This window comes from Scardinius erythrophthalmus (assembly GCF_964197995.2).
Source record: "Scardinius erythrophthalmus genome assembly, chromosome: 2".
In the NCBI taxonomy this organism is placed as follows: domain Eukaryota; kingdom Metazoa; phylum Chordata; class Actinopteri; order Cypriniformes; family Leuciscidae; genus Scardinius; species Scardinius erythrophthalmus.
In genome coordinates, this window is record NC_138222.1 from 41,832,415 (window position 1) to 41,904,503 (window position 72,089).

The following is a 72,089-nucleotide window of genomic DNA, read 5'->3' on the forward strand; positions in this document are numbered from 1 at the left end:
GCTGAGAGTTTGTCAGTGGGCTTTATATGGTAACATGCAGCTATGTTAACCACAAATCTCTGCATCAATCAAGTTGGAGGGCATCTTTCCGAAAGTATGCAGTTTAAACTGCTTGTTAAGCAAATTAGAAGATTATGGAAGATCAGTTTTTGCCATAGAGGTGATGAAAAGTGATCCCTGAAACCTGAATTTCCATATTCTTCTCAAAAAGCATTTTCAGGAGCAATGCATGAGCTCATAATAGAGTGACCTAAATCAAGCATAGATGGACAGACAGACGAAGAGACAAAAACAGGGAGGAAATGAGAGAGCGAGAGAGAGAGAGAGAAAGAAAAAGAGTGAAGATCTGTCTTTTGGCTGAATGAGCACCTCCTTTTAGTTTGGCCAATGTCTCCTCCTCCTTGCCTCAGATATAGAGTGTTTTTAGGAGCAGTAGAGTCAATCAGAGCCGGGTGTACAGGAGAGCACACTGTCAGGATATTCCATCCTTATTCACACACACACACACACACACATACACTAACACGCACTCGGTCTCGTTCTCCATCTCGCACATGCACATGGAGTACTACTGGACCCACCTACTCTGGATTCTCTGGAGCATGATGCCAGGTGAGTGTGTTAGCGTGTCTTGCCTGTTTCCAATTAAAAACATTTAAGAGAGGCAAAACGGTAAGTAAACGCTCCATTGATACTACCAAACTGAATTAAATACTCTGCAACTTGAGAGTTGAATAAGTGCCATGGATGTGATTTGTGTGCATGGGATTGTATCCCAGCACTGTGCATCTCCCACGTCTGCTTTCCAATGTCAGGCGCTGTTACACTGACCTCCTGTGATAGATAGGGATGCTGGATTGGCTGTGGAATGGTTGGAGTTTACCCTTGCTCCAATTTCCATCCTAGCTCTTGCATACTCTGAAATGCAGGGAGATTTTATCAGGGATGTATTGGGAGTTCATTGTTTGCAGTGTCTGGGAAAGAGGGGGAAGATTAAAGTTCACTTCTGAAATGACTCTCTTGACAGCATATTTAAAGGACTTTTGCAGTTCAGTGCAGTCATGGGTCAAGGGTCCCTGAGAAAAATTAAATCAAATTTGCATTCCTCTCCAGTCCTGTCATGTTTTAGGTCTTATTTAATGTGTCTGTCTATCCGTCTGCAAAATTAAGAAGGCTATGTGAATGAAAATAGCCAAATATTTATTTTATGTAATTTGATTGGCTAAAAGAGAAGGAAATTTATGTGTAACTGTTGATGGAACTACTACTAATCAAGGACTAATGTGTGAGAGAGATATAAAGAACATGTGTGTGTTGGTATGTTCAAACATGCTTTTTCTGTTTAGTTTGTTTATTACTCATCTTGACCAGTCGCCAGTAAGCCAGCTGTGACCCGGGCCAATTTTAATCAAGTCCAGCAAAGTAAACATTATACTACAAACTACTGTCTATTGTACTCTTTTCAGCCTTTCCCTGTTCACATTATATTAACACATTTCTACAAAGAAACTTCTATGTTCACTTTGCAGCTGAATGCGGCCTAAACATGGATTTTCTGCTCAAATCAGACGCTCCTAAATTGACCTGCACTCAAATACACTCTGGCTCAAGCAAGGTGCACAATTATTACAAATGTTGCGATGGAATGATATCAAAACCGCATGAAATTCAACCTGTTCATACTGAAATGAAATATTAATCTGTTCACACTGACATCCAATTAATAGAACAATTCCATATTAGCCTTCTGACTGTGACAGAAAGTTGGTTAATCCAGATAATACTCGCATTTCTTGAGATAATTCATTCAAGTGTGATCGATTCTGGCTTCATGTTTGACAGCAAAAGCAAGCTGTCACTGGGACAGTACCCTAAGGTACAAAAGTTAAAATATACACTTAAAGTACTAATATGTACACTTAAAGTATAAATATGTAGTTTTAAAGTACTAATATGTACATATTAGTTCTAATAAGTACTAATATGTATAAGATACTATTATGTACCATTTAGGGGTAAATAAGGTACAAATATGTACTTTTTCGCTTTAGTAGTACCCCCATTGACCTTTGTACTTTTTTCTGAGAGATCAGGTAAATGTGACAACAGGGCTTAGAGGGTCTGTTCCACACAACCAGTCAGTAACGACTCTGTTATGTTTCATCAACCTTCAGTACAAAAAAATACTGAACTGAATACGGACAGCTGAAAGAAACAATAATTTGCAATAAGTGAATCAGATGTTGATTCAGTAACCACTCTGATTGATTCAGTGAAGGATTCGTCAGACGAATTCAAACTAGTGACATTTTTAAATGATTCACTAAAAGAATCGACTCGCATGACTCACTTGATCGTGAATGGGACTACGCGCTATCTGTTTTGGCATGCAGCTCTCGTCCACTATTTTTTATCACCACATTCAATTCAGACTGCAATCTTGCATTCACAACTAATATGATTAAAATAGGACTTGTTTTGATTTGATGCTGGAGATATCCACAATAGGAACGATATGTGAAAATGTCGGTTGAATAGCTGTTGTTTGGTAAATGTTTGTTTCCTGGCTGATTTATGGTGTAAAGAAACTGCTGCATTCTATTTATCTCTGTAGTTTGTAAGAGCTTTGATGTAGTAGCAGCTGATTCAGGCTGCGATTTAAAGATAAAATATTGTGATCTTAGATGCCTCTACCTGGAGTACTACTTAGGTAATAATAATGAAGGAATTTTTTGTGTGGGTGAGGAACTCCAGAGCTAGTGAGTACTGCCTGACTGTGGTGTATATCAGTCTGCTGATGCCACGTGCCTCACGGAGAGTTTACTTTGGCCACAAACCCAGTAGAAGGCCACCAGGCTCATCCCCTGCTAGCCATCTCTCAGCAGCCCTTCAATGAGCTTTCCAGACCACAGAGCTCACAGTTGGAAAGTCAGCATGAAATGAGCAATGTCTGGTCATTTTAAGCTTAATCTGTGAGGGTAACAGAATGTATATCAGTCCCTGAGGTAAGAGCATAAAGTCCATGAGATCTTAAGCAGAATAGCATTTCAAAGCAATGGTTTGAAAGATGCATTTCCGGCATGTGGAGTTTATTAAAAGTCAATCTGCTGGCCCATAATCCTCGCCAGTGGGCATCAGTGAGGCTCATTAGCATCAGGGCAGTTCCTCACGTAAATATTTGTGAAGGAGGGAAGGGATGACGGAGGGGTGAGCAGATGTTTAGAAGATTTTGTCACGTGGACTTGTACACAGCTGCATGTCTAACTATGGTCTAGTAGTACATCAGTATTGGTGATGTGGGTTTTGAATATGAATTAGATTTTGGCAGAGGTGTAAAAAGTACTCAGAAATGTTACTCAAGTGAAAGTACAAGTAATGAGGGAAAATTTTACTCAATTAAAAGTAAAAGTATCTGGCCAGAATCGTACTTGAGTAAAAGTAAAAAAGAACCACATTAAAATTGTACTTGAGTATTAAAGAAGTAAAAGTAACAGCAAGAATGCAAACTACATACAAGGTTGTATCCTGCTTTAGAACTGTTTGTATTTAATTGTATTTAATTATCAAACTATAAGACTACTATCTAATGCCAGTATGCAACATTCTTTAAACAATCCACTAAACATTCTTTTACCACTAAAAGAAAAGAATTCACTAAGGTACGGCCACGGGTGCTCTTGATCCTGTGGCTGATTTTGGACTGTGTTCGCAGCTGAATCACGTTCTACCACCATTTTCTACCACTGATTGACTGACCAGGTCAAGGTGCTGTGCATTGTGGTAATAGGTACGACATGACGTCACTTCCAAAGGACCAATGAACATGATTTGGTGGAATGTGAAAACGAATCTCATTGGCAGAATAAATAACATTTAAATTAAACTAGGCATCAACCCAATTCAATTGGTTTGGTAATAGCAAGGGAAAATAGAATAGTCTGGTTAAAACCAGACCATTCTCAGTAGTAACTGAGTTATGGTCTGGCAAAGCTTCATTAATAACTCATTTCCAAAGGGGCGTCACCAACGGACGTCGCTCAAATGCCTCTGGGCGCAATTGGATAGACCTAAAACCAATCAGAGCGATCGTCATTGTGTAAAGCCATATGCTGCGTCCCAATTCGCCTAAGTTACACTACACCATAAAAGTATGTACTCTTTTTGTGAAGAAAAGGTATTTACTTTTGAATGTGTAGCAAAAAAGTAGGCATCTTTATCGGACGGATCTGTCGCGTGCATCCCGTCATGTAAACTGCCCTGTCAATCATCTTGTCACAGTTAAAATCCTCTATTAAATCTAATTTAATTTCCTACAGTTTCGGAGAGAAATGTAGTAGCACGTTCATCTGCCAGTGGGTCTTTCATGGAGACTGTCCTCATGTGTTTGCAATTTGAATATAATAATGCATTTAAAAGTTGGTGTGCTTCACCAACGGACGTCGCTCAAATGCCTCTGGGCGCAATTGGATAGACCTAAAACCAATCAGAGCGATCGTCATTGTGTAAAGCCCACCTCAACGTTTCTGATTGGTGCCTCGATTTGGACGGATTACAAATGGACTTGAATGGGCTCTTTGCCAGACTACTTGCAAAGCAAATCTAAATTTGCCGGAAGTTTGTCTTGGTTTTCCCAGGCTAAAAATAGAATGAAGTGATCTCCAAAAAAGAAGTACTTTTTGACTATAAATAAAATTGTAAGGAGTAAAAAGTACTTTTTTTCTTAAAAAATGTAATTAAGTAAAAGTGAAAGTATTGATTTTTTAATTGTACTCAAGTAAAGTAAAAATCCCCAAAAATAATACTTAAGTACAGTAATCAAGTAAAATTACTCAAGTATTTTACACCTCTTGGTGGTTGGCCTGCAGTAGATATGCCACAGATGTGGCCACGAACACCAACTTAAACGTTTCTTAAGAAATGTTTTGATTTTGATCACGATCAGATCGAGATTTCAGTGTCTGGGCATGTGGCATTGATTGTTTTTTAGAGGACTACTGTAATGTATTGCAGCTGCAGGTATTAGCTGGAATTTTGTCTTATTTAATTGTCTGGTGACAACATCAAGCATGTTGCATAATCATATTAATTTCATCAGAAGATCAATAGGATTATAACACCCGTGTTTTTGGAAGATGAAGTGGTGTGTACTTGCACAATGCTCATAATCAACATTTGCATTACAAGGTATTGATACATTTAGGTTTTCAGTGAAGATGCGGAAAGATTTGTATTTAAAAGACAAATGAAGAGAAATAGGAGAATGAGACTAGAACATGATGTAGGGCAGATTCGAACCTGCATCTCTGTGTATAGCTCTTTAAGCATCCCGATCACTGGGTCTGTCAAGGTCTGGCAGATTGTTAGTCTTTCGGATCCATGGACATTCTCATAGACTGGAGCTTCGCTGTCAGTATGACTGTGGTGTGGCTCCTGTAGCTTGGTTGTGGTCCAAAACAGCGCAGGCCTGGCCTGGACACACAGCGCAACCCTTGCAGCCACTGTATTGAGGTTTATTTATCTGGGCAAAGAAATCCATACACAGGAAACCCACTCTATAGGACCTGCTGATATTACAGAGAATATTAAAGTGTCTGCCACGTTAGTGCTTTTAAATGGAAACTAGAACCTTTCTACTCCCCTCTCTTTTTCATTATTTTTTCCCTTAGATTTTTTCTTTCTTTTTTCAAGGGTAAAGCTGTTCTCAGATGGTGTCTGGGACAATTTGGTTTCAGTAACAGACTGGATGCCTTAGATGTGTATTTAAACCACTTTGGAAAAAGTGATCAATGACTGTGGGAGAGAATTTAGGGGGGAAAAGTTAAAAGCAAAGTTTAATTGTCACAGGTGTTATTAAGTTTTTCTTCTTCACTGGTCAGCCAATGGATCTATATTTAGATTCATACATGTGTAAGGTTCTCATTTTTGTGGCTATTCTTAAATAAAGTCTTCCAAGAGAATGTTTGGGGAAAAAAGATCAAAAGGTTCTGGACGTCTGGCCAGTGTTGCAATTTGTGCAACAGTATATTGCCATGTAAGTGAATTATATGGTTTCAGTAATTATATGAGTTTATATAGGTAATTATATGAGTTTGTTAGATCCAGTTTATTTAATGCTAGTCAAAAAGAGTTTTATTTAAAAAAAAATTATACTTTTATTCAGCAAGAACGCATTAAAGTGATCAAAAGCGACAGTAATACATTTTACTAGAACTTTTGAACTTTCTATTCATCAAAAATCCTGAAAAAAATGAATCACGTTTTCCACAAAACTATTAGGCAGCACAACCATTTTCAACATTGATAATAATAAGAACTGTTTCTTGAGCACCAAATCAGATATTAGACTGATTTCAGTAGTGTCGTGTGACACTGAAGACTGGAGTGATGATGCTGAAAATTCTGCTTTGATCACAGGAATTAATTACATTTTAAAACATATTAAAGTGAAAAACACTTATTTTAAATTTTAATAATATTTCTGAATATGACTGTTTTATAGTTTTAATCAAAAAAATTCAGCCATATGAGCTTTAAAAACATGAAAAAAAACTTTCTCACCCCAAACTTTTGAATGCTATTGTAGATTTGTATATTTATAGCAAGACAATTTAAATATTATACATTTTATTATATTTAATAAAATGCATTAGACTTCTCAAATTTGTTTAAGGGCAGGAAACTAGGATATCCTTTTGTCAATTTTATCATTCTTAACTTTGAAGAAAGAAGGGCATGGAACAGAGGCTCTGATGAGAATAAGTCTGTGTGTGAACCATGCAGGGGTCAATTTGAGTTTCTCTGTATAAGCCTTCATTGCAGTTCACAGTGGGACATGCAGTAATCAGAATAAAACGTCATTGACTGGCAGCATCACTCTCAACTGTTTAACACTTTCTGTGAAAGGCAGTGACCAAAAATGAGGCTAGGAAAGACATGTGGTTCACATTATTCCCTGTGCATTCTTGTGCCTGAACAGATTAATGTGCAAAAATGATTTTACATCATCCCTGTACACAACAGTAGCCTGTCATTATTCATGCTTTTGTCTACAGAAAGAGAACGTGGGAAATGGAAAGAGAGAGGGATGCTAAAAGCACTTCACTTCTCCTCCTCTCCCCTCTACTAAGGGAAGGATCTCTTCATCTCATCCATCAATCCTCTGCAAGATATAATATGCTGAATGGAAACTGCATCCCTGCATGAAGCAGACATTGTACTTATCAGCATTGTCATCAATAAACTATTTCATTTTCTCTGGTGATAGCTGGAAAATAAATTTTTTTTTTTTCTATTTTGAAAGACATTTTCTTAATCTTTTAATTTAATCCAGAGGAGATGGATGTTTTCCCTCTGTTTTTTTCCATTGGCACAGAGGCCAAACTGGAAGCAAAGAGACCTGGGGCCACCAGAGAGAATCAGGCCTATCAGACCCCATTGTATGTTTTCTGCATCCTTGCCTTTTTTTTTTTTGTCAAACTGATTCATTCTCTGAACTCTGAACGACAGCATATGGATGTCATAACCTTGCACACGTGGAAATACAAGGTTATGGCATCCATATGCTGTCGTTCAGAGTTCAGAGCGGAGAATAACGGTGTAATTCAATATAATTCTCAGGTAAATTAACCATTGTGTTTACACTTGGATCAAAGCTTCTTTTTTTTTCAGTTCAGCACCTGCTTTAGATTTAGTTTATGCTTATGGATATTGACTTTATTCACAGGGTTTATAACATGAAAAGGCTACCTTTGAGACCCCCATCAAAAAATATTCGCTAAAATCGTTAATAACATGATTATTTGACATTATTTGCTCAAGTCTGTTTACAAATAAGAAAAGGTTTTGTTTACTTAGGAATAGTTCACCAAAAAATGAAAATTCTGTCATTCATTACTCACCCTCATATCGCTACAAACTCGCAAGACTTTCGTTCATCTTCGGCACACAAATGAAGATCTTTTTGATGAAATCTGAGAGATTTCTGTCCCCTACATTGACAGCTACGCAAAAGAGATCGTAAAACTGATCCATATGAATTGAGCGGTTTAGTCCAAATTTTCTGAAGAGACTTGATCACTTTATATGATGAACAGATTGAATTTAGGCTTTTATTAACAAATAAACATTGATCTGCTTGACGCGTGAGAACAAACCTCTTGCGGAAGCTCAAACGTGTTGCATAACACATGAGAATGAACCTCGTTGGTTCTCACGTCAAGCAAACATGCTTGAGTTCCTGTTGGTTTACTGCAACTGATGTGTGAGTTGATGATTGTTTATGTGAATAAAAGCCTAAATTTAATCTGTTCATCATATAAAGCGATTGTGTCTCTTCAGAAAATGTTGGACTTAACCGTTCAATTCATATGGATTCGTTTTGCGATCTCTTTATGAACTTTTTGAAGCGTCACAGGTTCTGTTGCGTAGCTGTCAATGGAGGGACATAAATCGATGAACTTATGGGTTTGGAACGACACAAGGGTGAGTAATTAATAACAGAATTTTCATTTTTGGGTGAACTGACCCTTTAACTGAAAATTATGTCTTCATTTACTCATCATTCCAAATCTATGACTTTCTCTCTGGATCACAAAAGAAGATATTTTGAAGAATGTTTTATTTTATTTATATATATTTTTTCTTCTTCTCTTTTGATCCAGAAAAGAAAGTCATTCAGGTTTGGAAGGACATGAGGGTGAGTAAATTTTCAGTTTTTGGGTGGACTATCCCTTTAATTAAAAAAAAAAGTATCTGTAGCCTAAACAGTCATCTTTTGCTTCAGGTTAAGCCATAATTATGGTGCTGAAAGGAAGCAACTTAAAAGACAAAATAGTCTTTTGATTTTGACTGAAATTGGCCCTGCCTGTAAGAGCTCTTTGAGTCATAGGTGTAACTTCAGTACTTATGTCTTTTTTTTTTCTTTTTTTCTGATGGACAGACAGTCAAATCTGTTGCGGTGATTGACAATTTATTGTTTAGTCTCATCCATAATGAGTTGAATAGTCCTGTCTCTTCCACACCAGAGTCTGTTGACAGAGTTGGAGAGTGTCAGGTCAAGCGGTGAAAGTCATGCAGGCTTTCTCCATGATCTTGAGCATTAGACTGATTATGAAGGGGCTTCAGCATTGGACCTCCATGAAGGTGTTTGTTAATCCATTGACCAGGATCTTGTAGTCTTTAAGGGGCCTGTCAGAACATAAGCAGAAGCCATACAGGGATGTCATGTGTAAAAAGAGACACCTTTGAACTTTGATGGATATATAGCAATCACAGTCTGTTTTCAGAATAGGATGAAACCTCAAAACATCAAAGTGTCTATTGATTATTTTCCATGTAAGGAGGATTTCTGGACCACATCTTTAAGAAGCCTTAAGAAGCCTCAAAAAGCCCAATTAACACAAGCAATTTTTAATTAATTGGGTTACTCATTGCTGCTCAGTCATTTACATTTTAGGCAATACTCAAATTCTATAAATACCTGTAAGCCAAATCGGAGTACAACGCCTTATTCAGAGAAAATCCTTATCCAAGGATTTATCCAAATTTATCCAAATTTAATTAAAATTAATTAAATATAAAAAAATCAATACAAATGACTTAAATTTTGAAATACATTTCCACACTTCAAGTTTGTGCATATTTGTGTGATTTGGTTAAGGCCAAACTAAAAACAATGTGTACTTTCCTCTCTGTTTTACTGTTCGTCTGTGTGTTGTGTAGAAACAGTACAGTGTTGCTCATGACCAGAAGCGCTACTATTTAGGATTCTTTGTGCTGGCAGAAATTCAGTTTAGCCACAATTAAATTTTGCTTCTTAGTTTTGGGTCATTGCTGGAACTCGTCATTAAATTTTAAACACAATTAAATTTTGCTTCTTAGTTTTGGGTCATTGCCTCACACAATCTATTGCCATTGCCAGTAAGTGCAGTTTTATATTTAAGCATGCTGTGGATGAAATTCATAGTTGAATTGTCTTTGTCTGTTTACAGGGTTCCATGACTGTTTCAATATTGACACCATAAATCACAGGATCATAAAGGGCCCCAGGCAGACGCAGTTTGGCTACACTGTCCAACAACACATGGCTGGGGGACAGAAGTGGTAAGAAGCACTTATTGAGTCTCTTCCTGTACCCTTTGATTTTAATGGGATAGTTCACCCAAGAATGAAAATTCTGTCATCATTTACTCACCCTCATAAATACCTAATACATTATGTCAAAAGCATGTTGGTTATGTGCAAAATCATAGTCTGAAAGCTTATTTACATTCATCTATCAAAACAAAACAAAACAAAACAAAAAATCATGTGTCCAGTTCTTGAAGTGAGGGGAGTGTAATTCAGAAAGATGCCCCAGAAAATTGTGAATTTGTTTCTCATTGCAACTCCCAAACCAACAGTATGTCTCATTGCCTCATGATTTATACAGTTTTCATCACAAGTAAATTTAGATCTCTGGTTAAAGGAAAATCCACCTATGATGCTTTTAGGGGGTTATGAGAATTGGAAGGAGTTTAACATTTGTCGTCTATCACTGTGATATCATCATCTCTCTTTGCTTTGGCAATTTGATTCAAATCTGGCATCCTAGTTTGTCTGCTTGGCCACAGCTCACCTGAAACCCTGCCCAGAGGTCTATCTCTCTCTCTCTTTCTGTGTGTGTGTGTGTAATAATAAGTGTGCCTGCAAAGAAAAACCTTTTATTTGTTTCTAAGTGTAAATCACCCCTTTGACTTCATATCATAGAACTGTATGAAGGACCTCATGTTTGTTTGGTATAAGCAAGAGAATTCAGCTCATCTGCTTCTCATTGTAATGAAGACATTTTTCCCCCATTGTACCTTAGATCATGAAAATGATATATTCTATCTCACATTCCTCAGGTAATGGCTAGATGGCTTGGTCTGTAGTTTAGATGTGAGTGTGTAGTCAGTTTAGCTAGACTGATGTGGGGTGATATCAACAAAGACTTTCTCAAGTGAGCGGCTGCCAAACAGACCCCCTTTCTCTCTGCCCCATTCACACGACATCTGGAAACCATTAACAGCCCAAAGGACATTTTCAGTGTGGCATGTGTGTCTGGCTTGGCTATTTAAAAAAACAAAAAAACAAAACATATTTAAGTTTTGTTTGGGAGATGTGTGTTGTGAATGAGCACTTACACAACATACACAAAGCAGTCATAAATAAAGACTTGCACATCTACATTGCAGTAGAAGACTAAACTCCACATGAAGACAAGATATATTGAGTGAAAGCCCAATTAACAAATGTCACCGTAGATGTATATTGTGAACAGCACTGTAAGTTTACACCTGTGTTCTGCAAACAGTTAATGAAATGAAAGCTAACACTGCCTCGTGGTCAAAATTAAAGGGGACATATCATGAAAATCTGACTTTTTCCGTGTTTAAGTGCTATAATCGGGTCTCCGGTGCATCTACCAACCCAGAAAACGTAAAAAAAAAAAAGTCACAACCCATTAACTTTGCTATGGTAAGCCTTTCTCTGCAAGCATGTAAAAAAAATAAGCCGATCAGATTTTGCTCCCCTTCTGATGTAGGAAGGGGATCTTCTGCACGTTTCCACCCATGGTGCCGCCATTTGGTTTTCGCAAGTGATAACAGTGTAACCAGTTCTAACACAATGGCAAAAGTTCGAGAAAAGCATGCAAACTGTTCTGTCATTGGCTGCACAGATGAGCACAGAACACTATTTGACCAAAAAATGTCACAGCTGTCTTAAAGAACTCAGAGAACTGTGTAAACTTGTGTAAAAGTTAAACATGAAACATGCATGTCGATGAGATGATTCGATGTAACTCCACAACAACTACATAAATGTATCCACTAACCATTCAGAAATGTCCAGGTGCAGTCTAAAAGTTGCAACCTCTTCCTGAGTCTCTCTGTAAGGCTGCACTCCACTACTGGTTATTTCTGAGATTTTGGATGATTGAGATTCACGTGTTTTATTATAGGCGGAGTATCCGAAGCTCATGTAAAGGATCGACCCTCTTCTGAACGGGTGCTGTGAGCAGCAGCTCATTTGCATTTAAAGGGACACACACAAAAACAGCCTGTTTTTGCTCACACCCAAAAAGAGACAAATTTGACAAGCTATAATAAATGATCTGGGGGGTATTATGAGCTGAAATTTCACAGACACATTCTGGGGACACCATATATTTATATTACATCTTGTGAAAAGGGGCATAATATGTCGCCTTTAATATAATATTTCTGATGCCAGCAATACCTTCTCTCATTCCCATCTGTTAATGTGATAAACAGACAGAGCTTTAGGGAGCTTGTGTTGTGTTTATACTGGCATGACTAGGCAGTAGGAGAGGAAAAGAGTTGTGCAGGAATTGGCTGTAGATGGTAGCTAATCGTCATTATGCGGTAAGTTTATTTCAGATCGTTTGAACAGGAGAAATGCTTTGTACTCTGAGACACTGCTTGCTGTTTACTTGTGCAAGTTGTGCATGTGTGTACTGGTGCTCTCACACAGTTTGAGTCAGGAAATGTCTTGATTAGCACAGTCAGATCCTTTGAGGAGAATGTTTAGTCCAGGAAAGTAATGGAGTCTAGCTGTGTCTCACCTCTCTCACAACCCCAAAGCCCTCTCAGCATGGACAACACACAATACACTATGAAAGTTCAACTTATTTTTCATGCAGTTTTTGGTGCAGAATACCTACAGTATTAAATTCAGTGAAGTGACTTGATTGGGGGTCCGTGGAGACTTTCTGAGGCAGGGTCATAGTCCTTTGCCCTCAAATATTATGATATGAGATCATATCATATCATATCATATATCATATAATATAATATATAATATAAATCATATCATATTTAATGTTGCACACAAAATTCATTTAAAAAAAAGTTTTTATTTAGGCTAAAACTAAAACCCTAAATAAAAAATGTGTAATTAAATGTGAGTTTTTCCATAATTGAACTCATAATTGAACAGGTATGCTGTTCAAGGTGTCATGTTCTGAGGTAATAAATTAAACCAGTTGTAGCAAAATTATTCGGCAATGAGCCAAAGTAATTTGACATATTGCTACTCTAGCATAATTTTTGGCCACAGTGAAGTGTGTTCACACAGCTGACATGTTTACCTTTTGTAGCTTATTCATGTTGTGTGCACAAAATAGACATGGTCAAAATGCATCACTGGAGAAGCACTAATTGAACATCACTGTTTTGGTCAATTGTTTTTTATCATATACCATATAATGTCATATCTGAAATCTAATCAAGAAGCTAAATGAGGAATTAATAACGATAACAGCAAAAGACTATCATCCAATTGTTCATCCTATCTCTTTTTTTCTCTTTGAATCTGGCTATTACTGCATATATACCTTCTATTGTTTAAAACTAGTATGTGTAACTAGTTTTATTTACATATAATAAACTTCTAAAATGGTATTATAGTAGTATTCACTATTCTTTCTCTTTCTCTCTGGTTCCATGAGGGTCCTATCACAGCAGCATGCAGTTGAAAAGGGTGTTATCCCAGTTTCAGAGGCACAGAAGGGGTTTAGTGGTGTAGGAAAATGGGGAAAGGGGCTGGCAGCACACACATCAGCTGTGGTTACTGAAACCATGGACTAGAAGGAAGTATGAAGTAGTTGCTGTTCTCTCATATTTTTCTCTCAGAGTCTAAATACTATGTTAACATATGCATTTTATTTCAGGTCAGTACACCAGGATTGTTTGCAACATGTTCACTTCATGTTCCAAGACAAAGGCATTGACCTATACTGTATATTGGAACAATTTCAGCAGTTTCCTACCATGTTCAATAGCATATACACAATTGCAGGTTAGAAACTTTGAAATTGTCATGTTAAAACTAGCCTGTGTTCCACAAATTGGTGTTTAGCTTTTTTGCAATCGGAGAAACATATATATATATATTATATTTCCATGCCATGTAAACCACTAAACAAGCATGTTTAATTTTATTTTAAATCAGAATTATACACTTTTTTGGGGGTTCGCTAATGTCCCCAAAAGTGAAAGTATGTCTTCACTTTTATGAAAAAAAAGTTCTGTCATGACAACTCTCTGAGAGATTGGCATGGTAATGGATATGACAATGTTAATAATTTCTTGGCGAAATAGATCCGTGCTGCTGCTGCACATATAACAATTATGAAATTACCCCCGTAGCAAATACAGGTGGAGCTGGGAAAGATGGAGGGTTTCTGAAAGCACGCTGCTGACTGCTAACAGCAAACAATGGCATGTATTTGAATGTTGAGCAGCAAGCTCATTGTTTTGAGATGCCACAGCAACCAATCAGCTGCACAATGTTGATAACGATGTGGTCGCTAACAAATTGAGTTAAGGATCTATCAGCCTGCACCATCTAGAGTTTCATGACAGAATTTTGTATTTGTCTAGAGCTGTTGATTCTCTTAGGCTGTGTTCACACTTGGCAGGTTTAGTTAGATTAAAACAAACTCCGGTGCGATTGCTTTGTTAGTACGTTTCATTGGAGTGTATATGCTGCCATCCAAACCTTGGTGCGCACCAAACAAACGGACCAAGACCCCTAAAAAGGTGGGTTGCAAAATATACGTCATAAAAGCCTTTATTTTTTGTATCTTTAGGTTCAGACTTAAAATGACTGTGTGAATGCTAAGTGAACCAAGACTAAGGGCCTGTCTTCATAGTCGGCAAACCTGAAACAAATCCGGCGAATGCGTCTTCTGTTTTCCACATGTCCTCTCTGTTGATTAATCAGACGTAGATAAACCAACACAGCTCACAAAGGCAACACAACCGCTGGAACCAGCATTTTCCTGAATGAAAATAGTTGTAGGCGACTACCGGTAGACACGTTGACGCTGCGCTGCGTAGGTGAGCATGTTCGCTATGCTAATTTTCATATAGTGGTATTTCATAGGGAAAGATCTTCACCCCTACTTCCCTCGTCAAGGGGACTTTACTCAAAACCAAGTGGAAGTTTTAAGGGGGGAAAATGGGACAGGGCCTAAATGTATAATTTTCTTTTTTTGGTCCGGATCAAAAGAACCAAGAGAACCGAGCTACTAGTGTGAACACTCCCTTAAAGTCTGCTTTGCATCCAACTGCTTTGTCCAACTTAACCTACTAACCACTACTAGTATCACAAAGAACAGTGATTCTCAACTGGTTTGACCATGAGACCCACGCTTTCCCATGGTCATTAAACCGCAACCCAATTTAGAAATTTGACGTAATTCCTAAAATAGCTTAAAGGGATAGTTCACCCAAAAATGATATTTAACCCATGATTTACTCACCCTCAAGCCGTTCGAGATGCATATGTCAATCTTTTTTCAGACGAACACATTTTCAGTTATTTTAGAAAATGTCTTAGATCTTTCAGTGGTTATAATGTGAAGTAATGGGGTCCGCTACCGGAAGCCAGTTATTTTCGTTTATAAAGTTTTAAATATGTATATTTGTACGACAAAACCGCACGGATTACTCTCAGAAGGCCTTCGTTTATCCCCCTGGAGCCGGATGGATTACTTTTGTGAAGGATGCATGCACATTTTGGGACTTGAATGAGGTGGACCCCATAGGTTCACATTATAACCAATGAAAGATCTAACATTTTCTAAAATAACTGAAAATGTGTTCATCTGAAAAAAGATTGACATATACATCTCGAACGGCTTGAGGGTGAGTAAATCATAGGTTAAATATCATTTTTGGGCGAACAATCCCTTTAAGATAAAGCTATTAAATAGCAGTCCCAAATTAGTTTTTGTTATCACAATAAAGCTAAATTGGTATGAGCCACCAAAGTAATTTAAAAATATGCAAAATAACAGAAAGTGAAAATGAAGTTGTATGATGGGGTTACGGAAACAAGTTACAATGGTAAATACATAATACTAACATGAACTGTTAATGAAACATATGGAAACTGCTCCTGATGAATAGAATGAACATCATACCAGCATGCAAATCCTTCCCAGCTAACACACAAAGAGCAAGTTAAGTAATTTGTTGGTACTCTTAATTTCATGACTTACTAATTGACAAAAACTACGACGTTGCATGCTCATAATTTAATTTGCACATTATAGGGAAGGGATGTGCACATGCCGCCGCATTTGCACGTGCAATTAAAGATTGTGCTCAAAAGAACAGCATTTATTTCAAATACAGATCTTTTAAATTTGCAATTTAAGTTCTTTTAAAAATAATTTACTGACTGATCCCAAGCGTTTGAACTGTATATAATACAGCTCTTAAAAGCTACAGCACATGATCTGCAGCCATTATTACATTCAGCTGTATGTAATCCCAAAGAAAAGAGTTCTCAATTGCTATTTCTTCCCGTCTCTCACTTTCTGCTGCAGTAGTGTGAATGCTGTTTGGATAGAAAAATGGTCAGAGCTCATGGATGGAGAGGAAACTTTTACAACTGCAAGACAATACATAAATGGAAACAACTTAGTTCGAATGACTGACTTGCATTACTATGATGTCTGTGATGGTGCTGATCCATCATCAGTGGTCATGGATGACCTTATCAAATATACAGAAATGTGGTATTGTAAAAGACATGAATTCTTGGTTCACATTTGCAGTGCAATCAATGAGAAGTTGTACTATTTGGCATAGCAAAGATCTTTCAGCGTAACACGTTCATTACAACTGAGTTATTTTTCTGATGTCTCTGGCTGCCATTGGGATTTTTCCTTGGGTGGCCATTGACAGTTGCACATCCACAGAATTGGCCTGACAGATTCCTAGGGATGAACAGCCTGTTTATTTTTGAGAGTTTTGCAGTTTGAATTCCTTGCTGAGTTTTGACTTTTGTCTGGCCTGTGACCTCTGAATTCCACAAGCAGCAGGAGGGCTGAAGCATTCTAGACTCAAACTCATCTGAAATATGGCTCACAAACCGTCTTTTATTCTTGGTTAACAAAGCAGTAATGATTAAATAATGGGTTTTATGTGGGGTGTGTTGCTATAGTTCACTAGCTTTGCTACCTTTACAATGAAGAAGTAACAACACAAATGTGTTACAGTAGGTTTCATGGTAATGTCACACTGAGGTTTTCGTGATGTTTAACTTGTTCTTTTAAATCAATAACACAGGCTGGGATTTAAGATAGATCATTTGTGGTGCATCTCTGCTTTTCTGTCCTTTCATATATGAAAGTAATGAAACAGCATATCAGTCGACTCGCTGGCACTTCATAGACCTCAGCGCCATGGTACCAAGTATTTTCTAACTCTCCAAATGTGAAAAACATTTGTCTATTAATGGCAAACACTTTCCTCTTAGAATTTTCCAAATGACTCGGGTCGCTAGTCCAGTTCTTTGTGGGATATTGAGTATGTAAAGGTTGTGTATTAGCAAGGCTGTTTCATTCAGTGCTATTAGCCTTTTGTAGCCCTGCCGCAGAGAAAAAAAAAAGTATGAACTTAATGAGTCTGAGCCTGATTGTTTTAACAGCTCACTGTGTCATTGCCCTGGAAATTTGACTAGACTATTAAATCACTGCAACAATGGCCTTCTTTCTCATGCTCATCTCTCTGTTTCTCTTTCATACTTCCTTCTTTCCAATTTTTTATTTAGGTGAGTTTGTCCCGAGCTGAACTCAAGTGTAAAGTGTAGTGCCAAAAGCGGCTATAGCACCAGTAATATTCACAATATTAATAGCAGTGAAAATATGCACACAGTCTGAGCTCCTTCTGTGAAAAATTATTTCCAGAGACATTTGAAAATGTTTAGATTAACTTTTAACTGGAGACCTCGGTTGGGGTTTTTTTTATGTGTAAACTTATTTCCTTATTTCATGCTCATTTCAAATCTATGTCAAACTTGGATGGTTAGTTTATCCAAATATTGTTATATCACAGAAATTCCATATTTACATAAGAAACAGTGATACACTGTCACTGTCAGTTCATTTTGTTTATTTCTAAAGTGAGACTGAGCAGTAAACATACATCTGTAGTGTTATGTTTTCTACATTCTTATAATTGTATTTTAACTGTAATGGGTAAAATCCATTTGTTCGGGGAGCTGGATCCAGATTTTGTTGGAATGCTTCCCTGGAGAAGCTCGCCAAACAGAGAAATATTTTCTCAAGGGTCCCATGATGTTGACCCCTGGCCTATGGCAGAACACTCACTGAGGTCTGGATCTGCAATAAACGAGTGTCAGATATCGCTCCCTGAATCGCACTGTCCCTGAGTGGGTATTGCTCCTGTTCAGAGAATTAACCTTTACCACCTGTCAGAATCAGCTTTAGATGTGGTGATTATTGGTGTGTGTGAGATGTGGTGCTTCTAAATATTTTCATTGTGGCAGGATGTGTTAGTGCCTTTGTATTTTGAATCTTTCATGTATGATGCAGAATGCAGAGGGGTTTTCAAATAGGATGATCACATTCTGAGTGATTCCCTTCTAGGGCTGCACGATTTTGAGAAAAAACCTAATTGCGGTTTTTCTGACAAATATTGCGATTGCGGTGCGATTTTCGATTTTTTTGGTTTTATTTATTTTAAAGCTTAAAACTGTACTTTTTATGTAATTTATGTAATAAATATAACCTTATTGTAAAGTGTTACTGATTAGTTATACACCGATTCAGACGTCTCCTGAGTTCACTGTTGGAAAGATCAGTTGTTTTAACCATTCATTAAAATGAATCGGTTCAAAGGAGTCATTAGTTCGCGAATTGGACGTGTCATGCGCGTTGTGTGATTATCCCAGCAGTTAGGACATGGACATCCAAGATTTCTGTCAACACAGAAAACATTTCATCACTGGATATTTTTTTCGTTTAATTAAAGAGTTTTTTTTTTTGTCAGTTAAATGTCCGGAACGCTTTTGAGTTCAATTTATTTAGCACAATTCACACCCAGCGGTAATTCAGGGGGAAAAAAAAATCTCCGAATGATCCACATGAAACTTTGGTCTTCCGACCTTTTACCACCGTGTCGATTTATTTTGTGCGAGGGAGAGAGAGCAAGACAGCGCTTAGACGGTGAAGTCTTGTTTACACTTTCGCCAGGCTCCGAAGAGAGAGAGAGAGAGAGAGAATGCGCGCGCGCGCGACCGGCTCTCTCTCTGCTCGTTCTGTTAAACATGCGCCCTGTCACTCACAAGCGCAGCAGTTCATCTACATTACTCACCGATCAAATAATACTTTGGCGGGACAAAAATTCACTTTGGCGGGCGCTAAAACAAGTTCAATGCAGAAAATTCATGCGTGAATTTAACTTAGTAGGCTACATGACCATGCACTCGCACAAATGCGACCACATAAAATTTTAACTCGCACATTCTCAAAAAATGGTCGCATATTTCGGCCATTTCTGCGCAGTTACAAGCTTTTTCTATTGGCACAATTCGAGGTAGCCTACACGTTGTGTGTTAGCTGCTTTGCTGCTGACAGAAATACGGTGCACTGCATACAACCTTGTAACTTTCCATTGCCATTTCTAATTGGCCAGCAAGCCAGGAACGCGAGATTCGACCATTTTGATTGGCTAATAGGTTTGTCACTCAAATGTCAGAGGTGGGGGAAAAAACCTCAGACTCCTGAGGTTAGGTTATTGCGGGAGTTAAAACCTCAATATCGATGCGATAAAGGTTAATCGTGCAGCCCTATTCCCTTCCTTAAATATTCAATTCAATTCACATTTATTTTTCACAATACATTTTCAAAGCAGCTTTACAAAAAATGCATGTACTGTATCTACAAAACAATTAGAGTAATCTGCTATCAGAGGTAAGTAACTGTGCCAAAGTAATGTCCATATGTCAGATATGTGCAGTTATATGATAATACAAATCATGAAGTTAGCTAACATCATGCATTCATTTAGGCAGAAACAATGAGCCTTGTTAATGCAATTATTACGATACGTTTTGATCATAATGATTACAATTTATAGAAAATTTGGCAGTTTTGTATGTTGATACAGAATTGGCATCATCTGAAGATCCCAACTGGAGTTGGTGTAATCTGTAATGGGCATCCAGAGTTAGAAACAGAAAAGCAACTCGTTTCGCGTACCTACCCCGAAGTGACAAAATAAAATTCTGTATCAAAATTTATAAGGAAAGACCAGTACTTTGTTTAGGCTTGGTTTGTAGGGAATTCCAAACCTGCGCACATATATTCAAATGCACATAACTATAGAACCAATTCTTAAAGGTGGTATCAGCGATTTCAGGCCCAAACATAAATGATCACATTCATCTAATATTTCGCTAGCTGCACGCCCCATAAGCATGCTGTCAAAAAACCGCGTCTCTCTAGGTAGCCTAGGCTCTGAGATCTGCACATAAAAACAGCTGTTTTCAGTCTGTTTGGCCAAATAATCAAAACCCAAACAGATAGTGTTCCAACCAAGCGGCAACCTCCCCGTCTCTCTCTTGAAACCAACACGGAAGTGAGTTAAACTGCAATTCATTAACTGGCCGCTTGGCCTGGCTGCAGAAGTGAGTCAAATCTGTATCTCCCCCATGTTAAAATTACCAACTTTACAGCAGAAAAAAATATGTTTACAGCCTGGATCTCTATGTGGCTTTGGTCTATACAGCTAATTTTGCCCTTCATAACAACTGTAAGGGGGGTGAATTATTTTATAACTCGTCCGTTTAGTTGATTAATATTTAAATTTAAGGGTGTGGCCACTTGAGTGACAGATGGATTGCCGCTGTCAGTGCTAGCCGTTTGTTTGTCTGCTGTTACTAGCCGTCACTTCACCTCAGCAAATGTTAGCTGCTGAACTTGCCATCTCTGCAGTGTTTGTGCTTTTTTTGGGGGGATTATTTCATACAATTTAATACTTGGGTACAAAGCCCACGTCTTTGGATTCCGTCGTTATCGTTCGAGAGAACAACCAGCGCTGTATTTCAGTTGTTTTCCTCTGTGAACATGCACTAATGGATGTCTGACAATTTCGTTGCTTTTTGGAGTTTTCAAATTTAAAACGTCAATAAATGCTCGTTCGTTCTGCTCTCACGGAACAGATGGATTATAATATGCTTATGTACCGTCAGATGAAATCATGCAGGCGTCGGCGCTTTCTCCGTCCATGCAATAAATGCAAATGAATGAGCGCGGATTTTCTAGCGCATTTATCTATATATTAATTATCTATGGTTTAACCCATTTGAGAGACGGCCAAAATCAGAATTTAAAATGGACTGAATAAGCTCTCTACGAACTTGAGCGATGCCGCGCTGACGGACCATGAAAGAGTGACGGACATGTATGCACATAAATCACTGTCACACACAAACCCTCTCGAAGTAATACACAGTCTCACTTGTAGCCATGTCTTTTAACTATTATAATATTTCGAAGGGCAAAAATAGGAACGTTTAATTGGCTTTACATCATCAGCTAACTCGATCACGTCGAGCTAGGTGATTTCAGATAGCCAGGCTCCTCAGCTCCACTCACGCCCCGCCTGTTTGTCTATTTTCTGTTATCCGGGAGTGACGCAAGGCCAAGATGGCGACGGCCGGCTCCGCCCACTTTAGGCTTCAAAAATGCTCTTCAGAAACCTACGGGTGACGTCACGGACACTACGTCCATATTTTTTTACAGTCTATGGTTCCAACCAATCACCGACAGGGGCGGGTGTTGTGAGATTTTCGCGTGCAGCCGTCATAGGCAGCCGTGCACGAGCGCAAAACCTCACAACACCCGCCCCTGTCGGTGATTGGTTGGAACACTATTTATTTTGGTTTTGAGTGATGTTGATACCAACTGTTTTTGTTTGCAGATCTCAAAGCCTAGGCTACCCAGAGAGACGCGTTTTTTTGACAGCATGCTTATGGGGCGGGCAGCTAGCGAAATATTAGATGAATGTGATCATTTATGTTTGGGCCTGAAATCGCTGATACCACCTTTAAAGGGTAACTAAACCCCTGGTCAGAGCCTGACTCCACCCACTGTCAATATTTGAAAAATGCTAGAAAAGTGGGCAGACCCCAGCGGAGAGAGAGGGGACGAACCGTGAGCGGGGTGGGCGTGCACCTGAGACCTGCTGTCAGACTCTAAAATGGAGTTTGCTCACAGGTTCGCAAGACGACATAAAGTACATGCATCTGATGAGTTTTATCAGAGCCCGTCATTCTCTGGTTTTATCCAGTTGATGTCAATAGCGCGCGCTCTCTATATAGGCACATTCATATTTTGCCGCTATGTGAAAAAATCCAGCAAAATGCGCCGACGCGTTTGTCGACCCCAGAGGAATAACTTTAGCCTAACCATAAATTGTGATTAAATATGATCACTCACATCAAGACGCCGCTGCTGTGGTGGAGTCCATGCAGGAGGAGCAGCGTTTGTCACTGCGTCGCTTTTCAGCGCGAGCTGTGTGGAGAAACCCATTTCTACCTCTATTGCGTTGGAGAAGCAATCCCGCGAAAATGCATGTTTCACACTCACGGTCTTCCAGGCCAAGTGCATGCAAACACTGGCGCCTAGTTATGCAGTCCAGCAGTGCTGTTGCAACCAGCAACACTACACCTACGTACCCTCCTGACCACTGTACACAGATAAATCTACGCTAGCTCATACCAAGGGCGTGTTGAGCTCGTACCAGGGGCGTGGTAGAGCTGGAACCTGCTTATGTCACCTGCCACCTTTTACGTCACTTGCCACCGCAACATCCAATAGGAAAATTCAACTGCAGTAGCCACCGTTCAACCTTAAGAGGGCAGCACTCAGACGTTTTTACACCATATATTGTAAAATTAAAACACTTTATACCCAAATGTCAAAAAAGTTACTCGAATCAATGAACAGCACTAATAAAGCCTCATTCTTACAAATCATTAAATAAAAAAAGTTGGTTTAGGGTTTAGTTACCCTTTAATGCGCGTGTGAACGCCATCAGCGTTGATCACAGGTTCGCGTTTAAAGTCTATGTAGAGAGAATGGTGTCGTCTTAGCAGCCCCTAATTTAATAACAAATGATCGTTGTGACGGAAGCGAATCAATCAAAACTAACTTTAGCTGGAAAATAACTTTACTAAAGAACCGCTATAAAGCCAAAACAATATCTGTCACCTTAAATTATATGCTTATCTCTGTAAAGCTGCTTTGAAACAATCTACATTGTTAAAAACGCTATATAAATGAAGATGACTTGACTTGACTTGACTTGGACAATAATTAGCATAGCTACTGTTCATAACATTCATATTCAAGCAATAGATTTTCATGTGCATTTGATCTGATGGAATGTAGCTTGTTGCAGGACAACCACCTAGTAGTGCATTACAGTAATCCAGTCTAGAGGTCATGAATGCATGAGCTAGCTTTTCTGCATCAGAAACAGATAACTTTTTCCGTATCTTAGCAATGTTTCTAAGGTGGAAGAAGGCTGTTTTTGTAACATGTGAAATATGATTTCAAGAGACAAGTTGCTGTCTAATATAACACCCAGGTCTTTAACTGTAGAGGGTGAAGTAACAGTACATCCTTGTAGATGCAAATTGAATTCTAGGAGATTCTGTGTACAGGTTTTTGGTCTAATAAGTAATACTCCACTAGACCTCTTATTAGATGGTCTTGGTCTTATGTGAATTTAATGGAAGGAAATTACTGGTTGCCCAATATTTTATATCTTTAACACACTCTGTCAACTTGACAACATATATGTCGTGATGAAATATATAATGGTGTATCATCAGCATAACAGTCCATGTTTTCTAATAATATTACCAAGGGGCAGCATGTATACTGAAAATAGCAGAGGGCCTAAAACAGACCCTTGCAGCACTCCATAATTTACTGATGTTAATATGGATTATTTAAATAAACAAAATGTTTACGGTCAGATAGGTACGATCTAAGCCACCTTAATGTCTGTCCCTGAATACCAGTGTAATTTTGTAACCGATCTAAGAGTATTTTATGATCTATAGTATTGAGATGCAGCCTTGTTCAGAAGCTAGAAGCAAGTCATTTGTAATTTTAACAAGCACAGTTTCTGTGCCCTGATGGGTCCTGAATCCTGACTGAAATTTTTCATAGATGTCTTTTTTTGCTATAAGGAGCACAAATGAGCAGAACTTTTTCTAGTATTTTAGACATAGATGGAAGATTTGATATTGGTCTGTAATTTGTCAATTCATTTGGATCTAGTTGTTGGATCTAGTTGATCTAGCAACTCTTTCATTTAGTGGGTATTGGATTTAATAAAGTTTAATATATTATGTTAATGTTGGTTTAATATGCAGTTTCTTTTCCTGTCCCATAGTTGTAAAGCACTGCAATTGTGCTTTAGGGGCTGATAATTGAGGCTGAATCATAAAATGCTTTCAAAGGTTGGACTTTTGTTTCCCATGATTAGTTTTACTTTCACTCTCTGACCCCAATTGACATATACTGCCTTACATCTGATAGGCTATTTAATAGTACCACCTCACCATTAACTAATTTTGAAGTTCCGAATGACATTTAAGAGCCCATCTTGACATGGCACAGGCACATAAATGTGAAGTCAAACAGGTTTTTCTCTCTCTCTCAAGACCACTATCAGCATGAAAGAATTCTGCTTCTCTTGAATAAACAGTTGAAAGTACACATCTTGATGTGTTTAAGGATGCCTAGTATTCCAGTGATCTGTGACTAGTTAAATGAATCCTCGATGGCTACTTAGTGAAAGTGACAGCCTTTGCTTTTAAAAGCTGCATGCTTCCAAGAGCCGTGAAAAGTATGTACTGCTCCCTACAGTGCGACTGCCACTGCACCTGAATAATGTGTGTGTCCCTGATTGCTCTCTGCAGGAGCAGTATTACGTGTAAAGCATGTCAGCATTAATGGAGCGATGTGTTTAGTCAGTCTGGGTCATAGGATACATATTTCAACACACACACACAAACAGATCTCAGCAGAGTCCCACATACCTAACCGCCCTGCGCGCTTCCATCGATACATTACCTCAGACATCAACATTCAGCTTAAACCTGTTTAAACATTCCTTTGCCGTTAGATTCCACTTACCTGCCATCTCTCATTGATTCACTTCCTCTAACCTCCTTTAAACGTCCCTGTTTTCATAGGGAGCTTAAATCAACACGCTTCTGGCTGTATTATTTACAGGGAAGTGGATCACACACCTGCTTTATGCTTATGTGTTTTTTTTTTCTGACATTTCTGTTAGATGAATGCTAAACTGTGTCAAAGATAATATTTATATGTTTGGATTGTGGATGTTTATAGGTTACTGGTAGGAGCCCCACTGGAAACAAATGGACAGCATCAGACAGGAGATGTGTACAAATGTCCCTTAAGCAGGAGATCTGGAGGACCCAGCTGCACCAAACTCAATCTTGGTATGGTGATTGCAGTTTTTATATTTTCACAGAATTTTTTGTTAATTTTGTGTAAAAAGCATTTCAGCATTGTTTTTATCATCATATTTCCATAATTAAAAAAAAAATCATAATTTTAATTATCATCATAATGTACATATTATGTCTCTTTGTTATCATTGGTGAAGTTGCACAACCCATTGTTAATGAAAAATTCCGTCAGTAATTGTGTTGATGAGATTAACACTGGATGACTGTGGATTATAATTACTAGATATATAATTAGCATAAATATTTTTTGTAAACATACTTCAAAAGGAACTGTAATTATTTACTAGCACCAAATAATTACTTCACAAAGCTTCCACAATAAGGGTAAGAGTTGTGGTTTGGGTAAAGTGTTACCATGCATGCCTTGTGAAAAGCAGTGGGGGGTGGGGAACAGATTGATTCATTCAAATACACCCCTGAAATTGAGTTTACATACACATCTGTGTTTTTCACTACAGAACACAACATCTACAGTATGTCAAGCATATGTGTTCTATATAATCTTAAGTGTGTCAATACAACCACTCTGCCAGTTTCAATATGTGTTTGCGTATAGATGCACACACATAACAGATGCACACTGCAGATAAAGTCAGGAATGTCTAGACAGAATTAACAAATATGTTTACTGTTAGAGGAAGTCCCTGTTTAAAGTACATATGCCACATATGGACTGTGGTCAGATTTTACAGCACAGCATTTTATTTCGCTTACACATTTGAAACATTTGTTAATGTTTTTGTTTTTTTTCTTAAGGCAGGATATCCTTGACAAATGTCTCTGAACGAAAGGATAAGATGAGACTTGGAATGACCCTTTCGTCCAATCCTAAAGACAACAGCTTTGTGGTGAGTTGAAGGTTTTGAATGTCTGGTTAGATAATAATACATATTCAGTGTTATATTTAAAGTAATCTGGAATTTAAATGGTCTACAACCCTAATATTATTAAGTGTTTAAACAACATCTATTCCCTGTGGAACACTATGAAATCATATTTTTTGTCAAATGAGCCCATGATCTTCATGTAAATCCTAAATTAATTTATTAATGGTGCACTTAATTCTCTTTGTGATAATTCACAGGCATGTGGTCCCCTTTGGTCGTACGAATGTGGTAGCTCGTACTACAGCACTGGAATTTGCTCCAGAGTCAACGCCAGCTTCAAGTTTTCCCGCACTATCGCTCCTGCCTTCCAAAGTAAGCACAATGCACCTGCGCCCTCGATTTAACTAGGACGGTTTTTACAGTGACATTTCAGTAATATGTTTCAACTTTCTGTCTTAAATGTGGACTTTATTTGTATGCTGAATTTGGCCATGACAGTTTCTGGATCTGTCATATGCAATATATTGTGGAATTAATCTTGTTGTTAAAAAGAAAATGATCATGACTGCTCATAAAGCAGAGAGCTGAGAATATAAATCTTTTTTATATATATATATATATATATATATATATATATATATATATATTTTTATGAAAGAATCACAGGCCTCATTTTTTTTTTTAGAACAAATCCCTAAAATTAGCTTCTGAGCAGAATTACTACCTTTTAAGAGTTGCCAAAGGCATCAAAAATATCTAATTTCCCTTATCAGGGTGTGAGACATACATGGACATAGTTATAGTCCTGGACGGTTCAAATTCAATCTACCCCTGGAATGAAGTTCAAGACTTCCTTATCAACATCCTGCGGAAATTCTACGTTGGACCGGGACAGATTCAGGTGTTTTTGAGTTTCTGAACAATGTCACTGCGAAGTATCAAATGTGTCTTCATTTTTGTCACATGAGGTGAATCATGTGCTCATCAGGTTGGAGTACTACAATATGGAGAAAAGGTGGTGACAGAGTTTCAGCTGAATGACTTCCGTTCTGTGGAGGATGTGGTCAAAGCAGCCCGTAAAATAGGCCAGCGAGGAGGAGAAGAGACCAACACTGCTCTGGGAATCAGTGTTGCACGGTACTGTTCATAAATGAAAAATATATATAATAATAATAATAATTAAAAAAAACACTTAATAATCATCCAGCTAATAATCATTACACTACCATGTAAAAGTTTTTCATTACCATTAATTTTTTTAAATGTTTTAGAAAGTAGTCTCTTCTGTTCATTAAGGCTGCATTTATTTGATCAAAATACAGTATAAACAGTAATATTGTGAAATATTGTTATTATTTTAAACTGTTTTAAACTATTAACTGTTTTCTGTTTTTTAAATGTCATTTAGTCTTCAGTGTCACAGAAATCATTCTAATATGCTGATTTGTTGTTCAAGAAACAATTCTTATTATTATCCAATGTAGAAAACAGTTGTGCTGCTCAATGTTTTTGTGGAAACTTCACAAAAGATAGAGAAGATTCTATTCATTTTTCTTTGATGAATAGAAAGTTCAAAAGAACACCATTTATTTAAAAAAATATAAATATTTTGTAACATTATAAATGTTTACTGTCACTTTAACACATCTTTACTGTCACTTTTGATCAATTCAATGCATCCTTGCTGAATAAAAGTATTCTTTTCTTTCAAGGAAGTGACTTACTGACCTCAAACTTTTGAACGATTGTACATTTTGCTTATTAATAGAGTCCAAGACTTACATTTACAGAGCATAAATTATTATCTATGGATATTCACAGCTCAGAGGCCTTTAAACAGGGAGGTAGGAGAGGAGCAAAGAAGGTCATGATCGTCATCACAGATGGAGAATCACATGACAGCGCTGACCTGCAGCAGGTCATTGAGGACAGCGAGAAGGACGGCATCACCAGATATGCCATCGCTGTAAGTATTGCCTTTCTTACTTCAGTTTACTTCATTTTTTTACTGCTTTCGTTTTTTACTTTGGCAGTGATGCCATCTCTCATGCTGAAATTATGTGATGACCTATTTTTAAAATAGCCAGTCATTAAAGTCACATTCAGCTGCTGACACCAGTGAAAAAGGCCCAATGCTTTCACTCCTACTTATTGAGCCTTAGATTTGATATGTTGTCTTGGGCGCTCAAAAGAAATGCGTCATGTTTGAGCTCTTTTCAGGCTGATTGATTCTTGATGTTCTTCTTCACAACAGGTACTGGGCTACTACAATCGAAGAGGCATCAACCCTGAAGCTTTCCTTAATGAGATCAAGTACATCGCTAGCGACCCCGACGATAAGCATTTCTTTAATGTGACAGATGAGGCAGCTTTGAAGGACATTGTGGACGCTCTGGGAGAGAGGATCTTCAGTTTAGAGGGTTGGCGATTTTACCACAATGGCACCACACACAGCATTGCATCATATCCATAACACAGCCCAAAACCTCAGCCTGTAAAATCTCTGCACAGCACTACACTGTAAATTGCATTGGACCAAATCTTCAAATTTATACCACATCTCTTTGCTATATTCTCAGTGCCAACTCTTTCTTTAAGATCACTGAAATCTGCAATGCTCTGTAGTAGGAAATGGTGGACTCTTTTCTCCTGTGTGTTTATGTTGTCTTTGTGTGCAGGGACTAGCAAGAATGGGACAGCATTTGGTCTCCAGATGTCTCAGGCTGGCTTCTCCACACACATAGTGGAGGTGAGTCTGTATGTTCATCAGTCTGTAAGTGCATTTAAATGTGGTCATGTTAACACGTTAACCTGTTTTCCTTTATCAAAGTAAGGTCATAAATGGCTTAAGCATAAACCGATCAACACAGGTAGATTTTTAAACCTTACCCCTATTTCGCCTGGCATGTAAACAGATTAACCTGGATTCTGTCAGCTTATTGAAATGTGCATGGGTGATATGTGACAGTAAAGTGTCCTGCAGATATAAGCACATCCAGAAAGAGTGAGCATTTCACGGTAAGGGAGGAGGAAATATATCGCAAACTCCAACTCTTTCTTGACCAAGAAATTATAAAAATGTGTTCTCATCTCATGCAACCGAAGTAGAAGTGGTACATTGGTACACTGCTTATTTATTTAAAGGGATATTTCACCCAAAAATGAAAATTAGCCCATGATTTACTCACCCTCAAGTCATCCTAGGTGTATTTTTATTTATTTTAGTCAATAAAGTTTTAAATATAGATATTTTTCTTACACGAACGCATCCCTTCACTTCAGAAGGCCTTTATTAACCCCGCCAGAGCCATGTGGAGCACTTCTATCATGGATGGATGCACTTTGATGGACTTCAAAACTTCACTGCCATTATAAAGCTTGGAAGAGCCAGGACATTTTTTAATATAACTCCGATTGTATTCGTCTGAAAGACGAATGTCATATACACCTAGGATGGCTTGAGGGTGAGTAAATCATGGGGTCATTTTCATTTTTGGGTGAACTATCCCTTTAACATCACATCTCGTATAACGAATGGAACACTCTGAGTCAGATCCACAAATTATTTGGTTTTGACGTCACTACCGGGTAATAACCAGATTTTTTAATAAAGTCTAGTAAACATGGCTTACCTGCGTTGCTGGATTAGAGGCTTGCATGTAAACTGGGACAATGGGTTAATTCAATAAGCAGATTTTTGGGAGTTATCAGCGTATTGGTGTGAATGTAAATGTGCTTTGTAAGTTCTGGGTCTACTTTATTCCTTAGTTCACAGCTCCTTTTTTCCATCTCAGCTGAAAGAAAAACCTAGACAGTTTAACTGAGATCAGGTTAAGAACTTTGTCTGAACCAAAAGTCAGACGTTCAGTGAATGTTTAGGTTTACTTAATTTAAACTGAAACTTTATCTTTCTTTCTTTCTTTCTTTCTTTCTTTCTTTCTTTCTTTCTTTCTTTCTTTCTTTCTTTCTTTCTTTCTTTCTTTCTTTCTTTCTTTCTTTCTTTCTTTCTCTTTCTTTCTTTCTTTCTTTCTTTCTTTTCTTCTCTTTCTGTAGGTCATCTCTATATGTCGCTGTCAGTAATATGATACACCAAAAATATTACACCTTTACAATGGTGAGCAGATAAGATTCCTCCCTGATAATTCAAACAAGCCTCTTACTGATTCTCATTCCAAAAAAAATGAATATAAGGCCCAGGCTTTCCCAGGGAAGGGATTATTGTGGTTAGAAGTGTGGAGGAGCCGCACCTTAGGAGAGAAGGAATATTTTTTTTCTTGTCTGTCTGAACCCAGAGCTGATATTATAGCTGGCTTGTCCTCCAGCACAGACTCAGCATCTGACACTCCCATACTGTACCTGCTGCTCTGGCAGGCAGTCTGCCACGCTCTGTCCACAAATCAGCCCAAACTGTACCTGGTAGGTCTGTATCCATCCAAGACCTGCTCCCAACTGTAATGCTAATCATCTCTGTCCAGGCTGCACAGTTTGCTGATGCAACCCCTCTGATTTTTCCACTCCGTCCCCTGAAGGCAAGCAATGAGAGTTATTAATATCTAGTCTTTTTTAATGGAAGAAATGGATAGGAAAACTCCAGATGGCCATTGGGATGGCTGAAAATCTGGATGCCTGGAACAACATCTGCAACAGAAGCATCTTGAGTGTTGAGAGGAGGGATAAGTTGTTGGAAAGAATGTTTGCACTCTAGGAGATAATCATACCCCTAAATCCAGATGGTACTCTCTAAAGGATGTGTCTAGGTTTAAATGTGTCTAGGCTTATATACAGTGGGGAGAACAAGTATTTGATACACTGCCGATTTTGCAGGTTTTACTACTTACAAAGCATGTAGAGGTCTGTAATTTTCCAGAAAATCATATTTGTAAAAATCCAGAAAATCACATTGTATGATTTTTAAATAATTAATTTGCATTTTATTGTATGACATAAGTATTTGATCACCTACCAACCAGTAAGAATTCCGGCTCTCACAGACCTGTTAGTGTCACGGTTTTCAGATGCATTGTTTCCTTCTTGTCTCGTGCCTTTGTTATTTGTGTGTGTGTCTGTGTCGCGTGGGTTGGGCGTGGCCCAAACAATCCTGTTCATTCATTCAATCTCTAATCAGCTCGGCGCCAGCTGCAACTCATCTCCATAGCCTATTTATACTCACCGGTTTCTTTTCTCCACTGTCAGATCGTTGTCGATGTCTAGATGTCTGGTGTTCCTCGTCTGTGATCGTGTGGTGTTGTTCGAGTTTCCTGTTACCTGTTCCAGTTCGTGTTCACGTCGGATTCATCATCATCATCATCACATCACCCTGCACCAGCTCTTCTCTCTGTGTTTGGCCATCGAGGTCCCTGCGCTGCCCACCCACCTGTGTTGTTTGTTGCCTCTGTTCAGCTTGTCTCAAATAAAGAGTTGACTGCACCTGCTTTTGCTTCCTCGTTAATCCAGTATGACAGTTAGTTTTTCTTTAAGAAGCCCTCCTGTTCTCCACTCATTACCTGAATTAACTACACCTGTTTGAACTCGTTACCTGTATAAAAGACACCTGTCCACACACTCAATCAAACAGACTCCAACCTCTCCACAATCAGGGATAAAATTGTAGACCTGCACAAGGCTGGGATGGGCTACAGGACAATAGGCAAGCAGCTTGGTGAGAAGGCAGCAACTGTTGGCGCAATTATTAGAAAATGGAAGAAGTTCAAGATGACGGTCAATCTCCCTCGGTCTGGGGCACCATGCAAGATCTCACCTAGTGGGGCATCAATGATCATGAGGAAGGTGAGGGATCAGCCCAGAACTACATGGCAGGACCTGGTCAATGACTTGAGGAGAGCTGGGACCACAGTCTCAAAGAAAACCATTAGTAACACACTATGCCGTCATGGATTAAAATCCTGCAGCGCACGCAAGGTCCCCCTGCTCAAGCCAGTGCATGTCCAGGCCCGTCTGAAGTTTGCCAATGACCATCTGGATGATCCAGAGGAGGAATGGGAGAAGGTCATGTGGTCTGATGAGACAAAAATAGAGCTTTTTGGTCTAAACTCCACTCGCCGTGTTTGGAGGAAGAAGATCAGTACAACCCCAAGAACACCATCCCAACTGTGAAGCATGGAGGTGAAAACATCATTCTTTGGGGATGCTTTTCTGCAAAGGGGACAGGACGACTGCACCGTATTGAGGGGAGGATGGATGGGGCCTTGTATCGCGAGATCTTGGCCAACAACCTCCTTCCCTCAGTAAGAGCATTGAAGATGGGTCGTGGCTGGGTCTTCCAGTATGACAATGACCGGAAACACACAGCCAGGGCAACTAAGGAGTGGCTCCATAAGAAGCATCTCAAGGTCCTCGAGTGGCCTAGCAAGTCTCCAGACCTGAACCCAATAGAAAATCTTTGGAGGGAGCTGAAAGTCCGTATTGCCCAGCGACAGCCCCAAAACCTGAAGGATCTGGAGAAGGTCTGTATGGAGAAGTGGGCCAAAATCCCTGCTGCAGTGTGTGCAAACCTGGTCAAGAACTACAGTAAACGTATGATCTCTGTAATTGCAAACAAAGGTTTCTGTACTAAATATTAAGTTCTGCTTTTCTGATGTATCAAATACTTATGTCATGCAATAAAATGCAAATTAATTACTTAAAAATCATACAATGTGATTTTCTGGATTTTTGTTTTAGATTCCGTCGCTCACAGTTGAATAGTACCTATGATAAAAATTACAGACTTCTACATGCTTTGTAAGTGGGAAAATCTGCAAAATCGGCAGTGTATCAAATACTTGTTCTCCCCACTGTATATGTGACACATATTCAACTTAGACTTTATATCATGCCCCGGAATTTATTTTATTTGGTTTATTTATTTTGGAATTTTTGTACATTTAACATGATCACTAGACAACATTATTTCTGTCATGACAAGTCTCGGGAGATTGGAATGGTAATAGAGATTGGCATGGTAATGGATATGGCAATGGTAATGTATTTGGTCTTGCCGGAATAGATCTGCTATGCTGCTACTGCAGAGCAAGTACAGAGGCTTGCTACTGCCAATACATTCACAGACATTGCTGTGAGCATGTAAGGCATGCTGCTGCTGCTGCACATGTAACATGCATGAATGAACCCCCCATCAAATCAGGAAACAAGAGAAAGGGGCAGAGCCCTCTTCAACAAACATCCAAACAGATCATTTACAAGTTGTCCAGCAAATACCAATAAAGCTGTGGGCAGGAAGACTACTGCTATACATTTGTAAAGCAACTTTTTTACCATACACAGTTGCACAGGCCTAGGAGGAATAGACAGTACAAGTAAAATACACATGAAGATATCGGCGATATGCATACATACATGATGACATAGACAGGAGACAGGAAAGGACAGGAAAAAAACATCCAGAACAAACAGCAGATCTATTGCCAAGACATGTACTGCATTTTTTATTTCATGGTACTACATGTTTTGCTATCTTAGGTAGCCTTGGCTACCTTGCCGACTTGCTTAAAGATATAGTTTGGCCAAAAATGATATTTAACCCATGATTTACTCACCCTCAAGCCGTTCGAGCTCCATATGTCAATCTTTTTTCAGACGAACACATTTTCAGTTATTTTAGAAAATGTCTTAGATCTTTCAGTGGTTATAATGTGAAGCTATGGGGTCCACCTCCTTCAAGTCGTGACGTAGAACGAACGTGACAGGGCAGCCAGAGAGCAGAGCAAAACAAAACTCTACGTTCGTTCTATGTCACGACGCTTCCTACGCTACGTCCTATGCCAGCATCTATCTCCGTGAACGCGCATCGACCGCTACCGGAAGCTAGTTATTTTCGTTTACAAAGTTTTAAATATGTATATTTTTACGACAAAACCGCACGGATTACCCTCAGAAGGCCTTCGTTTATCCCCCTGGAGCCGGATGGATTACTTTTGTGAAGGATGCATGCACATTTTGGGACTTGAAGGAGGTGGACCCCATAGCTTCACATTATAACCACTGAAAGATCTAAGGCATTTTCTAAAATAACTGAAAATGTGTTCGTCTGAAAAAAGATTGACATATGCATCTCGAACGGCTTGAGGGTGAGTAAATCATGGGTTAAATATAATTTTTGGCCGAACTATCCCTTTAACACTAGTGACCTAAGGCTATTTGCGCCTTGGCTACCTTCCTGACCGGATAAACACTAGTGACCTAAGGCTATCTGTTTCTAGGCTACCTTGCCGATTAGCTTAACACTAGAAATGCATGCTATGTGTTCTCATGAACAATAGATATAACAATGCAAGCTGATAGAGATAGGAATTCAGCAACCACCAGAGCAAGTACCATCAATAAGTCATTTGATAATAATTAGAAAACCTTAATACTCATATTTGATAAATGAAAAGCCATTAGGAACGATAACAAATGACAGTAGCATGCTCTCATACTGCATTAACATGTTAAACATAATTAATGAAAACATTACTCTTGAAATAAAAGAATGTTGTTTTTGTTGTTGTTGTTTTCTTATTTACTTTAACCTTCTCATCCATAACTTAGACAACGTATGTTCACAGAGATACAAAAAATAGACCATTTGCTGCTTCACAGACACAACTGCATAACGTTCCAGCTTATGCTTAGTAAATCACACAAGACTATAAACAGATGCTTAGTTTAACTGTATTGTTTTTTAGCGTGACTCGGACACACAACCATCTGAATCAACCACACACATTTAGCATAGCTAATAAAAACATTGCTCTTGGAAATAAATTAATGCGTCATTAAAGTTATACCGCTAAATATGTGAACGTCATTTAAAGCGCAAATACTTATATCACTTTAACTGTTTTCATATACATGCTAACAGTGTATAAAACAGCAATGAAAAATAATAGACCGCTGCTGCTGCAGGCAGTAAACACTGATGCTTATAAGCATCAGTGATTCACTCGCGCAACTGTTGACATGATGCTAGTTTAAAACATTTCTAACATAAAGCTAGTTTAAAACTTGTAAAGATTGCTCCATTTAGGAGTTAAATAACCGGACCACACAATGTGCGCAGAGATGTGGAATAAAACATCAATCACTTATATTAGAAGCTGATTCCAGATTTGTTCTGAAAGCGCGCTGAAGACTGCTAACGCTAATGCAACAACAACCAATCAGCTGTGCTACAGTATGTAGATAACGACGTGATCGCTACCAAGTGAGTTAGACCTATCAGCATGCACCATCTAGAGTCTCATGGCAGAACTAGGTATTTAAGATATAAAGTAACAATATAAGTGATTGCCTAGATATAACAGTGAATTCAGCAAGCAATAAAGATGAATTTTTTGAGGTAATTAAAAAAGATAAAGTTAAAGTTAGTAACTGCAACTAAAAAAACAGACTGATAAATCTTAATTTGACTCAGTGAGAACGATGCTGAGCCAAATTAAGATAAAGATGCCATCTGGCGTGTTTAATGAACCAATCAGATCAGATTAAATCCAGAGTCAACGAGAACCTCATTTGATTGACTAAGAAGGTAGACCCGCCTTCCCTCTCACACTTGCAAAGCTCTTATGAGTGAGAGAATCGTGCCAAAACTGTAAGCGTATACAACAAGTAATTTAGACATTTGCAACAGTTTATTTTTTACACATACAGATTGGTTCTACATGGTCAATCTGTTTTGCAGTTCTTCACACTGTTGTTTTCGCTGCAAACGGCTGTTCATGGGCTTGCAATGCTTTTGGCCATATTTTGGCATCCACTGTAGTGGAGAATGCAGACTGAAGTGTTAGCAGGAACAAGATTCAAGTGTTTAACTGGTCAAAATTAGACAAGCAAAAGCAAAAAAATGAGAAAAATATGTCTAGTAAAATGTGTCCAGTAAAAGTCTTAAAGCACTGCGGCACTGCAGTCCTGGTAGCATCAGGTTTAGAGGCCGGCCTGCTTTGTGTCTTTGTGCTGGTCCCTTATCACATCTTCTGAATGCATATGTGGTGCTGGTTCAGTAGAAATGAAAAGCGATGATGGATTTATGGTAGCGATGATGAGGTGCAATGGTACCAGGTGCACAACATCACACTCAGCCAGCACTGTTCCATTTAGGTGTGACTCCTTTTATGCTCTGAAAGCCAGGATGCAGTAGAGCCGAAGCAGAAGTTGTTTAAAGGATGAGGTCACACCATAAAGGCACACAAAGCAGGAAGCTTTCTGAAAACATTGGTGGTTTCATCCACAGTGCATTTTGTTCTCTGATTAAAAACCAGAAAGTCATGATTATCAGCTCTCTGTGTTTATGTTTGAGATCTGAAGTATCCACTGAGCTAGAGCAGCGCATACTCAGTGTGCTGCAAGTTTGGTAAGAATGTTCCGTCTGGGCTGGGATTGCTCGGAACGTTGTTGTTTGTATATATGCCAGGGAATTTAAGTTCTCTCTAAACATGAACCCATTCCACTTGCTCTCATTCCGACTACTGTCTACACAATTAACAGTGTGGGATGCAAAGCATTTTGTTCATATTTTTCAGCAGAATAAACTCATCACTAAGTAAATTAATTGCATTCAATTGCCATGGAAACCTCATAAACAAAGCACTTCCAGAGAACTCATGAGCTGGATGGACACTGAATGAATAAGATAAAATGTGCGAATCACTGTATTATGAATTTACTGAGAACTAAATGAGGTCAAGAATGTAGCTACAATATGTTCTATACAAACAATTGCAAAATGTGCATTTTTTAACTGTGCTTTCAATCTTCCCTAAAATCCTCAAGATATTTTTGTCAATTACAAATAATCTCTTAAAACTGCCCTCATACATTATGCCATGGAGGCATGATTGATGCATTGGCTAAATAATATAAAGAGGTTTTTGAGATTGTGAGTTTTTTTTTTTTTTTTTTTTTTTTTTTTTTACATGGATTCCATTATTCTTCAGCAACTGTTCTAGAATTAAATCTATGCAATTCTCACTGAAATTGTTTTATTTTATTGGACTGATGTTGTGCCATTGGAAGCAAAAGCACATCAACCCGAAATTAACCACTGCAGATGCTCTAGGATCTCATAAAAATCAGTTGGATGTCAGAAACTTAAAACAATAGATGCCTCCATTCATCCCTTTAAAGACCCAAAGCCTGTAGTTTGATGCTATCAGAGTTTACAGAAAAGGAGAATATAGTCAGTGAATTGTATGTAATTGTAAAGTTAGTGAATTGTATGTCATTGTAAAGTTATTGAATTGTATGTAAATGTAAAAATCTGAATATATTTGTTTGCTCTGTCTGCAGGACGGTATTTTAGTGGGAGCTGTGGGAGCTTATGACTGGAATGGGGCTGTGCTGAAGGAGACTCGTCAGGGTAAAGTGGTTCCACCAAAGTCCTCCTATGAACAGGAGTTTCCAGATGAACTGAAGAACCATGGAGCCTACCTGGGTAAAGAATCCACACCTATACATTGATTCAACCATGGCTGTCCCTGAGATAAATGCCCCAATGTGATATGTCAACATCTAAATGTTTTTTTTTTTTTTTATTGTTATTCATTCTACTGTAAAAAATGTTTACTCTCTTGGTCTCATATTATCTCCACTCTGTTACCAAGTAAGTGATTAAACTGATACGTATTTTATTTTATCATCTTTCTCCTTTTGTGTTTGTAGGTTACACAGTGACGTCAGTGGTGTCAGCTCTCAGTGGTCAGTTATATGTAGCAGGAGCTCCACGTTTTAACCACACGGGCAAGGTCATCATCTTCACCCTGAAAAATACTGGAGAGCTCACTATATTACACTCACTCAAGGGAGAGCAGGTAAAGCACTTACAAACATGCTTACAAACATTTGCAGCACACAGTGTTTGTATTCAATGCTCATTTATTCTCCAATAGCATTCTGCTGCTCTGACTCATTCTTCACACACAGCTCTCCTGTATTCAAGTACTCTAAAGCTTCTTTTCCACTGTCAAGCCGAACGGTTTTAAGAACAGCAAGGAATTGTTTCAGTTATAGTTACAGTTATATTAATACAGTTTTTCTGAAGCTGGCCTGGTGCGCTATTTGAGCGAAATGAAAAGAATTATCTGAACATCCTCCATAACACAATCGCTATTTACATCTCATATCGTCTGTAGACTCTTTCAGTACCAATACAACGACTGACGCATTTGTATTACATTCCAAAGAGCTCCGTTATCAGCCCCAAAGTGGAAAATGAAACCTTATCCATATCGGCTGGGCCGGATCAGCGTGGAATGGATCGATTAAGTAATGAGAACGGTTTGGCCTGATGGTGGAAAAGCAGCTAGACTGTACAAACGACAGTGTTCAATTGGTCATTGTGTTTTCAATCTCTCTTTTGGCTTTCATTTGCGATGAGTAGACTGTCTAGACTACAAACTCAAATCCATGTGCTTCTCATCACAGTCCTAAAGCATGCAAATAAATTCACTCTCACAAAGCACAGTTATCGAATATTTTTAAAGGAGTTAAACATTTAACAGGTGATTAGCACCTCAAGAAATTGCCTTAAATATGACCCCTATTAATCAAACTGCATAATTATGCATGTGAGTCTTTATTCAGAAGGCATATACTGTACAGAGGATTGTTATTGAGAAACACATGAGAAATAAGCATTTGGTTATGCTGTTTTTTGTTGTTGCCTTGTCTAGATCCATATATATATGTTTTATAACCCCTTAAAGTATGAGATTAAAGACAAGCCATACATTTTTGAATCAACCAACTGCTTGTATGAAGTTGCAAAGACTTTGGAATGAGATTATGCACTTAAATTGTCATATTATGACATTTTTATTTTGCCATTCACTGTATATATTTATATGCCCTTATGCTTGAGGACAGTGCACTGTAAGTGAAAAGTGGTACAGCTCATCCATTTTTATGCTTACATTAGCTTATACATATCCAAGTGATGTGCTTCATAGGCACTAAATGCATGTCCTTGTGCACCAGTAGTAATCAGTCTGGCTTTGATGGATGTGTTTGTGCAGATAGGGTCATACTATGGCAGTGAGATTGCTCCAGTGGACATGGATGATGATGGAGTGACTGATAACCTGCTGGTGGCTGCGCCCATGTTCTTCAGTGGAGGCTGGGAAAAGGGCAAAGTCTACATATACAGAGTCACAGAGCAGGTACAGTTTCTTGTGAAAAACAAGTTAATTAGCCATTGACAAGCTATTATATTACCTCCTGTTTACTTCTCACCCAGAAAGCAACATTACAGATGTTGTCTCTTGTCTTAAAGCTGAGGGATCCAAGCTCTGAAAACTGTGCCTGTGCATTAATGCAGTTCCTCATTAATGGTCTCACATAAATACTGACAGGCTTTTGCCACCTGCCATACCTCGCATCAGAGAGTAGTGGAGGGTGAACTCAGCAGGAAAATATTTCCCCCTTGAAATGTAATTATATGAATCGCACAGAGAGAGAGAAAGCTGCTTTAATAAATGGAAAAAGCTGGAGTGTAAAGCTGGAGCAATGCTGTGAATAAAGCAGACCTCCATCTTTTTTCATTTAGCTTATAAGCTATTTCCTTGTGGCATTAACCAGGGGACCACAATCTGTGTTATGCCTCAGGTTGCAGCCAGACACAGGGTACATCAACATCGTTAACTGAAATAATTGACCATAGTTAAGTCATTATTCATATTCCGTAGTACATACTCCATCCATTTATTATGCAAATCCTTCTCTTCTCTTCTCTTCTCTTCTCTTCTCTTCTCTTCTCTTCTCTTCTCTTCTCTTCTCTTCTCTTCTCTTCTCTTCTCTTCTCTTCTCTTCTCTTCTCTTCTCTTCTCTTCTCTTCTCTTCTCTTCTCTTCTCTTCTCTTCTCTTCTCTTCTCTTCTCTTCTCTTGTAATCTGATGCTTTTTTAGGAAGGATGCAATTGATTTCATGTGTCTGTCGTCTATGGCCATATATTTTCAGTGCGAGTGAGAGATTTAGGAATTTAGGAGGAGAGTTATGTGCATGGCTAATTACTCCCCCAAATACTTGGCTAACTTGAGCAGTTTTTGCTTTGAGAAAGTGCACCTTTCCCTCAAACTTTCCACCCATTTGAGACTAATTGATTTGAGAGGCTCAAATGCCTTCTTACTGACCTCACCTTAAGTGATAATACAGGAGCAGTTCTTACATTTGACCTTGGGAGTCTGTTTTGGACTGTTATTGTGAATGTGTATGCTTATAACTATTTATTTCAATCAATTTTTGCATTTCTTAAAGGCTGCATTTTATTTTCAAAATCATGCTACAGTTGTGTTTTTTTTTCTGTTTTGTTGGATAAAGGCAGCAGTTTCATCCAAATTTCTTACATAAACGCGTGGGTTGTCGTCGTCTCTGGATCTTTAACAAAATCCTCAAAAGATTGTTTCTGGTCACAGAAATGATTAGCACTTGTCCATGACCTAAGTGGATATTTACATCATAAGCAGCATCTTTTCAGAGTTTTTTTAATTGTTGGTATATGAAATAAATATAAACAATGATCATATTCCTCATTAAAAGTTTGCATTGAAAATTTTTGTATAACACTAATATAAACTTAATGTAAATAGACTTATTTTATATCTCTCTTAAACCATAATATTTATTCTTACTGTATTTATGCCTGATTCCTAATGTATTCTCAATGTATTTTAAGTCCAATTAAGACTTCAGGATTTCAGTTTTAAGCAAAAGCAACATTGAATTATAGGTTTGATGAGCATCCAATAATATGGAAATAGGAGTTCATAAAACATTCAGTAGTATCCAACCCACATAGACAGAGTACAGCCCAGTGCATGACCACTTTTTCAATGCATTGTGGCGTCAGTTGACTTTATTTATTGTGAAACCCATTAGTTTACCCTCTGCCTTACCCCCTGTACAAGCCATCAAACTGGAGCAACAAGGCTCATGCTGTATCTAAATTGTGTCTTACTACCTCACGGCAGCTCTTTATGCTTGTTTTCCCATCAGCCTCGTTTCATATTGGAGGGCTCGCTGGAGATCTTAGATCAAGGTCAGAATGCCCGTTTCGGCTCTGCACTGGCTCCTGTGCCTGATCTAAATGGGGATTCATTTAATGATGTGGTGGTGGGAGCTCCACTAGAGGATGATCACAAAGGAGCCATTTACATCTACTACAGCCAACGCAACAGAATATTGAGGAAATATAAACAGGTACCACATAAGTGTCCAGCTGTTCTCTTGTGTATTCATTATTTGAATGTGTTCGGTTTGAATAGTTATTTATTTTACACCCATCTCCTCTCTCTGTCAGAGGATTGCTGCAGTTCAGCTGGCCTCGGGTCTGCAGTACTTTGGTCGTAGTATCCATGGCAATATGGATATGAATGGAGATGGCCTGGTGGATCTGGCTGTGGGCTCCCTCGGTGCAGCAGTACTTCTGTGGTGGGTCTCTAACACAGGGTTCTTTACACTGTTAGTTTCTCCTTAAAACTCAGTAATATTTGCTGTGCTACAGGTCGAGAAGTGTTGTCCAAATCCATGCCACGGTTCGATTTGAGCCCAGCAAGATCAACGTATTCAATAAAGACTGTCGGCGAGGAGGAAAAGATGTGACCTGCATGTCGGCTATTGTATGTCTGAATGTCACAGCTCGGACTCCTATCAGACCCTCTCAAGAAATAGGTCAGTTTTTATATTTTTATGATAAAAATTTCAAATACTTTTTTCAATAAATAAGCAATACTGTACTTTAATGTCTTGTAAGTTTTCTGCAGATAAATAAATTGGTAAATAAAGTTTAATTTCTGTGTAGATTGTTGATCATATATGAAATTGGTGCTTATTTATCTACTTATGTAAATAATATGGTCTTTTTTGCACTGAATCCATCTGTTGTAGTGTTGGATTGCAACAGTTTTTTTGGTTTAAAGAATGATATCACACTTAGTTTTCACCCAAACACACTCTGAATGCATAACAGGAAGTTATGGTAGTGCTTTGAAAGCAGCAGTTTCCTCTCATCATTTAGAATATGTTGGTTAAAGTATCATTAGAAGAGAACTAAACAGCTGACAGCTGGCGGGATTCTCACACCACCAACCAGCTGCATATTCAGTGTAGTTCAGTTAAGGTTTCCCTTCTAAGCATGCCACGTATTAGCCTGAAAAATATTCAGTTGTGATGAATTGTTCAACATACAGTAATCTCTTGATCTTTCCTTTGTTGCTTTGTTGATTCAAGATTTGCCTTGGGAGGGGAAAAGAAAAACTGCTTAGCTAGTTCTGGAAATTTAGAAGTAAAGTAGACACATTGAATGATGACTCTGGCTGAAACAACAAATTAAATTAGTATAAAAGTCTTTTTAGCATGTGTAATATTGTGTCAGGTAGCCAAAAAATCAAGTGAATAGTGTTATAAATGGTTCCAGATATAATAGATGTGAATGGTTTGAATATTGTGTTTTATGGGTCCTACCTACACATGAAGTCATTGCTGGGCAAAAACGCTAAGTAGAAGTGACAAAGTGTGGCAGACTACATTACTGCTTTAAAATGCCTCAGAAGGTCGAAACACTACAGACCATCTTGTCTGTCTTGAAAGTTATTAATCTATTCGTGATGATTTTACTTGGAAAGAACATGTTGTGAAATCCAACTGAAGATAAACAAAATACAATCCTGGTCAACGCAGAATGGTTTCAAGTGCTCACAAACCAGGAAATCAGCCAGGAAATCATATATATGACTTTTGGAGACTGTACACCACCAAGGCATACGATTGGCACTGGTCAAAAGTTTATATGTGGAACCCAATGAACCTTCCTTGGAAATCAGACTGCTAAAGTTGGCTCTAAAATATACAATCAAACTTAAAACAAATAAGGAAAATCCAGCCTATTCAGCAGCTTTTCAAGTCAGCAGTCAATAATAGATAAAAGAAAACTGTAAGCCCGTCTAAATCTGTCCAATGGCGGTATCCGATAGAACGGGTGACGGTCTCTACGTGTTACTGTCTTTCCTTTTTACGCAACACAACAAGATTAAATGCAATACATTTTCTCATATGTATTACCTCATTATTTCATCTGACTGCATAAATGAAAAAGGTTTTAATGATATCTGAGCATCATCAAATGTGAGCGAATGTTTGATTATTCTTTTTAACTCTACTTATATTTACCCGTTCATATTAGGAAACTGTGTCGCTTTGAGGTCCTCACACCTTCTGTTTAAGGCGGGTCTCACGATCACAAGCTCGTCAGTTTTGGGTCACTAAACAGAGGTAATTGGCTATATACCTGAGATGACAATCAAAGATACTTTTATATAGCCCCCATGATTTTGCATACACTTGAAATTAAAGTAACGTTTACTTCAGTAGAGGTATGGCCACTACTAAAGATATAAGTCGACCAACTTAACTTCTCTTATAATAGCTTTGGATTGGCATGCCGTGGTTTCCCACGTACACTTATCTAAAGTAACATTAAATTAAAACAGAGGTAAGACACACCCAAATTTAGGTTGGTCAATCAGCATTTTTGCTGCCCTAAACGGAAATTCACTTCTTGTCTTTGCAAACCAAGTAAATTTGAATTAGTGCCAAATATTAGTCGTCATTAATCTGACACAGTCTTGCGGTAACATACGAATCCGTTTAATCTACTTGGGAAAACAACTTCAGAGTCAGTCAGAATAAAATCAAATGTAACAATTTATTACGTCAGGTAAATGTATCATGCCAATTTCATAATCCGTTCAAAGATAATAAATACAAAACATCAAATTCTCTGGAATAAAGAGGAAAGATGTGAACCTGACATACACTCTGCATCACAGGCAAATTTGAGCTACATATCGCACTGAGCCTCTTGTTGCATTTTTTTATATAGGCAGAAACTTCTTTCACATGGAAACATTTGCTAACAATGGGAATTTGCATTCAGAGTTTACACCTTTTGGGAGCAGGATGCCATTTGCCTGGAAGACACACCCTCCTCTGTGTGCAAGTTCTCTCTAAACTCTTAAAGTCCACCTGAAATCAAAATTTACCCTATTTACTTTGTTAGCGCATATTACTAGTCTTGCGATGAACAATTAATCCGTGCTAGTTAATACACAGAAAAAAATTGTTTGCCGTGGTAATCTTTAATCAAAATCTGAAAAGTTTCTTCCGGTCTGGAATGGCGTTCCTTCTCTGATGACGTCAGTTTGACGGCTTGGGTTGAAAACACGTAACCACTCCCCTCTAACCGTTAGTCTGTTATGAGCAGAGATGTAGAGGAGGAGCGCTAAAGTAAAACCCTGCCCTCTGTTCAATATTTCGTTTCACTTGGAAATACGTCATAACACTGGAGAAAAGTTGTTTGCAACTTCCGGTTCACGCAGACTTTACAAACTTTTTTACCTTTTGGTTTACTTCTTTGCGAATGAGACATTTGTACCAGTCATTTCAAATGATACCAAACATGTATAATACTGTATGATAATTGTTTATATTAAACCGTATCGATTTTTGGGTGAATTCAGGTAGAGATGGGTGAGAGGAATGATGTGTAAATCAACTCAAGTGTGATCGTGTCTCGAATGGGGAAGGTAATATAGCAAGAGAGTTCAAATATTAATTTCCTTTGTTTTCTGAGAGAGTAAAAATCTCTCTTCCAGTTCTTCCAGTTTCTCCATTCTTACAAAACCAAGTTACATCTGTCCATTTGGTCAATGCATTAAAACCCATCCGAGGTTCTGAAAGTGGATTTAAACATTTTGGAAAAGACACAAAGGCACATTTGAGAGATGACAGTTTGTTCCAAATAACTGGTTACTGCATTTTATTTAATTCTACAGTCGTTTACAATGATAGTATTTTACTGTGATGTATTTCTGATCATTTGTTGAAAAAACAAATCACAGTATGCAAAGAAACACTAACACTGCAATTTACATCAGCAATTAAGCTGATTAAATCAAATATTTTTCCTCATATGGCATTTACCTGTTGCAGTAGAATTTCTATTTCAGAATTACTGAAGTTCTTTTTTCGTTTGGTGATCGGTGGACCACCACAGTCTGTGCGGCTTTTGAACATTCTCCAACTTTTCTTGCACATGGCATGGCCCTGAAGTGTCATGTCCTTATATGGGAATTTGCGGGCGTTTTCTTATGCTAATTAGGAACAACTGACACGCTTTCAATTACGAAGACGTGGGATTCATCAATCCTAAAAACACGTGCGAACAATTCTGTTGTTTAAGAACATGTCATGAATCCGACGTAGACTTTTCTTAGGAAGTTTATTAAGTACAAACTTAAGAAAATTCTTAGGAAGATATTGGTGAATGAGGCCCAATGTTCCGACAACATACCCCAATTTACACAGATGGATCTAAATCTGGAAATTAAGTGGCAGCAGCTTTTGCAACAAATCAACAATGTCAGTGTATATCTGCATCCCTGATCATAGTTCAGTTTTCACAGCAGAGGCAAATGCTCTATTCGGTTGATACTTTTCAAAAGGTTTTTAATGAAGTAAATCCATATTTAGTCTTAAGGTTTTTAGAAAAAAAAACGTATTTAGTTTTATTTTTGAGTAACTAAACCTGGCTCTTGCCATGAACTGGAATGCTGGAATGGTGTGAAAGGAAAGAAAAAATGCCTCAGTCCCTCAGGACAGGTCTAGGGTTTGACACATGCAGTTTGACTTAAGGCCTCGGTGACCATGTTGTTTTGAAAGTCATGTGCTGGAAGGTCAGGTTCCGGTGTAATGTGTGGGACAACAGAGCAGAACAACTGTTTTTAATTAACCTTTACAACCCCAGAGCATCTTCATCAAAAATGTCATGGGTGTGAAACCAACGTAATGGTCTCAAAGACTAAGATATGTCATCTATCTATGATCACCTGGGAAATCAGACATTTGGGACATTATAAAAGGAGAAACCTTTTTTTCTAATTCACCTCACATGTGCTTAGCAGGGTTATGAATGTTGAGTGTGTAATTTATTGGTTCACATTTATGAGATTTTAGAAAATAGGTTTATAGAGTGTCTTTTAAAGGTTCAAAGTGTCTTTCAGCTTAAAACCTCTGTTTGAACCTTGTCAGATAGCCGAACACCCTCTCGTCATTCAGGGCTTTTAAAAGGGGTTTTCCTTAAGATTAGATTTTCTGTCTTTTAAGGCCTTAGAACTCACAAATTGCTCTCAGATCTCCGGAGTATCATCAATTTCACCTCTAGAGTGTCTTAAATCTCTGTCTCAAATCTGCCATTCAAAAGTTTGGGGTCAGTAAGAATTGAATACTTTTATTCAGAAGGGACACATTAAATTGACCAAAAGAGACACTCAAGACATTTATAATATAATGTATAAAGTTTCAAATGCTGTTCTTTTGAACTTTATATTCACCAAAGAATCCTAAAATAAATATCACAAAATAATATTAAGCAGCACAAGTGTTTTCAACATTGATGATGATAAATGTTTCTTTAGCACCATATCCGCATATTAAAGAATCACGTATTGAAGAATCATGTAAAATTACATTTTAAAATATATTAAAATAGAAAACAGTTATTTTAGATTGTAATAACAATATAATTTTTTTTTACTGTATTTTTATCCAAAAAATACTGCCTTGGTGAGCATAAAATACTTTCAGAATTTCAGAAACATAAAAAAAATCATACTGACCTCAAACTTTTGAATGCTAGCGTATATACCAACACATGCTATCTAGCATTATTTGCAAATAATTTGTAAAGTGATGAGTAAATATTTCACTGTATGTTCACTTTATTTCTTCCACTTCTCTTAGCTCTTAGCTATAGTGCTTTCTTTGAGGAGAAGCGCTTTAACCCTCGAGCCGTGTTTGATGATCCAGATCGCCAGCAGCCTCAAAATCTTACACTGCTTCCTGGAGAGGAGACCTGTGACCACATCTACTTCCACGTCATGGTTAGCTTTCACCTCTTAGGTTACAGTATCATAATGGTGCATTGCATTGCATAAATCATTGATAATGATAATATCATCTGTGATAACTGCCAAGTCATTATTGGTTCTATTAATTATGTACTTTCATGTCTGGTCATTCAGATTTTCTATTGAAATAACAGCATTCCTATTTTATTAAGTTCACTTTCTAGCATTACAGCAACAGATTATATTCTTCCAAGTTACTCTTTTATAGCCATTTATTTATATTGAGAGATTTATGATATTGTAATGTTGATACAGGAGACTACAGACTACGCCAGGCCCATTATATTCACTGTAGAGACGGAGCTATTGGACCTGGATCAAGGCCCAGTTCTGGATGATGGCTGGCCAACTACTGTGAAAACACAGGTCTGTAGGTCAAAGGAAACTTCATTGTCACACTATATATCTTTCATTAACAACATTAACACACATTATGAAACTCTTTTGCATGTATATTAATACATATAAATGTAATGGCACTTTGCGTTGTTTTTTCTTCTTCCTGGTTTTCTCCAGCTTCCCTTCTGGAACGGGTGTGATGAAGATGACCATTGTGTTCCAGACTTGGTGTTACAATCTCAGACTGATCTGATAAATCGCAAGTAGGATAAGTCACGCACACACACATGCTAAGTAACGCACTTCTTCACATGCTCATGACCACTCTGATGCTCTACAGGCAGTTCTGTGCCCAGGCGTTTCGGGCAGGCAGTCTGATATGTCGGAGTCAGACAGCAGCAGAACCTTCCGAACGCATTATGGAGGGATCCAGAAGGAGGATGGTAGTGGATGTACGTCTAGAAAACAGAGGGGAGAACGCATATGGAGCCCAGCTTAACATCACTTTCACTCCAAACCTACGCTTCTCCAGCCTTATAGTGAAGGTACATCACTCTAATACCTTTGGTTGTTTGGTACCTTACAAGGATTGATTGATTGTTCCTTTGTTCATTCATAATCTTGATTGATACTAATTACGTTCTAGAAATTCATCTGCAATAGTAATTGTTACTGTAAGTTAAATGATCTCTCTGTCTTTAATTATAGGATAACTCTGATATACATATAGACTGCCGCAGTGAGAACAAGCGAAAATATGAGAAATCTTGCAATATCAGTGCGCCCTTTATGAGAGCAAAGTCACAGGTGAGTTGTCATTGCAACATTTATACAGTTAGACAGTTACACTGTACCATATCAAAAATTATTTGGGGATTGTGTGATGTTTTTTAGGACCCTTAGCCAAGTCAAATTTAATGTAACTAATATAGTAACTTTTAGCACGCTGTACTCCAGCCATATGTGCACAGATAACAATTCGCCAGTGATTGCATATTATCGTATGTGCAGAATTCTATAATGTATAATCCTAATGTGAGAATTTTTTATCGCCATGTTCAGCAACACGAGACACATAGAGGTTAAACCAGGGTTAGCACTAGCCGTCTGTGCTCTAGAAAGCCTTGCTTACACAAACATTTTGGACCACACAGTCAAAAACCCTTTAGACTTCTTCACATTACCCATCTGCAGAACTGTCAGAATCTGTCGCAGACATACCAAATCTTTATGTCTGGAATGTTCCATGGGGCATAAATAAACTCACAAGGTCACCAGCACCCTTAAGTCACAGAATGATTCACTTAGTGTCCTTTTTTACTTATGCTCATGTTCGGCCCTCTCCAGAAAAAGAAAAACATAAGGCAGGAATGTAATGCAAGAATACTACTGCATAACAGTTTCTACATCCGTACAGAGCCCATCAATCACATGACCTGGACCACAGAAGTCTGTCCTTTGCTAGGGCACTGCTTTGATAGGAAACGGGTCAGTAGCTCATTTTCTTGAGGTTTGGAGGTCATTGGAGCTACACTTGTGGCTACAGAGAGAGATTTTATGGGCCCACATGGGAGCCTGGTTCAGCTCAGAACAGTTTGAGATGGTGCGAAAGTGGAATAAAAGGAGGAGAACTCAGGAGGAGAGAATGTAAAAAGGATTTTCCATGCTGCTTTGTGCCACTACTCACCAAGAGGGAATGAAGAGTTTGCCCACGTAGTTATAGCTGTGTCCAAGTGCTTCCATTTCTCTAAGCAAGGATCAAACTAAAAACCAATTTATGTGCTTTAAAAGGATTGTTCACATAAAAATTCATAATTCATTCTGTCATAATTTACTCACCCTCATGTCGTTCCAAATCTCTGAAAAATTTTCCTGTGTTTTTGTTGCTGCTTGTTTGTTTGTTTTTTGTTTGTTTGTTTATTTGTTTGTTTTTGTCCATATAATGAAAGTCAATGGGGTTTAGTGTTTTTTTGGGCCACACTGATTTTCATTGTATCGACAAGAACAGTTCTTCAAAATATTGCCTTTTATTTTTCACAGAAGGTAGAATGTCATGCAGTTTTGGAACAACACCTATAGTATCTATAGTATATTATCAAATAACAGAAAAAAATAACTGTATGTTTAACTGTATGGAGACTTGGATCACCTCATAAGTGGTGGCTTGTGCAGATGCTTCATGAACTGGAGCAGATTTTCTTTGGGAGAGTCTATATCTTTTGTATCTGTGTTTTGCCACTTTTAAGTGATGTATGTGAAGGATATGGAAGTTAATACTTCATGTGGTGGTTAGAGAATAGCCAGCAGTGCCAGATGAAGTGCCACAAAAATGATGTTAATTGTCTAGGGGTAGAATAGCAGGGTCTTGGCCTGTTTGTGTCATTCTTTTATATCCAGAAAAGCTGTTTGCCCTGGAAACAGCCTATGGATTCATATTTTAAAATGTAGGGTTTTGGATGTGATCAGGTGTTAAATCTGATTTTTGGAGGCAAGGGAACTCAAATCTAGGGATGAACTCATTTGTTTGAGCATGTAACTGTAGTTAGAATGAATCAAAGAAAAACTAGACTTTAGCATGCTGTAAATTATATAAAGTGCCAAACAAACTTTCAGTAACCTTTTTTTCTTAAAACACCATTGTAGAATGTTCTGGATGTAACCTCTGAATATAATGATTTAGGAGCTTGCGTTTGCAGCACTTTACATTTTTTTTGTAAATGTGTGTTCACAAATCACCAAAACAAACACACCTCTGCCCAAAAGGATCACACCCCTATCTTGAAGCCTCCACCCCCACATTCACGTACACTCGATGCCACACATGCAACGACTATGGCGGAATCTGCTGTGCCTGCCACCCGAGGGTATGATGTCATCAATAAGTGAAAGCAATTTGTTACTCTTGTATGATAATTCAGATCGAATGTATAATTATTATTTAGTTCCTCTACTCCTTCGATGGCAAAGTCATCTCTTCCATCCCAAAAAACAAACACAGTTTTCATGAACAGATCCCTACATAACATGATAGTCCAAAGTAATATATTACAAATGTGACAAGCTAAAGGGATTATAGCGATCACCTAAAAGGGGAACCAAAAGAAAAAACATATATTGGCTTTCAAATTAAAGATTGGTATCAAAGAGCACACCCAGGTTCCTAACCGACGACGAAGACTTGACAGAGCAGCTATCAATTGTTAGACAGTATTCTAAGTTAGTAAGGGCAGAGGTTTTTAGTCCAATCATTAGAAACTCTGTTTTTTTCAGAATTAAGTAGTAGGAAATTACTAGTCATCCAAATTTTTATATCAGCTATGCATTCCGTTAATTTCTTGAATTAGCAAGTTTCGTCGGGGCGCGAAGAGATATAGAGCTGAGTATCATCGGCATAACAGTGAAAACTAATCCCATGCTTCTTAATGATATCTCCCAAAGGTAGCATGTACAGAGTGAACAGCAACGGTCCTAGTACTGAGCCTTGTGGTACTCCATACTGAACTTGTGATCGATAAGACATTTCTTCATTAACTGCTCTCTTAAGGGCCCGAGTGTGCTCATTGTACCACGGCATTGGACTATTTTCTTTAATCTTCTTTAAGCGCAAAGGAGCAACTGTGTCTAAAGTGCTGGAAAAGAGAGTCAAAAGTTTCTGTCGCAATATCGAGTTCTTCTAAGCTATCTGGGATGCTGAGGAGATGAATTGATCAGGAATATTATTAATAAAGCAATCTTTAGTGGCAGAAGTGATAGTTCTAACATATTTGTAACACGGAGTTGGCTTTGCAACCTTGGCTAAATGGAGTATGACTGAGATGTCACCACTCTGCTGCAAAATTCAACAGCATTAACATTGATTCCATGTGACAATATTAGATCTAAAGTATGATTATGAGAATGAGTGTGTCCTGACACGTTGTCTAACTCCAATAGAGTTCAGAATGTCTCTAAATGCCAATCCCAATGCGTCTTTTTCATTATCTATATGTATATTAAAATCACCAACAATTAGGACTTTATCTGCAGCCAGTACTAACTCTGATAAAAAATCAGCAAATTCTTTGATAAAGTCTGTATGGTGCCCTGGTTTCCTGTATACAGTAGCTAGCACAAATGTCAAGCGTGATTTATCATTTACACTAGATAGTGTTACATTAAGCACCAACACTTCAAAATAATTTTATTTGAAACTAGACTTCTCTGTAATTCTGAAGATATTACTATAGATTACAGCAACACCACCCCCTTTTCCTTTCAGACGTGGCTCGTTTTTATAACAGTAATCTTGGGGGATGGACTCATTTAAAGTAATGTAATTGTCTGGTTTTAGCCAGGTTTCTGTCAAGACACAACATGTCTAGGTTATAATCTGTAATCATATCATTAACAATAAGTGCTTTTGAAGTAAGGGATTGAATATTCAGCAACCCAAGCTTTATCATTTGTTCATCTGTATTATGTCTATTTTTTTATTTGTTGAACATCGATTACATTTTTTGTTTGGGAGTTTTTTGTATTTCCTAATTCGGGGAACAGACACCGTCTCTATATGATGATATCTAGGTGAAAGAGTCTCTATGTGATGGGATTTATCTGACCTCAGTAAAGACAGCATATCTTAGTTGTGAAACACAGCAAAACAACGTTACTCACACATCGAGAAGAAATAAAACAACCTCGGCATCCATTTCCAGGCCTTCCCGCACCTTAAGGTCTCTCAAGCACCGGAAATCTTCTCTAATGTTAATGCGGGTCCTACCTTTTGCCTTTTGTCTTTTTAAAGTTATATTCCCCTGGCCTTTTCCTCTTTTGTATTTTCTCTGCCTTCTCTGCTCTCTTTTTCTATAGTCGTTCTGCTAATATCTTGTCTTGTGCACTGAGCTCTCTCTCCTCCCCCATCATTAGTGTATACGCCCCTTACTGCTGATTTACTACAAGTGTGTTTTGGTGCACGGTCCGATTTTTCAAAAATTGCTTACTGCACCTTTAAGGCAGGTTATTGTAGGCTACACTCCTAAATCCTCTGCTAAAGCTCTGGGTTTTTTTTTTTTTTGCTTTTTTGTAAGTCTGGAAAAGAAAAGAAAAACACCTACTAACACTAGTTGTGTTAGTCACTTGTGTTACTATCATGTGGCTGTTTTTATTAAACATTACTCTGTCTCTTACTCCCCAGGTAACATTTCGTGTGGAATTTGAATTCAGTCACTCTGTGCTGCTGGATCACGTACGGCTCGTTCTGGAGGTTACCAGGTAGGACACAGCTAACATTCAGCCGGTCTTACATCTATCTGAGATAATCGATTCTGCACTATTTCAGCCAGATTATTTGCTTTAAAAAATGTAGTTCAAAAATCATATAACTTTTGTCCTGTGGACCACAAAACAAAAAAAGAAAATATGCATGGATCACTGGATTACTAAATGGCCACACTCAGATTGAAATCAGCTATATGTCGTAACTGCAGTTAAAGTATCTAGAGCATAGTTGATGGTTTGGAATGTTATGAAACTCTGAGGGAAAAGGATTCCAGACAACAATGATGCTTAAGCTGGAATGTTAAACTTTTCATAAACGCTATCGACCGTCACTGCGCAGTGAATTACAGGGTGAGTGTATCTGCCTGGGAGGTTTCTCATGCTTGTTCTTATGTTTCTGCAGTGAGGGTGAGGAAGTTGTCCTACACGATAACATTAATGACATTTTCTACACTCTAAAATATGAAGCTGATCTGCTTTTCACAAGGTGAGATAGATGTGTTTGTTTAAACGCTCTAATTAATATGCGTGGTTGTGGGAATTAGAATAGTTACAATATATTTTCATTCTCACAGGGAGTTTTACCCAACCCGATATGAGCTTAAACCTGATCTCTCCTTAGAAGAACCGGGTGATTTCAACCCTCCATTCAACTTTACTTTTCAGGTGAGGTCCACTCCTTAGCTATCTGTTACTAAAGAGAGCAGGACCCCAAAAACTGATGTTTCCAAAAACCAAACATGTTTCTTCTATGCATCACAGATCAAGAACCTTGGTTATTTTCCAGTCCAAGACTTGCAACTGTACATTGCAATCCCTGAGGTCACGAAAAATGGCAATCAACTCCTGAAGATCAGAGATTTCCATATTGACCAGGTGAGGAGGACACAACTAGACTATAGTTTTACTCTAGCTGTTATACATCAGATTTTCCTTTAGATTTTCAAAAATGTTTTGCCCTTTCGATCAGATTTTTGCATCTATTTACAGTCTGGATAAGTTGACGCTATTTGCCAAAGGTCAGAGCCAGTCTGCTGATTTGAGTTCACAGAAAATCACATCATGTGTTATGGGCAAAATATTTTTTTAGATTCAGAACATGATTCAATCCAGTTGGAGGATATGTTATTGATGACCAGTTTCTGTAACCATTTACAAAGTTGGCAAGTGTATGCCTAGTATTCTAAAATCTGTTCAGATTTAAAAAGTCACAAAGTGTTTTCAAGTCTTAAAGTTCTATCATTATGCTTTTTCAAATATTACTTTTCATGCAGTGTAAAATATAGCTGTTCGTAAATGAAAATGGTCTGCAAAATTTTTAAGATCAAAGTGCATAAAAAAGTTATCTTCTAAAAGAAAGAATCAATTCAGAATTTTAAAGAAATTCCAGTCTTACTTCTTATTACATACCAATGTAATACATTCGCAATACTACAATACTATGGTCTTCATTGGCTGCCGGTGAACAACGTCTACTTTGACCCGCCCTCAAACACTGTTGATGTAGCTGAGGCCTGGAAGAGTTTGGTTTGTGTTGGTGACATGTCGAGAAGACGCTGTTTTCAGTGCTGCGAATCCACTTTGATGCACTTCAAAAGAATGAGGACTTGCACTGGAATTGATACAGAAAAACCAATGCTATCGTTCGTATCACTGTGTATCAAGTGCTGAGTGGGCCTCCGGAGCTGAAATTTAGGTATAATAATAGGTGTTTCATTTCTGACACGTGCTGTAAGCGGTAGACCAGTCACGACAGACAGACTCATCTGACCACTCAAAGCAGAGTAGGGTCGTGGAAAGGTGGGGTTTAAAGAGACTGAATCGTCAAACAAACCGTTTTCAGAATCTTTGAGAAATGAGATGATGTGCAATGTATATTATGAGACAATTAATGTGTTTTTGACCTTGGATGCATGTAGGCCTATTGCAGGAGACCTTCAAAACAAAATTAGGAACCTTCAAAATAGCATAAATGGTGCACTTTAAGTCTTTTATCCAAAGTGATTTACATATCAATCAAGGTAGCCTATACTTTTTTAAGTTCATGCATTCCCTGGGAATCAAACGCATGACTTTTGTGCTGCTAATGCCATGTTCTACTGTTTGAGCTACAGGAATGATATTAATAGTGATTTGTGTCATTTTCCATCAGGTTGGTGGAAGTCACTGTATCCCCCCTCAGCATGTGGCACACAGTCGAGCCTCTCCAGAGGACCTCTCACGAACATCACGACTGGTAAGACCCTTCCTACACAGGCTTATAGTGTCTGCCTGTTATCACAGACAAAGCTTGCGCCACATTCAGGCTAGCACTTTAACACTTTATAAAAGTCTGGTTTGTGCCGTTTTAAAGTTTGCCTGATTTAGGGGCTTTCAGATATGAGATGTGCTGATTTAATGCATAGCAGGAAAGCACTTCTCTGCAAAATAGTTGGTTTATATACTCTCTGAATAAAGCCACTTGAGTTTAATAAATTGTGCCATAAATAAAGCTTATTATTGGTAAATGTGGTTCATCTTCAATCAGCTCTAGAAATGTTATTGTGTTTTTGAAGATTCTCATATGTCTGAGGTGGGGAGTTTTGTAATGCAACTCTAATGCATGTCAGATTTCCACCACAAGCAGCTGGGTTTCATCTGTAACTGACTGTCTGTTTGTGAGAGAAATGTTTCTTGTTCCTTTGCACAGAACTACTCCAACACCCTGGCAGTGCCTGTACAGTGTACCGTCAACCTGCCTTCCTACAGAGACGTCAGCGTGAAAATCGGCGGGTCCCTTCGTACTGATGCACTGCATGCGGTGAGTAGCAGTCTGATGAAGATGAAGAAGTACAATGTGGGAAGAACCTGACATCAATGCATAGTGTTCGCACACAACATGAAGTCTTTAGTCAAGAGGATCTCCCAAAACCAGTGCAAAACTGTGACTAGAGCAGTAATTAGAGACATACAGTAACTAAATCTGGTTTTGTTTACATTGTGCACACTTTTTAAGTTAATCATTTCATTTTTTTTTCTTCAGACTTCAAATCAATGGATAAATTGTTCACAATTAAGACAATTTATGACAAATGTGGCTTAAATGTCCAAATACACTGACTCTTTCTTCTACCTCTCTAGCCTCTCACTTCTAGTGCTGGTCCTCTCTCACTTTCTCACGTCCACTGGAGTAAGTATCTGTCAGATAAACTGAAAACTGTTTTTCTTGTCACGGCAGCTGAAGTTCAAAACCCTTGAGCTGGTGACGACAGCCTCAGTGGAGCTGAACCCTTCCAGCCCCATGTTTCTGCCTGAAGAGAGGCCGGTCAGACACGTGAGTCACCCTCTGTACACATCAGCATTTACAGAAAGCCACGTTACATAAACATTGCTGGACAACATGTTTAGAATAGGTAAATATAAATCCATGACCGAATACTCGAAGACGTGGTTAGTATGAGAGGTTGCTTTTGTCTTTTCCATCCTTGGCAATATTGAGGGAGAAAAACTATGTGTTTTCATTCATCTGTCATAAAGAGTTAAGAACAATTGTACACAGGCATGAAACATAAATACCTCTATGCTAACATTACTGAATATTTGACTTTACGCAATTAGGCTCGCTGGTTCTCTCATGCCAGAACCTTCCCTTTACACATCAGTGTGTCCTTTGGTTAGCTACTGTGTGAGCTGTTTCACCACAGTTAAAGAATCTGGAGCCAAGGGGACCGAAAGGACCAGCAGCACACTTGAGTTCTGTTCTTTTCTTTATTACTGTGTGGTGCTGCCATCTATAGGCAGGACAGGAAATAGACATACATTCTAACATCAGCAAATCTGATCTCAGCTGCTGCAGATGAAAAATTTGATAAAACATGAAATGTGTCAGTGGCAAGATATACAAATAAGCTGGCATCTCTCATAAAGCAGTATAGTGTTTTACATTTTTCCTTTGAATGCATTTTCACAGATAATCCTGGAGATTAGGAAAGAGGAGGATTATCGTGTTCCCATCTGGATTATCATTGGCAGCACACTTGGAGGCCTGTTACTCCTCTCTCTCCTCATTCTGGCTCTCTGGAAGGTAATGTGTCCTACATTTATAAGCACACACAGACTGACAGACTCACTTCAGACAGACAGATATATATATATATATATATATATATATATATATATATATATATATATATATATATATATATATATATATATATATATATATAAATATATAGATAGATAGATACATGTACTGTATGCATAGAAAGATAGGATAAATTATTTGATTAGTGAATCTTATTTTTATTTATTTTTTGTTATTTTATTCTTTCTTTTTTCACTCAACTAGTTGGGGTTTTTCCAAAGGCAGAAAAGACGTGAGGAAGCTGAGAATGAGGCTAATGGCAAGATGGTGGAAGAGCGATAACGCAGGCTGCTCAAGAGGGTTCAGACAGGCCTACATCTCAGGGACCAACCAACAGCAACATTAGACGTCTCTGAAACTGAGAGAAAGGGAGAAAAACAGAACTTGAGGCAATGAATAAAGCTGAGGGATATGCTCTGCGCACTGGACGACCTGTTGTTCAACCATGAAAAACACTGCAATTATCCACATCATGCCTGCACTGCTTACTGAGCCGACCCTATAGATGGGTCTCCATCTCTCTTCTCGCTCCAGATCAAACCCCTCAGATGACATGATGTCCACAACCGCTTAAAGGATGTTGTTCTGAGAGACATATCAAAGGAGAGACTTTTGGATGATGCATTCGAGTGAAAAGCTTGACTTTTGACATGAATTCAAAGGAAATAACTTTTTTCACAGGGTCTTTGGAATCGCAGTCAATACATTTGATCCTTGGCCAAATCCAGTGTCTGACAAGAGACAAGAGAATATACAAGAGAAACCTCAAAGTGCTGTAACTATAAAACAGCCATGTTTTCTGGTGCTTCTTCTTTGACATCTAGAAAAAAGGGACATCTTGGAGGAAAAAAGTGCAAAAGTTGGCTCACTTTATTTTAATGGCCATTGTTATTATATGTAATATAATATTAGGCACTGGAGTTTGTAGCTCTGTTTTTTTTTTTTAGTGGTCGTAATTTATTGAATAGAAAAATGAACTGTTATGTACTTTATTACATTTTTATAAACTATCCTTCTCTAATACCCTAAATAATTATACATCTTTTTTTTTACTATATGCTCATTGTTCAATCTCAAATAACAGAGGTGGACATTTACTATTTGACTTTTTTTACAACATTGATGCACTTTTTTTATATTGTAGTGATACAAACTTGAATTTTGTAAATATACAGTTTATCTTTGTAAAACAAATTTCAAATGTGTGCTTTCATAAAGATTGTGGCATTGCAATATATCTCTTGCAAGACATCAGGCCTAGTTTAGTTTCCATGATATGCTTCACACCTCAACAAGTAGCCTTTGAGAAAGGGTATGCTTCCAGCACATCAACCAGACTTATGACTTATTCATTTCAGATATTGAGAATATTGATAAAATGATGAAATTCCCTAATGTTAAAAGTTGTTTAGTGTTTAAAGGGGTATGAAACATCCTTATTTGCAGATCTGCAGATGTATTTTAGTCAGGGATATATATATATATATATATATATATATATATATATATATATATATATATATATATATATATATATATATATATATATATATATATATATATATATATATATATATATATATATATATATATATATATGTATATGTATGTATGTATGTATGTATGTATTATACATACATACATATACATACATATACATATACACATATTATATATATATATATATTATATATATATATATATATATATATATATATATATATATAATATGTGTGTGTGTGTGTGTGTATATAGAGAGAGAGAGAGAGAGAGAGAGAGAGAGAGAGAGAGAGAGAGAGAGAATAGAGATCCCTGAATATATATAAATACACATGTCCAAGATAATACAAATAAATATCAAAATAAAGAATTTGGAAAAAGCATGAGTTTATAAAAAAATGTTTCAGTGGGTGTAAATCCACTGCTTTTATTTAAACATTTGTTTCATTTGAACAGATATATATTGATGTTTGAATATATATATATATATATATATATATATATGAACACAGAGTGTTAAAGTATACAGTACTGGATATGGATTTAAAAACTAGCAGAAACTGCTAATTAAATGGAAAAATGTTAATCAGTCAAACTAAATATATAATATAAACTAAATATGCATAACTAAAATTCCCACCGAACAAACTTCACTAATCCTTAGATTACAGAACAATATAAAATATATATGTTGTAAAGAAATACATAATTGTGCATGTTACAATCAGACGTTAATTAATGTGATATGTCTCAAGAGAGAAGCAAAAAGAAAAAAAGAAGCAGGTGATTTTGGTTTCAAAGTGTCAGCGATAAAAAAATAAGTAGCCTACAGCTGCTTCAGTTATCTCTTTGGAAGCACTAGCGCCTGTATTAGTGCCATAGCCATTCCAGTCGAAAGCCGTAAAGTCTCCACACTGCCTAGGGACCCCCTCAGGAAAGTGTCCACCGCCACCAATACAAAACTGCAAAAAATATGAGTGCATTACTAACAACTATCCTTAAGCTCTGTCTGTTGATCAAGAACAAGTGCATCACCAGAAGTATTTCCAACTCAAAATGTAGTTCCACCTAAAAAAAAAACCCCACTGAATTCACACACTTCATGTGTCTGTTTTTACATCCTATGGTCTGCTTGCCTAAGCTTCCATTGTCACAAATGATGTTCATAAATATTTTTGTAAATAAACCAGAATATAACTTTAACTCACACGTTCAAAGTCACAAACAGTGGGTTGCACACCAGAACAAAGAGCGATGGCTGCTTTTTCCTCATTGAAGACTCTGAATGTGATGAATCCAGGCTCAAATTGTGCTGGAAAAGAAATACAGAATAAATTATTAATGATTTCTGCAAATTTGACATCACTTTATCATTATATTCAGTGATCTGGGGCCTCATTTATAAAATGTGCATGCGCACAGGTTTGATCTTAGAGTGTTCGTACAGGCTAAAATCCACGCAAACGTTCATATAAAAACGGTCATTAACTAGGAAAGTGTTTTGCGCCACGTCAGGATCTAAGCAGACGTAGGTCCTTGTGGCAGAGAGTCAGAGTAACCTAATGCAGGTGTTTGGAAATCTAAGCAATTATTGCCTCCCGCCACTCTCAGGTAAAGGATTTGGACGTTGACTGGTGCTCTTTTATATGCTAATGACATTCATTAGGCAGTGATCTGAAACCATTCAGCTGCTCACAATTTCAAGATCATTTGAGATTTATAAAATTTTACATCTGGATGAGGCGTACACAGGTTTTTTTTGTTTGGACGTCGACGTCACTTCACTGAGTTGAGAAAACCACGTAAAAGTCCTGGCAGAAAGCGATGTAGGATGTAGTGTAACGACGCCCAGTTTCAGGAATGCACTAATTTTTTGTTGGTAGTACCAGTTTATAACAATTATTAGTAAACACTAAGTTGTCAACACTTTGGAAAAAAATATAATTCATCGTTACACTACATCCTTATGTATCGCTTTCTGTCAGGACTTTTACGTGCTTTTCTCAACTCGGTGAAGTGACGTCGGTGTCCCGGTGAGCAGTAGCATGAGCCGTCAGGCGAGTGTTATTTAAATAAAGTGTTATTCCAATGCCTGGTTTTATGAATCATGGCAGAGTCAACGAGGAAAACGAAGAAAGCGCGGTAGGAAGAGTGCAGAGACGGCTCTGCGTGAGAGGTATTTACGGCAGTAACATTAAATACAAGTACTCCACAGCGAATCTAGGGGTCGCTGTTTGAGAAAAACGGAAACTGCATAGTGTGCCTTTAATGTTCTATCGTGTTTGAAAATAATGCAGACTACCATCTACTGTACACTCAACCCTACCCTAAACATAACAGATAGTGTTAAAAGAAAAAGTGAGTTAAAAATGCATCAACCATGCACTGTTTTTGTGATGCAAACAGGGTTTGGAATGAAAGGCCATTCAGACCTACTAGCAAAAACAAAAACATCAGAAAATACAGCTGCAAGCAGTGATACGGGGCCAGGCTCCGAAGGGGCAGCAACAGCAGTGCAGAGCCAGAAAAGCAGAAATGACAGAATGTTTGAACAAGCACAGAATGAATAAAAAACACATTTCTAATCCAAGAGAAAGAAAGATCAGTATAATACTCACCTAGATAATAAAGGAATCAAAATGACACAACATAACACACTTTTATAAAGTTGTCGAACCCACAATCTTTAGATTACATGCTTGTTGCTTATCACTGTGCACCACTCAGACAACATGCTTTCAGTTAGCTGCAGAGACTCAGTAGTACAAGTGAGGATGAAAAGATTTTGTATATAAATTCACCACATGCTAATTTAACAAGTTCAGACACAATGTCTAGAACAGAAACAACTTTTGTACCACTTCTGGCCACAGTACCTCTTGCGGTCTAGGCATGTGCCACACGGAATTCGATCCCACATTTTAAAAGGTTCAGGACCTATGATTTTGCAAACTGCACCACTCAGTTAATGCACATTCACCAGGCTGCCGAAGAGAGCTTTCAGGGTGAGAATGAGCACACAAAATCTGTTAACCAGATTAGCATGCTTGGCTTAATTAATGTTTACGTAGCTTAAGGTTAACTTGATATCTGAAGAGCCACATTACAACGAATGGCAAATGGTCCGCATGTTAACCAACTAGCATGCTAAGCTAACTAACATAAAACAACAAACACAGGCACGGTCAACTTTGGAGAGGAATTTCTCTGAAACGGTAGTGAATATCAAATATACGTTCAGTCATTTATGTGCGGCTCGGTCCAAAGATTATCGGATCAGATTTTGGACAAAATTTGTAGGAGTAATTCTCCGTACTTCAATATGGAGGACAGGCACATTAATGGAAAATGACAAATTACATATCTTCAGAATCGGCATAAGCCAGGGAACAAAAGGACATAGAGAAAACAAAATTTGGACAATGTTTTCAAAAGTTAAAGCATTTTTGCAAAAATCCTTAAATCTCTGGAACACTAGGTGGCACTGTGTAGGTGTAGGCTAAATAGCCTATAGGGCAGAACACATGTTGGGTTAATTGAGCAAATTGGGTTGTTTATTTAACCCAGCATAGTTGATTCATTTTGTTACTAATCATTTTTACTTTTTTTACTTCATACATTAATTAATTAATACGGATTAATTTAAATCCTCCAAACTTTTTTAAATACCCGATACAACCACTGCTTGTATGATATTCCTTTATTTTCAATCATATACAGTATAGTATATTTTATGAAATTTTTAATACATATCGCCAACATTTAAGCTTGTTTAAAAAATATTATAAGTAAAAATTAAACATTTATAAGTAATTCAAGTGTAATCAACCAGTCTCTGTTGTCCCGTTTCGTAACGTCGCTGGATCTCGTGCCGGCACTATTGTGTTATGTTTATTGGGGGAACTTATAACTTCAGACCGCCGCCCTGCGTATTGCGTAAGTTGCTTACGCTTCGGGTAACGTAATCTTTCCTCGAGATATTGAAGCCAAAATTATCCTATAATTTTGTATTTATTGTCAATGCAGTGCAGCAGCTAGCAGACCTAGAGCGGGCTATCTGGCTGCATCCTCTGCGAAGAACTGTCAATGTCGACCCTGCGGGCTCGACTTGCAATGTTCGACGCCGATCCTTCACTTCCGCCCGCCTTCGCTGGACCGCACTGCAAGAAGCACCGCTCCCAGAGGCCGCCTCCCCCATGAGGACCCCAGCCTAGAATCGCGCTGACGCCTGAGCCCGCGAAGCCCTCCTGGCATCAAGGAGAAAACGGTGGTTGAGTACTGCTGCGGCTGGATCGCCATCAAAACATCTCGCTCTGACAGTCCCCTTAGCAGAGGCGACTGCAGATGTGTATTCTGCAGCCAACAAGCGCGTCACGCAACCTGCTCACCTGCACACAAACGCCGTTTTTACGGCGACCCAGAGAAATCTCATAAAGAGTACAATTTCTGGTTATCGGGCGCATGCCGATGGTGTTTTAAGTGTAAAAAATGTGCCCACTTCCCAGTGTTTACCTCTACACATAAGCACGGTTCCCCCGGTGTCATTCACTCATGCAGAGCCCACTCTCTTAAAGCTGGCTTACGCCGCTCGAGTACTAAGTGTAGGAATTGTGCCCACAGAACAGTGCCCACACCTACTCACTGCCAGCTCTGTTACACCCGTGTCCCAGGGAACGAAACATACAAAGCCGTCACACACCGGCTATGTCATAAGAGCTCTGGCTGCCCACGGGCACTCAAGCTTACTGACAAACACACCACGCCCAGCGCTACACACGTGCCGCTGTTTTTTTCCCATGAAGCGTTCCCCATCCAGGCTGATCGGGATATTTTCAGATTCAGATAATACCCCGTCACACGCCATTCTTGAGATTCGCCTTCGACGGTCAGGTATATCAATACACCGTCCTCCCGTTTGGCCTGTCCCTAGCACCCCGTACATTTACGAAGTGCATGGACACGGCTCTCGCTCCCCTCAGAAGTCAGGGCATGTGAATATTTCGAACTACTGAACTACATGCAAACTACTTGGACGATTGGCTGATTCTAGTGCAGTCAGAGATAGAATTGTTATCTCACAGAACGCGGCTTCTCAGCCACTTGGAAAGTTTGGGTCTCACGGTCAACTGGACCAAGAGCTCATTACTGCCCAGCCAGACGACCTCTTTTCTGGGGATAGATCTGGACTATGTGTCTATGACGGCTTGCCTGTCAATGCAGCGCGTGCGCCGCATTCGACAATTAGCCGCGTCTTTTCAGACGGGCAGCCTCGTTCCTCTGAAAACCTTTCAGAGAATGCTAGGCTGTATGGCTTGTAGCGTATACGACTCTGGGTAAATATGAATTAGCTCAAGAATATGGGGAATTTTGGGAATATTAATATTTATGACTCATGGTCATAATTCATAAGTCGCATGTACATTTATTTTATCAATTATCAAGATTACCTTGTTCTGTAACTGGTCTGACCAACATTTAATTCGTCCAGCGAAACAAATGTAAAATCATTACAGTTAAGAAGAGGTATTCACAAACTTCGAGAGAGTTTATGTTCTGGCCACGGACATCAAACTTTCTGAGTTTATTAATTAAAACTACTCAAGTAGTCTATATATCGAGCTTTGTAGCTTATAATTGGATCTTTTAAAGTTTCATTGACTTATAAGGTGGATTTTTCAAACACAGAGACAGTGAAAAGTATTTATGAATTTTAATAAATGCAAAAACTAGAGATTATATGAGCTACAAATATAAACGTACGTAAAAATGCAAACAATAAACAAACAAACATATAACCAAACAATAACATAAGTGATCAGAATGAAACGAAATGAAAGAAAGAAAGAGAAGTAGAGAGAAGGGAAAATTAGTAATTATTACATACAGAAACCTAAGTTCGCGAGACACCTGGAACAGCTTTTATCAGATAAATATACTTGCGAGTTTGTCTTCTGTTTGGTTGATGCTGAGAGTCAGGAAAGTGCGGACGATGTCCTGTTTCGACTGCGTCTTCTGGTGTCGCGGGAAGTTTGAAAAGGCTCACTGAATGTAATATTACCGGAAAATAAGATTCATCTCCCGGGATGGGAGAGGTTTAAAGTCTTGGTTGCAAAGACGGCAGGCTTTTACATGACGCGGGGTTTGCGTCCCAGAGGCCAAGGCGAGGCCTGTCCAGCTGGAGCAGCGCTGCACGTGGAGAAGGAGGAGGAGGTCAGGGACCGGAGAAGCGAGGAAGTGGGATCAGCGGGATCGATGAGAGAAGAGCGAGAGAAGTGGGGGTCTCTTCCTTTTAACAGACAATCTGTTTACGCCTTGTTTTGTGACAGAGCGAATCAAAACTTCTGATCTGTAGCGGGAAGAAGTCTTCTTTGTGTGAAGAACAACACGCCCCCTTTTACCATATGTCTTATGAGGGAAAGGATTCATACTTAGAAATATGATATTTCCTGGAACAAATGCATATTATTGTACTTTGCAGTCAAGATTCGTCTCCGTGAGATGGAGAGGATTACAGATATATCAATTATGACAGGTAAAGATTGGGGAAACATAACGTTACATTTATATGCATAATTACACACAAATAAAGTTTAATTAAACCCACAATAAAGTTGTCAGTGTTTCCGTTATGGCAAGTGACGACACTTTGAGAAACATAGGAATACATATCAACATTCAGTGGCTTGTTGAGTGGGGGAATATCTGTTTCAAAGTCCAGAGTGTGTGTTCTGGAATGTCTGCTTTCCTGGGTCGTAACGTTTTATGGTCTGAGGTAGGGTTACCACAAGACACTATTGAGGAACTTCTTTCAGTAAACATTTAGAATTAAAGATTTTACTCTTAGCAACCCACACTTCTATTATAAAGCAAAGCTAATCACACACATACATATCGGAAGGAATACACTCAAGAGCCATATTTCTACATGAAATTGTACTCAAAGGAGGTTTTGTGTGTGTGGGTGTGTGTGTGTGTGTGTGGGGGGTCATGAGGTTGTAAAGTCACAGGAAGTCCATGCTGAACTAGGGGGGTTTTACAAGGGATTCTTAAAACAGGGTCCTCTTTACGGCTCAAATGTCCCTCTGGGGAAATTATTAACCAGCAAGGACATTTGACGATGGGTTTTGACGTCACATGATTCCTTAATTTGAAAAGCAGATGCCATTGTCGCTACAGGCTTCAGCCGCAGCGGTGCTTCAGCTGGGTTTGCTACGTATGTGCCCGCTACATAGCTGGCTGAATGCACGAGTACCACACCGAGCTTGGGCTTCCGGCGGTCTGCGTATCAGAGTGACTCAGAGCTGCATTTCAGCACTGGAGCCCTGGACAGCAGCCGAATGGTACCAATCGGGAGTGATGATGGGAGCTGTCTCGTACCGAAAGGTTATCTCGACAGACGCCTCCAACCTAGGTGCGCTGAGGCACTTCCTCCCACACCTACGGGGTTACCTTGTGCTGGTCCGCACGGACAACATGTCAGTGGTAGCCTACGTGACCTGCCAGGGCGGTATCAGATCCAAGAATCTCAATGCTCTGGCAGAACGCCTCCTCGTTTGGGCTCAGCACTCCCTGCTCTCAATGAGAGCCACGCATGTGCCTGGATGCCTAAACGACGGTCCAGACAGACTGTCCAGGGACAATGTTCCCCCGGGAGAATGGTCCCTGCATCCTAAGACAGTCCAGCTGCTGTGGCGCCGTTTCAGCAAAGCGAAAGTCGACCTATTTGCATCAAGAGACAACGTTCATTGCCCACAGCTCTTTTCAAAGGACGAGGTCGACCTGGCTCAAGTTTGGCCCAGTCGCCCGCTGTACGCTTTTCCCCCGATCTCGCTGTTACCACAGGTAATCAGGAGGGTCAGGGAGGCTGGTTCCCAGAGCTGATACAGCTGACCGATCAAGCCCCATGGCCGTTCCCGGAAAGAAGAGATCTCCTCTCTCAAGCCGGCGGTTCAATCTGGCATCCTCACCCAGAGCACTGGTCTCTGCATGCATGGATAATCAACGGATACCCGTTGTCCTGCCAGAAGGGGTCGTGAACACAATCACGCAGTCTAGAGCCCCTTCTACTAGAAGGCTCTACGCGTCCAAATGGTCTGTGTTTACTAAATGGTGCGCTGACAAAAACCTAGACCCACAAACATGTGGTGTCTCGGGGGTGCTGTGTTTCCTTCAGGAGCTGCTGGATACGGGCAGGACCTCTTCCACGCTCAAAGTCTATGTTGCGGCCATTGCGGCATTCGCTGAGTGGACGCGCGTCCAGTCAATAGGAAGGAATGAGCTTGTCATCTGCTTCCTTAAGGGAGCCAGGAGGATGAATCCCCCCCAGCCCCCGTCAGTTCCCATCTGGAATCTTTCTATAGTCCTAGAGGCTTTGAAAGCACATCCCTTCGAACCCTTGCAGACGGTGGACCTCAAACACCTTTCGCTCAAAACCGCGTTTCTGATAGCCCTGTCATCAGTTAAGCGCGTGGGTGACTTGCACGCATTATCTGTTAACGCCGCGTGTCTCGAGTTTGGGCCCAATGACTCCATTGTCATCCTCAAACCTAGGCATGGGTATGTCCCCAAGGTGCTGGGCACTCCATTCAGAGCACAGGTTATTACATTGTCGGCTCTACCGGTGTCCGGTAGGAGCCCGATGTGAACCTCCTCTGCCCGGTCAAAGCATTAAGGATTTACGTCACGTGCTCCTCCGCCTTTCAGCGCTCTGAGCAGCTATTCGTTTCGTTCGGTGGGCGCGTCAAAGGTCTCGCCACCTCGAAACAGAGTCTGTCCAGATGGATAGTAGACGCTATCGCGCCAGCTTACGCGTCTAAAGACCTGCAGTGCCCTTTGGGCGTTAGGGCTCATTCTACTAGAGGCATGGCCTCGTCGTGGGCTTGGTCCAGCAGGATTTCTATTCATGACATTTGTATGGCGGCAGGCTGGGCCTCCCCCTCTACATTTGTTAGGTTCTATAACCTAGAAGTCCCTGCCTTGCAGGCTAGACTTTTGTCAGTCTAACTTATGAGTATGTACTATCCAGAGTCACCTGGATGCAGGCTACTCTCATTATCTCAGCTCCCCTGGTGTGCTTATATGCTTAGACTGGCCCACTCTGTTGGCTGTCTACTTCCACAAAATGTATGTTCCCCGGGGTGTCCCCTGGGACTTATGTGGTGGATGCTTGGCGCGCACGGCGTTGACAAGGGGTTCCCGTAGCGTAAGCAACTTACGCAATACAAGAGAACCTCTCGTAAGAGAACGTACTCGGTTACTAGCGTAACCTCGGTTCTCCCTAGAGAGGGAACGAGTATTGTGTAACCGGCCGTGCTCGCCCCCGAGCTGATATCGCTTCAGTCGATGAAAACCAGGTAAGCATCCTCCGAGCCGTCCTTTTATACGCTAAGCCACTCCCATTCTAGCGGGCTATGACGCGTGAGGGCGCGAAGATAGCCCGCTCTAGGTCTGCTAGCTGCTGCACTGCGTTGACAATAAATACAAAATTATAGGATAATTTTTGGCTTCAATATCTCGAGAAAAGATGACTTTACCCGTAGCGTAAGCAACTTACGCAATACTCGTTCCCTCTCTAGAGAGAACCGAGGTTACGCTAGTAACCGAGTACGTTTCACTTGTACGTCTCACTTGTTCATGACTGGCTCCATAACATAGCCATAAACAAATAGTGTACAGTTCTGAGAAAATATTTTAACATCATACGTATTTATATTCTGTATATTTTTTAATAAAATCATAAAATTGTATCAAAATGAGGCGACTAGTGTAGGTGACTCATATCACGCCCCTCCCTATATGTTGCTTTGCAGAAAATTAACCGATATACAGCACAATAAGGAATTTATAGATAAAATAAAATTTACACAAACCTGTATTTTACTCGAAGACATGCACCGTTTTGATGGAGCTGCACTGCTCTCTCTCCTGAAGAAATCGCAAAAAGTCTGCGATAAATAACTCAATCCCCGGGTTGTTATGCCTGACCCAGGATCTGGGTAACACAAGAAAACTACCCAAACACGTGGTTGTTACATCTGACCCATGAGCTGGGTAATACAAAACTACCCAAATACTGAAAAAATAACCCCAAAAAATTACCCAAAAGGCTCAACCCAGGATTTGTGTAGAAAAAATAACCCAAGATTTTTTTTAGAGTGTTCACAGAACTCTGGAACATAGTTTGTTGGGAGAGTGGGTTTGCTGGATTATTTCATTAAATATAATGAATAATTGTGTCTGATTGGTCCAGACGCGACAGGTTCAATGATTGCTTGCTATCTGGGTTACATCTGGAAATACTGACAAAGTACACTGTTATATTGATAACAACATGGTTAAGCATTTTGACTATCTTGTTTGTGAACAATGACATAAGAACTTGTCATTCTGATGGCATTCATGAACACTCAGCTTTCACTTACTTTCACTTTTAAGTTTATTTTGAAACCACAAATAGATTAAATAGACAATGTATCATCTGCTTAGTTCACTTCATTTATTTTCTTAAATTTCATTTGTATAGTTCAAGAATTCGATTACTGCTGAGAGACTTCAAACTTCTGGGCAACTCAGAGAATGCGCGTGCCTGTTTAAACCTAATCTGTGTGTGTATGTGTTTGTTTAGTAATGTGTTTGAATTAATTATTATATTTTGAAATATTACTTACACAATAGTAATAGATATTTTTATTTGTCAGTAAAGTTTTTAATATTTAGTAAACAGTCCCTGCCATTTTTACCCTTCTTTTATTGTCCAAAATAATAAAATAAATATCTAAACAAAGAATTTAGAAAATTAATGTGTGACGAGATGAAGAATGTTTCAATAGATCTTACAGTAATTGCTACGTTTTGTGTGTGTGTGTGTGTGTGTGTGTGTGTGTGTGTGTGTGTGTGTGTGTGTGTGTGTGTGTGTGTGTGTGTGTGTGTGTGTGTGTGTGTGTGTGTGTGTGTGTGTGTGTGTGTGAACAAATGTGAATATTTTGTAAATGTTTAAGTTAGTGGAAATCCAGTCCACTGGATTTATTTTTTTGTTTCCATTTTTGAACAGTTATAATAAAAAAAAACACATGAACAGTATTTTAAAGTATACAGTACTGGCTATGTATTTAAAAACTAGCAGAAGCTGCTCAATAAATGACAAATTATTTTTTTATCAGTTAAAAACACCTAAACATGTTTACCTAAAATTCCAACTGAACAAATGTAACTTATTCTTAGATTATGTTTATTCTTAGATGAAGTAAATATCTTTAAATAAATAATTGTCCATGTAACAATCAGATGTTAATTAATGTGATATATCTCAAGAGAGAAGAAAAAGTAGCAGGTCATTTTAGTTTCAAAGTGTCAGCGATAAAAAAGAAGTACAGCTGCTTCAGTTATCTCTCTGGAAGCACTCCATTCTGTATTAGTGCCATAGCCATTCCAGTCGAAACTCGTAAAGTCTCCACACTGCCTAGGGACCCCCTCAGGAAAGTGTCCACCTCCACCAATACAAAACTGCAAAAATATGAGTGCATTAATAACAACACAACATATATGCATTTCTTCATATAACATTGGTGCAGTTAATTTTTTTCTGTTTTTATTATGGTACTATAAATGGATTTCCTCTTCATTTATACAACGAAGCATGAATAATTGCCTGTGGTGATCAAATGCTGTTCATAAACACCGTTGTAAATAATCCATAATATTTGTTAAACTCACATGTTCAGTATGACAGCCGGTTGGTTTAACGCCCGAACAAATAGCCATGGCTGCCTTTTCAGTATTGAAGACTCTGAATGTGATGAATCCAGGTTCAAATAGTCCTGAAAAAAAGCACAGAATATATAACTGATGATCTGTCATGAAAGGTCCATGCACACACGACATGGCTTTCATTCATTAAAGTGATTGGATCTCAACATTGATGATGCTTTGCAAAAATAATACACATATCACTGAATAATAGACAGATTTAATGACAATCAGTCTATGTGGCTATACTTTCTTTAAAATATCTGAAAAAAATATTGGCTCAAGAGGTATTTCTGTACCTCTTGAATTGGGTCCATACAGTTTTTCTGTAGAATCCTCACTTCCAGTATCATACACTATTGGAATAGCAGGTCCATTATCAATGTTGCATGTCCCGACTCCAAACCTCACAGGAAATTTCTGCGAAAATTAAGATAAACGTTTAAAGGTTTGGCCACCTATATTTCTGGGAATGTTTAAAACTCAAAACTGTCATTAAATTGTATCTGACCTTAAATAAATTAAAAAGGTTTCCTCCATGTAGAGTTAAGAAGCGATTTTCAGTGTGGTATCTCAGAATGGAGGCAGTGGTCCAGTGTTCAAACGCCATATTATTAGGAACATGCCACACAGACACATCCTGTGCCGCAATGTCAAAGTATCCAGGATTCTGTCAAATCAAGTCATATTTATTTATATAGTGCTTTATAAAATGTAGATAGTTTCATAATGATAATGTTGCAAAACTGAATTAATGAAACAACTTTGGTTTCAGCAATAATGCAGCTCTGCAATAAAGTAAAGCAGATACCGAAAAGACAATATAATCATCATTATTCAGCTCATATTCAGTTCAAGTTTTGCTTTCATTCGATAGTGTCAGTGCAGTCAAATTGATAATATCTCTCAATATTGCTTAATATTGATTGTCTTTTCAGTGACAGAAAGGACACAGACTGTGTCAGATTCTGTTTTAGATTCTAGATAAACATTTTTTCATTGTCAGTCCAGGGACTTTGTGTCCTTTATATTGCTTCCCTTAAATCAGGGTTGTAAAACCATTGATATAATAAAAAAGTACCTTATAATCATCACTTGTAGCGGCCTCTGCGGTTCCAAACGTGACTCTGTTCGCCCATGTCCCTTCACCATCAGGCCGGTTTGCGTTGCTGCCCTGCTCACTTGACCAGCGATCACCAACAGTACACTTTCCATACATGTTGTTCTCATGAACACTGGCCACCAGCGTCCAGCCGCCGCCCGCAGTGGTCATATCACAGAACGTCTGGTAAAGGACCCCTCTTGATGAGATCAGATAGTACAGGCCATCTGAGTGAACAGAAGCATTGCTGAGTCACCTAAATTGAGTTATTCCTTAAGATAAAAATAAAAAATAAAAAAAAACATACCCTCATAAACTTGATATTTGTCAAGAATTTCTTTGCAGCTTCGAGCAACGTATTTAATTCTGTCGAGAAGTTTTTCAAGCTCATGGTTGCTTTTGGTATCACTGATATTAATACATGGTGCTTCTGTTTCTTGTATTACATACATAGCTCCCACTGTAGAAAGATCATAAAAAGAGTAAACGCTGGTTTTGCTGTAATGCAAGTCAAAAAGTGAGTCAGAAAATGTGTCACATAGTGATATATTGTGATAAAAAAAATATGATGACGTTCTGAATAGAAATGAGTTTCAATCAAATCAGATAATTACACTTACTTGATTTAGCTTCACAGAACCATAAACTCAGTGGGAGACTGAGAAGGATCCCTAAAAACATTTTTATAAGAAAGACAGTCTGCAAACAAAAGGAGAAAAGTTCTTCAGAATTAAAATTAAAACCACACTCTGAAAATTTGCAAACCTGAAATTGTGATGTGTTTGGTTCCATGTTTTTGTGCGAATGTTTACTAAAAGCAAACTGATGTTGACAAATCGGTTTCACATTCGGCACATTTTTCTTCAA

The 72,089-nt window shown here is 38.6% G+C and overlaps 2 protein-coding genes across 3 annotated transcripts in view; one reads left to right on the plus strand and one right to left on the minus strand.

Annotated features, from left to right (window-relative positions):
- The first annotated feature begins 460 nt into the window (after window positions 1-460).
- On the plus strand, window positions 461-58,126 carry itga11a (integrin, alpha 11a). Of its 2 annotated transcripts, none has more exons than XM_081348253.1 (30): window positions 461-612; window positions 9,990-10,101; window positions 25,235-25,347; window positions 26,134-26,225; window positions 26,462-26,576; window positions 26,978-27,105; window positions 27,193-27,341; window positions 28,026-28,170; window positions 28,459-28,624; window positions 28,883-28,953; window positions 37,491-37,635; window positions 37,863-38,011; window positions 39,215-39,358; window positions 41,189-41,392; window positions 41,493-41,623; window positions 41,697-41,863; window positions 46,991-47,130; window positions 47,413-47,523; window positions 47,674-47,759; window positions 47,837-48,041; window positions 48,205-48,303; window positions 52,670-52,746; window positions 53,156-53,239; window positions 53,328-53,418; window positions 53,515-53,628; window positions 54,905-54,988; window positions 55,442-55,552; window positions 55,970-56,065; window positions 56,702-56,815; window positions 57,080-58,126. In XM_081348253.1, the coding sequence occupies exons 1-30, from the start codon at window positions 555-557 to the stop codon at window positions 57,155-57,157; spliced, it is 3,579 nt and encodes a 1,192-aa protein (XP_081204379.1). In that variant the 5' UTR covers window positions 461-554; the 3' UTR covers window positions 57,158-58,126. The 2 variants fall into 2 exon arrangements, with proteins under 2 accessions (XP_081204379.1, XP_081204380.1); XM_081348254.1 differs by having other exon boundaries at window positions 57,097-58,126.
- An 11,598-nt stretch (window positions 58,127-69,724) lies between these two features.
- LOC308705012 (intelectin-like) overlaps window positions 69,725-72,089 on the minus strand; it is a gene marked incomplete at both ends in the record, with an annotated part of 2,415 nt that continues 50 nt past the window's right edge. The window contains 7 exons of the mRNA XM_081389812.1: window positions 69,725-69,877; window positions 70,088-70,191; window positions 70,420-70,540; window positions 70,632-70,790; window positions 71,202-71,449; window positions 71,530-71,682; window positions 71,843-71,921. Of these exons, the coding sequence (XP_081245938.1) occupies window positions 69,725-69,877; window positions 70,088-70,191; window positions 70,420-70,540; window positions 70,632-70,790; window positions 71,202-71,449; window positions 71,530-71,682; window positions 71,843-71,921 (1,017 nt within the window). The remainder of the gene's footprint in view (window positions 69,878-70,087; window positions 70,192-70,419; window positions 70,541-70,631; window positions 70,791-71,201; window positions 71,450-71,529; window positions 71,683-71,842; window positions 71,922-72,089) is intronic.

What these genes read in the sequence shown, in the direction of transcription:
- itga11a (XM_081348253.1), top strand. Translation starts at nt 555, where the DNA reads ATGCACATGGAGTACTACTGGACCCACCTACTCTGGATTCTCTGGAGC. An exon ending in TCTCCAGCCTTATAGTGAAG is followed by an intron (nt 48,042 to 48,204) that starts GTACATCACTCT and finishes CTTTAATTATAG; the next exon opens with GATAACTCTGATATACATAT. An exon ending in TCATTCTGGCTCTCTGGAAG is followed by an intron (nt 56,816 to 57,079) that starts GTAATGTGTCCT and finishes TCACTCAACTAG; the next exon opens with TTGGGGTTTTTCCAAAGGCA.